Source organism: Misgurnus anguillicaudatus, chromosome 24 (genome assembly GCF_027580225.2).
Source record: "Misgurnus anguillicaudatus chromosome 24, ASM2758022v2, whole genome shotgun sequence".
Taxonomy (NCBI): Eukaryota; Metazoa; Chordata; class Actinopteri; order Cypriniformes; family Cobitidae; genus Misgurnus; species Misgurnus anguillicaudatus.
In genome coordinates, this window is record NC_073360.2 from 12,508,633 (window position 1) to 12,580,721 (window position 72,089).

Sequence of the window (72,089 nt, forward strand, 5' to 3'; positions counted from 1 at the left end):
CAATACTCCCTCTTTTCTAACGTTAAACTGACTTCAAGCCCGTGGGCTGAACATCTAGGTGTGTTCAGGTTATCATGTGGGACGGAAAGTAGCAGATTAGAGAAAAACACTGGGAAAGAAGTGCAAATGTGGGGCCCTGAGGCAAAAAGGGGACAAAGTTGTTCCAGGGTGGGGGTGTAAACAAGACAAACTTGCACAAAGAGACATAAAAGTTAAGCGAGAGAGAGAGGAAAGGGTATGTGGGACTAAAGATGATCTCATAGTGACTGTTTACAGCTCTCTTGTGTGCTGATTGGTCGAGAACGCCGTCAATCATGCCACTTCCTCCTGGCCTCTGGGAGGTTCTGACGGTAGGGAGGCGGAGGCAGGGGGAAGAGGGAGTGTCTCTGGTAGTTTTCTCACTGAGACACGGCAGACCCAGCTCAACACCACAAGAAACTGAAACACAGCCTGACTTGCAAAGCAAGCCTAACCAGGAGCTCTCTCTCTGTGTCTGTCTCCTGCGTTTTTCGTGTACTTGGAAGTCATCTTGAAAAGACGCAGGTTTGAAGCTGTAGACTTTTTCTTCTTTTATTTTGTCGGTTTCTTCAGAGAGTTTGCCCTAAAGTTTGGACTCTTTCTCTTGGAGTCGAATGAGAACAGGAAGCAGGAGGAGGAGGTGCAGGAGGTGGGGGCCGCTCTCGGTTTGAAAGCTAAACTTCAATCCGCTTTTTCACCTACACCTTGTCTGGAATAAAAACACAGCAGATGAGCTTTTCGTGAAAGGGAGGACAAGAAGAAAGAAGATCCACTTCCTGGAAAGGGATCTGTTTTAAGCTCCAAAGGACACTGGGCAAACAACACAGACAGGCAATATTGATGAGTGAGTGCATGCTGGTGTATAGGTGTGTCGTTCTTTCACACCACCCTGTTGACTGTCTTTGACTAGTTTATTCTTCAACATGGCCAACGTCAGTCCCTTCATGTCTCCGGGACCCATGTCCCAAGTCTTCTTTGCCCCGGGTGGACCGTCCCCTCCTGGGTCGGTGGTGATGCAATCGGGCATTCCGGTCTCTGTCCCCGCATCTCAAATCCCAGGGTTCCCTCCAGTGGACATGGGGGTGGCTCCAGCACCCGGCGTGGTGTCCGCTATGCCATCTGGCCCTCCAGCACCAGCCGGTGTCTCCTTCATCATACAGATCGGGCTGACCAGAGAATCTGTGCTTTTGCCCCAGACTGCAGACTTGGCCTACATCAAACAAATCGCATGCTCGATTGTGGATCAGAAAGTAAGTGCAACTCATGTATTTTAAAGGCGTTGTTTGCACTAGCAGTCTAAAACAGTTTGTATTGGGCAATTTGGTCCCACTTTATATTAGGTGTCCAACTATACTTGGATTGGGCAAAATGTAAACAATATAACTATTGTGCACTTACATTTAAGGTGTCTGCATGCAATTACACTCTTGACCCTTTCACTAACCCTAAACCCACCCCTATCCACAACCTATCCAAAAATATAATGTATCAAATGCTTTTTTCTATGTAGACTGTAAAAAAGATTTGTTGGTTCCACTTAAAAAAAATAAGTTACCCAGTTGTTTTAAAATTTTGTTAGTTTACTCAAAAAAAGTTGTAGAAATTGTTGTCTCAACTAATATTTTTAAGTTGAAATAACTAAATTGTTTGGAGTTGAACCAACTTTTTGTATTAAAGAATATTGGGAAAAATTGGATTTTAAGTCACTTAAAGAAGGATTAAGGATCCTTTATAACCCAAGTACAGCAACATCAATTTTTATTTAGTTGAATCATTTGAATAAAGTAAGAAAGACACACTGTAAAAAATACTTTGCTGCCTTAAATTTTTTTGTTGAATCAACTCGGTTTTACAAGTCATTTCAACTTACTATTATTTATCTTGACTAGAGATGAGTTGTTCTCAACTTAATTTTATAAGTCAACTTAATTGTATAAGTTATAGCAACTCACATGTAGTTATAACTTATAAAATTAAGTTGACTTTTCTCAACTATATTTTATAACTCATTTCTGTTGACATGACTCGTAAATCTGAGTTGATTTAACAAAAAATTTAAGGCAGAAAAGTATTTTTTACAGGGCACATTTTCAATACAATACAAGCCATGCCATGCATGAGAAAAATTATGCATTACACAACACACACTAAACACTAATACAGCATACGCCAACTCTTTCCCAGACTCAGCAGTTTGGCCTGTAGAAATCCCTTCAACACACTATTTTGTGAACATTGCCCTCGATAAAAAAGTGCTATTTGTGCTCTTGGAAAACTGTGGATTAAAGGAATGCTGGTTAGTTTTGGTAAAACATAGCGCTAGCAATGGCAAGGTCGAAAAAATGAAAACTTTTTCCAATAATGGAGAATAAAAATCACTTTATGCTCCACTCCAACACAAATTCACAACCCATTCTACTCTGATGAAAGTTAAAAAGTCAAAGTTGGATCTACTTAAACAAATTATTTCAAATGATAACACTTACAAAAATTAAGTTTTGTCAACTTAAATGTTTCACTTGAAGTAAAAAAAGTTGAATTGTTTTTTTATTAGGTGTTACCAATTGAAGGTAATCCAACAATGCATATATCAGCCAATTAGATTCCAAAATGATACAATTATCAGATTTCCAGTCTCTGGACATTGGCCAGGATCCGATTTAAATAGGTTATTGGGAAAAGTTGGGAAAGGAAAAGTCTTGTTTACAAAGTCCTTATAAGAGTAGATCCTTGCATTCAAGCTTTGTGAAAGAATTCACGTTCCAGAACTTTCCTTGGAACTTGCGGGTCCACTTCTGTTTATTTGTGCAGACTTTGTCTGTGTTTAACCCGAGCTCTGTTGTTTTTCTATTTTAATGGGTGATTTTGATCACAAGTGACTATGCTTTTCCTTTGACCCACAAATCGGTTGATTACAACAAGTCCTTTATTGTATCCACCGTCTCTCTTTCCCTCATCTCTGCTTGGCTTCAGACCGTGTGAGTCACAGTGTTCCCTCTCTGTTTATTCAAATCACTTCTGTTCCACAGACACTGTTTTCCATTCACTTAAAGGGTAATATGGCAGCATGTTTATCCTTCCCCCTAGGCTTGTTTTATGCTCATCTGGACACGTTTTCTTTCCCGTTACTCTTAAAGTGACTGCAGAATTGTTTTTACATCTCTACGATGCATCCTGGAGTGCCACCGTCCCGCATCCTGAGCTCCAACCGCAGTCTTGGGAGAAGAGTTAGAGCTAAATTGCGGATGGTGGCCCTTCGGGACCGGATTGTAATCTAGAGTACAAGGCAAAGGACGGTCTCTATTGATTGACTGTTGTTCTTCTGCCTGTTTTCCCTGCCGGCCCAGCACGTAAGCAACCTATTGTGAGCAGGATAAAGTGAAGGAAATGGAGCCCGTTTCCTCCCGAACTGGGAAGCGGCGGTGTGTACTCGGCCTCTGAACTGCTCCCTGGGACTTCCTTCAAAAGTTTGTGTTTTTAATGCAGGCCTGCAGACAATGCTGTATCTCTGCATGTGTCTGCATAACGCATCTACTCATTGTCTACCGCTCTCCTTGCTCTCTTTTACTTTCTGTTTTGTTAGAGCATCGCTTTTCGGCGCAAAGGTGGTGGGTTTGATTCCCAGTTCTTCCCAGGAAAAGTTGCTTTGGATGTGTCCGTTTCAGGAGTTTGAGCAGTAAAACTACTGGCAGTTATTGGAATGTAAAGCAGACTTGTTAAAGGTGCATTGTGTAACGATTTAAGAGGAATCTCTTGACAGAAATGCAATTTAATATATACACAACTATATTATCAGTGGTGCAGAAAGACCTTACATAATGAACTGTATTGTTTTATTACCTTACAATGAGCCATTTTTATCTACATATACACCGTAGGTCCGCTTACATGGAAGTCGCTGTCATGTATCCAAAGTAGTCCTAAACGGACAAACTGCTCTACAGAGCACGTTTCGGCCCCCACGTTGTTTCAAAGATAACGTGTTTGTCTACCGTAGCTTCACCCTGCATTTGGAAATTGAGGTTGGTTTCAATTTGCAATGATAAATGATGCTAAAAAGCCCATATTGCACCTTTAAAGCCTTTGAAAATTAAAAAATCGAGCTTTCAGGCCACCTCATGCACGCTTGATAATATTTGCTAAGCAAAAATATGCATTTAAAATCTCTCACCTCAGATGGTTCTTCTCTGAGACCCAACTAAAGCCTATTTTCTACTAAAAGTGCCGATGATCTCTTTTGTACTGTATATGTTCCTGTTCACTGTCAGAAAAAATGTCCAAAAAATGACCGCTAGCTGTCACTTGGGCGGTACCCTTTCAAAAAGTAGACCTTTGTACCTACAGAGAGGTACATATTGGTACCAAATGTATACATATACATAAATGGGACCTATTAGGACCAGCTTGGGACCATTTTTGGACGAATTTTTCTGACCATGTTGGTAGAGCATTGTGTTAGTCGTGTAAAGGTATAGGTTCGATCCGATGCTAGGGAACACACATACTGATTGTTAAATGCATTGTAAGTCACTCTGGTTAACAGTCCAAATACATAAACACAATGCAAAGTCCCACCCAAACTTCCCTTTTCTGAAGGAAATATGTCATCGCAAAACATCTAACTGTGCTTGATCAATTTAATGGTGCCTTTAGTACTCTAATCTCTGTATACTTCTACTATAGCAAGTGATATTTTGCAGATATTTAACAGGTGATGTCTGTCTGAATCATTAACTAATTTGTCACACGATCTCTGGTACATTAACACAGGGTGTGGGTCAAAGTGCATGTCGAGTCATGTTTAAAACAAGACTCATTACTACATTGCTTCATTTTTTTTTCTCGGTATGTCCTGAGAGATATCTGCATAAGGTCTTTAGAAAAGTTTTGAATGTGGTTAGCCACAAAACAGGTGTCTAAATGGTGACTAGGTGATATGAAACGGATGGTTATGGGTAATTGTAAGTCACATAGAATGTGTGTGCGTATGTCGAGTCTGAACCACAAAAGGACTAAAACTGTAATACTTTATTTTTAAAGGGCACCTATTATGGCCTTTTTACAAAATGTAATATAAGTCTAATATAAGTGTGTCCAAAATGTATCTGTGAAGTTTTAGCTCAAAATACACCACAGATCATTTATTATTGCATGTCCAAAATGACCCTATTTGGGTGGGAGCATAAATGCGCTGTTTCAATGTCTGTACCTTTAAATGCAAATGAGCTACAGCTTCTCACTTCCTTACAAACAGACAGTAAGTGCTTTAAATTAAATGGATCTGATTAATACAGTATGAGACAATAGTATCTAGTGGAAAGAGTACAACTCGCTCAGGGTGGAAACTATGGTAATGCAGGACTGGTAGTGGGCGGGACTTTAGCAGTGTGACCTCACATTGAAAAGAGAATTTCTAATGAAACTGCTTTGGTTTAATGACAATCCTAACTATTTATGTCCAAACACCTGTAAAAGGGGATTATAAAGCCGAAGGTTGGTATTGTGTTGATGTTAAAAAACTGTGACACTCCAATGAGGCTATAAACAAATATAATGTAATTTACAGATATCTAGATAAAGCAGAAGAATCTGTTTTCACTAAACATATACAAGGTAAAATACTTTGATACGCATGCATTTGATTATGAACAACAGCAAAATGAGGTCATGGTCATCTCAGTTCCAGCACAAACTATATCCGTTCCAAACCCTACAGGTTAAAAAGGTCCAATATCACAGGGTGTTTCCCCAGTCCTCAGGATAGAGGGATTTTAAGGACACCCGTGTGGAAATGTCACGAGTTGGCATAAAATAACTACTCATTTGAATTGTTAAAATTCTGCATGATATAACTCCCGTGGAGTACCACACTTACTTCACTTGTGAGCATTTGCATGGCTGCAGAGAGTTTTTGCATGGACAAACCGTATTTCCTACCTAATATACAGCTTGACGCTCATCACTATTTGACTATTCAAAACACACAGTCGCATGTACTGTTATCAACAGGAAATGACTGACAAGCGTCAGGTGACAACTGACAGGAGGGGTGATATGTGGCTTTTGGTTATTTTCTTATTAGGTGATCTGAGAGCAGGTTTGCATCTAATCTTAGTGTTGAAGATTTAGATAAGAGCAGATGGGTCATTCATATGAAACAATTACTTAATTTGACTTATAGTGAACTTTGTGTTTGATCCAAAAAGATTTTTCGTTTTTAATGCTATGATTTGTAAGTTAAAGTCAAAATTTTGATTGTGGATATATAGGGGTGGTTACCCAAACAGGGATTATCTTAAACCAAGACTAGACCTTATTAGGAAATATAACTAGTTTTAACAAACATACCTTACTAAAAACATTACTTGTGTGCATTTTGAGGCAAAATAAAGGGCATTGATGTATTTTAAGATATGTCAGTGCAAGTTGTTGTCAGTTTTGACAGCTCTTACATGTATTTTAGTCTAGGACTAGTCTAATCCCTGTCCGGGAAACCGCCCCATAGTGTTTATTGGGATAAATCATGTATCATTATTTTTGGACATGGTACTCATTCGGATTATGTAAATGTCACAATAAGTGAATATTTTTGAATACTTATGTGGTATGAAGTACCATTGTTTAATATGGAAGTTATACAATTTCTAAAGTTCCCTAAACATTTCAGTTTTTTTGTCTTGTGGGAAGTTACATTATGTGGTGGTCTGTCCATTATGAGGTGTGATCGGGAGCTTTTGTTTTACATGCATCGCTGTTGGTAAACCACCACAACAATGTGCATAAGAATCATCCTTAATAAACACAGCATCAAACACTTCTGTAAACCTTATCATACTATTGTATTCATTGTCCTACTTATTTAGATGTTTAAAGTGTTTTTTTTGCCACTGGAAAAGAGGCAAATCTCAACTTAACCCCAACTGTGACCTTACAGCCGAGATGTACGCCCCAACATTACATTACACATTAAATTAAAGAGCACCTTTTTTATTGCTAAAAAAAACGTTATTTTGTGTATTTGGTATAATACAATCTGTTCACGTGGTTTATGGTAAAAAAAAACACATTATTTACTACATAATAATCCATATTTCACTCTCTTCCTAAAATGAACAGATTTTGTACAAAATTCATCAACAGCGCTGCGTCCCTGATTGGCCAGCTGTACATTGTGATTGGCCTGAATACCTCTGACGTCAGACGGAAATGTGAAGCTCCTTGTTTGAAAGATTCATGCAAAAATGCAATGCTAACAGGAGTTAACTTACAGGCTGTGAGTCTGAAGCGGGAGGAATTATGATAATGTCGGTCTTGTCTACATCACCAATCCCAGGAAGTAAACTGTTGCCTACAATCCGTGTGTTTGTTGTAGTCCAAGAAAAGAGATTTACGTTGGAGACGATAACTCGCGTCATCGTTTACTTTGTTTGTACCTTTCGTCGCTTTTCGTTAACATGTACTAACACACTTTTACAGGAAATGTAAAATCGTGAATTGGACGATAGGTGCCCTTTAAGTACAATGTTAAAACAAAGTTGTGTCTGCTGAGTTAGCGCTATATGCTAGTTAATGCTATATGCTAGACTGAAGTTCTACGATTGACGTTACAGTTACGTTTTGCAGGTCGATACTCAACAAACACAAACGTACCACTAAGAAACGTCCATTTCCAAAATCCAAACAATTGGTTGTTCCTCAAAATCTGTATATTTGTCTGATACAGACTCAAACATAGAAGGCCTGTTTACTTAATATGATCTGACATGAGCCTCATGAGCCTTGCTGTGAAACAGCCAATCAGAGCAGAGCCCAGCATTGTTATTCATGACACTTCCAAATAAAGTACTGTAATAACAGCCCATTTTATTTTAAGGACAAAACCTAGGGTTGTAAATGGACATGTAAATGGTTCTGGATCATTTTTACACTTAATAAAGAAAAATTTAAAGGTGCAGTGTGTACATTTTTAGCAGTTGCGAATTGCAACCAATGGCTCAGTTCACTGCTCACCCCTCGCTTTTGAAACGCATAGAGAAGCTACGGTATCTGCCACCAGATAAACATGTCATCGTCGGAGACAACTTAGTAAAAAAAGTTTGTCCGTTAAGGGATCTGTAGAAACATGGCGGCAAAAATGCATGGCGACTTCCATGTAAGAGGACCCTTGTTGTATGTAGATAAAAACGTCTCATTCTAAGGTAATAAAAACATAACGGTTCACCATGAAAGGTCTTTATACACCCCTGACAATATAGTTTTGTATATTATTTTGCATTTCTGTCAATAAATTCTTCTAAAAATTACACACTACACCTTTAACATATTGTATTAATGCATTCTTTGCCACCTTTAAAAGTGTTTTTTGGCATCTTGCTGTGTAGTTATAGATATGTTTTCAGTTTTATTCATATTGTTATGCAGTATTCTTGTAACTTAACTGGTAGAGCATTGCGTTAACAGTGCACAAGGTTATGGGTTCGATCCCAAAGGAACACACATACTACAAATATATAGATTTTATTGCACTACCATTAAGCATAGTTGTGTTGCTAGATGTTTTGGATTTTTCTTGGTCTTTGGGGTTTTCAGGGTGATTGGAAATACATTTTATGTAACATAATATCCGACTTAGCTAGTTAGCACTTAGTACAGTTGCACACAGTCACCCAAAAAACTTTAATTCCAAAGTTGGCAGCCCTTTCGTTTTTTATGTGGTGTTTAGCACCATACTGTGAGTAAATCAGTATATAATTTGATTACGATTACATTTTTCAGTCCAGCTTTGTTTCTTTATAAAGCTGTCGTATGGTAATACCAATCGAAGCAGATTAGTTTTGCCGGGATAAAGGACAAATGGGTGAAACTGGGCTGTTTGCTTGTGCTTGAATTGACTATTTATGGTGTAAACGTAACGTGTGGGTGGTGTGCGCATACGAATTTGGAGAAGGTGGAGCAGTTTGTGTGTGTGTATTCGCCAAGCATACTAACAGAGGTTTTGTGTGTGTTCGGTCTCCAAGCCGGTTTGGTGCAGAAAGAAATATGGGTGGGTTACCACAGCGGCAAAACAAATGATCTCAGGCTGAAGACAGAAATCTGGTTCCAGTCACACTGACAAATGTGCAAGTGTCTCTCCTTACCCAAAAGTACTGTAGTATTATTGCTTTTGTGGACACTTACCATAATAAAGTTATTCTTTGAAATACATGAATGTGGTAATTATTCAGTACTTTGATATATTTCAAAGTGTCATGGTTGTACCATTCTGACCATCATTGCTACAAAATATGTCAAATCACCATAAAATGGTTTGCCTAGCTCAGTGGTTGGTTTTTACTGGGGTTTTGGGTTGAACTGATTCTTTTGAATGAATTCCTATTCAAAACTCTGACTCTTCATCTACTTTCTTCTTAAAAAAATAATAATCTCCTGGTTATGTTTGGAGGCCCTGGGGATTGCCATTGCATTCCCATTGGCCTACCTGTCCCATCACAGCGACGCCTGAGTCACAAAAGCTCATTTCAGCACGGTACAGCGCACACCCCATTAATTCTCCTGGCCGGGTGTCCTCCGCCTTCCCCTCGCTCACCAGCCATGCCTCTCGTGTTACCGTTCGCTTGAATAAAAAAGGGCTGCTTTGTTTCCAAAGCCTTTACCTCGGCCTCGGGCAGCTTGTGTGTGACAGACTTACTCAATGCACTTAATCCAAAGGCCCAATGAAATCACTACGTGTGTGTGCGACAACATGTTGAGTTCAGGAGGCAGGCGGTTCCAATCTCAATTTCAAACTTTGTTTTTGCTGTCGCTGAGCGTTTATGCCTTTTAACTTGCTTTGACCACGACATGTTGATATTTATGGCTCGAGTAAAACTACTTATTTTGTGTTATTTTCTACAGACTTTGCCTTCAAGACATACACTTGCATTAGTAAACGTCTTTATTTATAATCAAACCCATGGTATTGATATTGACATCATTCATTTATTTGATGCTTTTATCCAAAGTGACTTAGAAATGAGAGAGCATTTAGCATTTTGTCAATAACAGAGCTAACAGAGATTGTAGCTATAATGGTGTTAATCAGCTTCTGTAATTTTGATGGATGAAGGCTGCATCATGGTTAAGTTATTCATAGTTATCTCAACTATGTCCCGTCATGATATCTCTGTGAATATCTTGGGAAAGTTTTTAGGTTCACCGTGCTTACATGGTCATGAACTTAAACTATTATAAATATCTAAAAAAATGTTTGGTATACAATTCTATAACATAAAGAGATCTACACTGTAAAAAGTGAAAGTTGGATTACCGTATTTTCCGGACTATAAGCCGCACCGGAGTATAAGCCGCATCATTCAAAAATGCGTCATTAAGATAAAATAACATATATAAGTCGCAGTGGACTATACGTTGGGTTTATTTATAAAATTATTTCACAAAATCCAAGCCGAAAACAGACATTTAATCTGGAAAGGCAAGTTATTCAATAGCAGACAGAACAGCAGGCTGAATAGTTGTCTGTACGTTAAAGTAATATTATCAGTTATTTAAACGATAAACCATAGCATACAGAACTTATCTGGAAGGTTGAATAGGCTAAATTAACCGAACAAGCCAACTAGCGTGAAGTTTGCATACTCGTCATTCCACATTACTGAATCCACTGAATTACATAAATACAAAAGCAAGATATTGTGGACTCTAGCGGCTGTAGACGGTAATGTTGTCTCTTGCCTCATAAATGTCAACATTAATTCATACTGATTTAAAAGGCACACCTGACTATAAGACACAGCACCAGCTAAGATATGAAAAAAAACGCGGCTTATAGACCGAAAAATACGGTAACTTTAAAATTCTTTCAATTGGTAACATAGATTTTTTTCTACTTAAAATTTCTCACTTTATGTTAAAACTTTAAGTTAAAAAAGCATTAATGTTTTAAGTCAATAAAAAAATCACCTTCAATTTTTTCACCATACTTGTGAATCATTTTTTAGGTGTTACCAATTGAAATAATTTGTTTAAGTAGATTTAACTTTCACTTTTTATTATTGTAACAAAACAATAATGACACCCCACCCCTAACCCAAATGTCACAGGGGCATAGCAAATCGTACAAAAACGTACGAATATGGTAATCTAAATTTATAAGAATTAGTGACCTCGTAGAAAAACGTATGAATTTTCATGGGATTGTGTTAACTTGCAACATTTCCCAATCCCGTTCCTACATTCTCAGAGAAAACAATGGTATGAATCCGGTCACTGGGACAGTAACCTTTAAAAAGTCCTAATATGTACCATTTAGGTACTTATACATGTATGTATACATTTGCTACCAATATGTACCTTTGAGGTACTAATCTGCACTACAAACTACAAAAGCCATCCCAAGCTTTGGTGTTGACATGAGTAATGCAAGTAGGATCTGGTTTGCACAACCTAATCTAACCAGAATTTGCACGGATTTTACGAGTTGGCTAATTCATACGAATTTGTACGAGGTTAATCGTACAAATACATACGATTGCTATAACAAAGCAATAATAACACGCCGCCTCCAACCCTAACATCACAGGGGGAAAGCAAATTGTATAAAATCATATAAATGTGGTCATACAAATTAATAAAATATGTTAACAAAAGCTGTCACTGGGACGCTACCCTGGCTTAAAAAGGGTTTTAATAGGCATAATTTTGGCACAGATGTATACATTTGGTACCAATATGTACCTTTAAGGTATTAATCTGCACTACTTATTATGAAAAATTGACTTTTTGAAAGGGTACCGCCCCAGTGACAGCTTTCGTACCTTTTTCTGAGTGTATAATTTCCAGTCATCTTTCTATGAATATAGCAATAAAAGTAGCTAAAAAGTGAGAGGTGTTGCTAATACTTTTCTCTTCATGTTGTACATGGCAGAAATTAAAAAGAAAAAATGCACAGTTTGTTTATTCCGTTGTAGTTCTGAGCCAAAGTTATACGTGTAGCTCTTAGCACGTGGGTTTGTAATTGCAAAAGCAGAAGTGACGCATCTTTGTTATTTAAAGTATCACTGGTATTGTTGCAATCTTCCAGCCTGCTCTACGTAACAGTTCAAGCCATGTGTGGAATGTAAATTTGGCCTTTGCACCGTTTTCCATGACACAGGCCTTCATCTTTGTCTCGTATCTCTGCCATCTACTCGTAACTCAGGGGAAAGCCGCTTTAATACTGAAAATACAATATACCTGTGATTATATGACACTGACGCATCTTCAGACAAAGAAACAGACTTTCCTCCGCAAGCTTTCCCCTCGCCGTGGACGCAAACAGGAAATCAGGCTCTTAACCCGGATAATCTACAGAAGCATCACTGGAGTTTACAGAGTCTCGCAAGCTTCCTGACATTTTGGACCACAGCCGGAGGGTGGGGTGGTCGAAGTGATGCTATTGTTTTGCCTTGTCCGGTTAACGTTAGCTTGTGATAAGCTTGTTGAATATATATTGATATTCAACAGATAATATGGATCATGAACAAATTGTTTAGAAGCTTTATGTTGTACATTTTTTCAGACTTTTCTGTTTAGTCCATTGAGCCTAAAGTTGAAACTGGTCACTTTGATGTGGCCTTTTTCAAATAGGACAATAGCCTTGGGGACAAAGGATAAGTTGGTCACAGGTTTTGCATCACTTTGCGTGGTACTTAGGCTAGCAGTGTATAACACAAAGAAATGGCTTGGAAAATGTTATATTCCTTCTCTGACGTATTTTCTATCGAAACCTATTTTTTTTAAGCCAGCGTTTAGTTGAAGTCATACCCTTGGGAAAACATAATGCCTACATGCTGTTGCTATTTGGAGGTGTGTGCATTTTCATATTTATTCTAGAGAGCATTCATACATGCATAAATGATGATGAGTCAATATTTGTGGTTTATTTTCCAGATACGCAAAGATACCTAACCTGACCTTACAGGAACTTGTATATATTTTATGAGGCAACTAATTAATTTGTATCTCAATCGTACAAAACATGAAACCCCCTGCTCCTAAACCCAAAATCAAAGGGGGGGGGTGTGCATACAAAAACGTTCAAAATTGATAGTTTGATAGCAGACGAGTCTGTGCCGGAGCTGCTGACTTTGGCGGATCCGTCCCGTAATTGTTTGCTGTCTTGTAAAATACGTACAATTGCGATGAGATTATTCATTGACCATCTGCTGAATGTTTGTTTTTTGTTAGACTTCACTGTAATTTGTACAGTTACTTACCACAAAATGCCCAGTAAAATATCATCATTTTCTTTTCCAGTTCATTACTGTAATATGCATTGCATTATCGGTATTAATATGTAATTTAGAGTGATTTACTGTATGTTACTGTAATTTGTACAGTTACTTACCACAAAATGCCCAGTAAAATACCATCATTTTCTTTTCCAGTTCATTACTGTAATATGCATTGCATTATGGTTATTAACATGTAATTTACAGTGATTTACTGTATGTTACTGTAATTTGTACAGTTACTTACCACAAAATGCCCAGTAAAATATCATTTTCTTTTCCAGTTCATTACTGTAATATGCATTGCATTATGGTTATTAACATGTAATTTACAGTGATTTACTGTATGTTACTGTAATTTGTACAGTTACTTACCACAAAATGCCCAATAAAATATCATTTTCTTTTCCAGTTCATTACTGTAATATGCATTTCATTATCGGTATTAACATGTAATTTACAGTGATTTACTGTATGTTACTGTAATTTGTACAGTTACTTACCACAAAATGCCCAATAAAATATCATTTTCTTTTCCAGTTCATTACTGTAATATGCATTTCATTATCGGTATTAACATGTAATTTACAGTGATTTACTGTATGTTACTGTAATTTGTACAGTTACTTACCACAAAATGCCAAGTAAAATACCATCATTTTCTTTTCGAGTTAATTACTGTAATATGCATTGCATTATGGGTATTAGCATTTAATTTACAGTGATTTACTGTATGTTTTGAATTTGCGGTAGACTGCTGTAAAACAACAGCAGTAGTGATACTGTAGTTGAATAAAACAGTGTTATAAAAGCATAAAATGGAAAAATAAAGTATATCTATGAAATGAAATACATTTTATTTGTAGCAAATTTCAAAATGTGAATTGTTTTTCATCAGTGTAAATAAGTTATTGAGAATTGTAGATAGAAAAAATAAAGGGATTATGGATAAATGCTTGACCGTTAGATTTGAATTTGACCTCAAGACTTTAAAACACTAGTGGCGCCAAGATTTTGCTCTTCGGAGTGTCTGAAAGGTGACAGAGGAGGCTACTTCGGGAGTTTAGCGAGTAACTTTTATTAAGTGACTCTGTTACAGTACGGACCTACGACACGGGCGACCCGGGTTTGATTTCCCTTTAAGGCAATATATTTTTTAAAACTAGGTTACAGTAAGGGTATTATACTGTAAAATGGAACTGCGGTAAAGGCATCATACTGTAAATAACACTTTGCCAGTGAGTTACCGCATATATACAATAAAAAGTCTAACAGTGTTCGCTTCAAATTCAAAGTGTTAAATCCCTAAGTCCTTAAGCTAAAGTTTCTCTGTGCTATATACATTTGAATCTGTGACGTTTCAGAGCTCACCGGAGGGATTATCTTTAGTATAAGACGAACAGGGAGGAGGAATAAAAGAATGAAGTTAGCGTTAGTAAATAAAACCTGACACAATAGTTCCTTTTTGTCCTCTTGGCTATTGTGCCCCGTATGATGTCAGTGCTGTGTTTAATGTGAATCATCTACTGACATCACTACGCCACAGTGTAAACTATTGACGGGGAATTCTTCTTTCAGTCTTGTCACACAGGTTGTCACGTCACGCCTCAGGGCCAACAAACTGTTGGCATTTCTGTAATGTCTCCCAGCTCGGAGGTACTGTGACATCACACGCTCTAAAAATAGTCGACTAGTTAAAAGCATTTGTTCCATCACGTACAAACACAAAAGCCTGTGAAATTCCCACTCTGAGCCAAGCGGTTGTTGGGTGCTCATGAGTGTAACGCCTTGACGTCTTTATGGCACAATTGTCATGGCAGCGTTTCATTCAACGTCAATATCTGCCAAAACCCTGGGAATTTTTGGCTTTTAGCCATTGTATGTGCTCAGTGACAGTGGAAATCAGGGCTTTATTTTATTACTTGTGGAGCTATTTTATTATTTTTTTATAACACAAATTGTAATGCTGTTGATACTGTTTACAAACACTTGCATGCTTGACCTTTATTTAATATACACATTAAGCAACTTTCGTTCATATTTATACCCTTAGAGTGGAACGAATGTATTGAACGGGTATGATTGGAAACATAACTGGTATGTTGAGAACAGTCAAGCATTGTTCCTAACATTGATTCAGTTTGATCTCCTCCTTTATGAAATAATCTCCTCTTGCTTCATACCTACAGCTCAAAACTTCCACGAGTAGACTTTTCATTTACTACAATAGACAGTTTTCTAACACAATTCTTGTTTTGTATGCGAGGCAATATAATGAAGTTCATTTTAACTGGCATATATATAGATCACACACCCTAGATATTATACGTTTGATCAAAATGGCACTGAACAAAGCCTACATTCACCCACCAGAAGTCAAAGTAGCATGAGGTCTTGCAACATTGTTGCAACCATCACACTTTGGAGCTCTAAATTTTATATATATATATATATATATATATATATATATATATATATATATATTTAGTTATTATCTTGCAAAATATGTTCAATTAAAATCACAATTCACTAAAATGTGAATTATAATGTAATTTCAAACCTAAATATTATTAGAATTTGTGAATTTATCTCTCTGTACGGGACTATCTTTAAATGATTACTCCACTTTCATAAAAAAAAATTCAGATAATTTACTCACCCCCATGTCATGCAAGATGTTTATCAGTGGAGAATAAATTACGTTTTTTTAGGGAAAACATGACGCAAAGACATCAATTAGTATAATTTCACATACAACAATGTCAGAACGGTCCTCTTTCTCCACATTGGAGTGGTAGTTTCACATACGTCATGCATGATCTTTCAATGTGATTATGTTATACGTAAGGTCACGCTGGCGCATCACACGGCTAGTGCAAGACGAGAAGTTGTGGAATAAAAGTACTATTTTGCGGAAATGGCAACGGTTGTGCTAGATAAGACCCTTGTGCCTCATCTGGTTTAGAGCCCTTTGAAGCAGCATTGAAATAGCAAAATGTTCAGGGCCGGGTTTCCCAAAAGCATCGTATGGCTAAGTAGATCGTAAAAACGGTCGTACAAATCATCTTAGAATTACGGGCTGTTTCCCAAAAGCTTCGTAACTTAAGTTGCACTTAAAAATCATCGTAGATCTACGAGTGCTCTGGAGTAATCGTTCATACATAAGTGCATCGTAAGACAACAGAGTTACAAGGTCACCTGCAGGACAACCAGCAAATTGCACTCCTGCAATGACAATAATGTAATGTTTTAAATGTTTATTTATTTATTTATTGGGTTCTTCTTTGTTTATTTTATATTAAATATATAATATAATATATTTAAAATTCAAATGAGAAATCAAATTTAAATGACTAAACATAAATAAATAAAGAAGGAAAACTTATTTTGTACAAGTTGGTAAAAGTTTTTTGTATTTTGGTAAAAGTTGGTAGCAAATTGATAAATGGTTCATACCGATTGCTGCTATAATTCATCTAAACATTGTTTTGAAGTGAAATGGCATCTAATTATGAAACCAAATAAATATTTACGGTACAAAGCAATAATCCATAATAATAAATAAACATAGATAATAAACAACAAATAATAATAATAATCTAAACTATAATAGAAACGCAGAAGGCATTTCGCAGTGGGACGAGTCCTAACTAAATACGGAGAAGAATATTTAATAAATTATTAAACATTTAAAAAGTCATTGAACAATAATGAAAATATATTATTAAAAATATTAGTGCACATCGGCAGAAGATTATTAGCCTAAACAAGCTTCTGCTACAAATTCAAGTCATTCTATTGGTGACATTTCAGCACTTGACAAACAGATAGCGACTCGTAAGTGAGATTTGCTCACAATGCAATGCAATGATAACATGAGTTAACTTACAGGATGTGAGTCCTAAGCGGGAGGAATTATGATAATGTCGGTCTGTCTACATCACCAATCCCAGGAAGTAAACTGTTGCCTACAATCCGTGTGTTTGTTGTAGTCCAACAAAAGAGATTTAAATTGGAGACAATAAATCGCATCATCATTTACTTTGGGGTTTGTACCTTTTTCATATTGTTAACATGTACTACACACTTACACACCAGAGAAAATCGTGAATTGGACCATAAGTGCCCTATAAATAAAAGAATGATATTTTTCTTATTTTCAACCCAGCCTTGGGTCAAACAAAAAAATATAACTATATATATTGGTCGAACTTTATTTTTTATTTTTATAAAATATTGATAAAGCAGTGCGGCCAATTGACTCATATGAGGCTAATATAACACACATTGAATTACAGTAAATGAGAGAAACCAGTGAGAGAAACAAAGAGACAAAATAAGAGAAAAGTAAATATCTACAAGACATATATACTGTGAATGACAGATTTTGCTGCACACCAAAGTGTTGTTGTGTGTAACACAACGTAACTTCACATTAAAAAGTGAATAATGACTGGTGATTATTTAGCTTTAACATGTTTTCTTTACAAACCGCAAATTTAAGGAACAGAAACAATTTACTGGCCAATAAAAAATGTCAAATTTAAATATCGACTAATATAGTGGCCACTGCTATATATCGATCGATCACTAGTCAAAACGTTTGGTTAAATTAACCTAGAAAATGTTTATATTTGACCCAACAACAGGTTAAAACATCCCAGCATTTTGAGTTAAAACAACCCTCTTTTTAAAACCAATCCAACACTTTGATTAAAAATTACCCACATTTTTTAAACTGCACTGGGCTTTTTCACTGCACTCTATGTTCCTTGTGATACATGTACAAATCACATTGCAAAAACCTGTAGGTACACATCTAATGCATTTGCAGATGTGAAAGTGAACCAGATCGAAACTTAAATTGTTTCGGTGTGATTTGTACCGTTCAAACACTGATCCAAAAAGCAGATCAGTCGTACAAAAGATGGATGTGATGAGTCTCCTGTTTCCCTGCTTAGGCCAGACAGTGGTAACAAATCAGTTTTATAAATAAAGCGTAAATCAGCGTGAGCAAATATGGTTTCATTAACCTGGTTGTTTATTTGCTTTTATTGGTCCGTTGTAGTAATTACTGCTGTGCAAATAGTTACTACACAATGGGTATATTGCCATCTGAGTAAGCCATGTAAACAGTGTGATTTACTGATAGCTCCTGTTATGACTGCATAATCAATAATGTAGGTATAACAGAATATAAATACTGTATATGCACAGTGACCTGGAGATATGTATATGCCGTAGGATTATTATATATAAACATGATTAAATATAGAGTAGTTCTGAATAGTTATCTGTTTTCTTTAAATCACTTTATTGGCTCTAAAGCTGTCAAAAGTTCATTGCATAGGTGTCTGTTCATCATGTGACCTGTTATCTTGGGTAACTCTGTGACTTAACCATTGCATTTAGGGCCTTGTAAGGCAGCTAGTCTAATTAAATTTCAAGTAAAGCGGCAATGCTAGCAATTGAAAACCACATAGGCCATGCATGTATTGTAAACACTATATATACATATGAAAGGAAGTAGTGGTAATGATGTTCGTGTTTTTGCACTCCGCTGCTATTTTTGTTCTAGATTTTCATGCCCTCATGCAGTTTTCTCACTGTAAAATCCATAATTTTTACGTTTGTTTTACAGAACTGTATTGTTTGGTCCCATGTAGCTTAACAGGTAAAAGGTTGCATATCTAAAACCCAAATTAATGGGTTTGATTCTGATAAATAGGCACAAACTAATAAACTGTTGCTTTGTATTAAAGTCTCAAACGAATGCATACATATCTGCAAGTGCTAAGGTAAATCGTTTTCAGTGAATAAATCAAAAATAAAATAAAGTGCCTTATAACTTTGCACTTTTGAAAGGGATCTATCTGGTAGCCTCTTTCACACAGTAATTCTGGTAAATTACCATTAATTTACCAGAATGAATTTACCAGTAAATACAAAAAATGTGCTGTTCACACATGCAGTGACATTCCGTCTTTTTACCAGTAAGACATCATTCACACATCAGTATCAAAATACCGGTAAATTCGTTGAGAAAACGGAAGTACCTGTGGCGCGCGTTGAGCTCAGTGTTGTATTTGTAAACAATTCACGTCGTTCATATCCACGGTCCGTATTTTGTTGTTTTTACGTCTGTGGTAAACTCTGACAGTCGCGAAGTTGCTCATGACCAAACAACATTGCATGAAGCGACGTCAAACCGAAAATGCATTTTAAACAACAGTGCTGTTTGCACTTTAGGCTTCACAGAGAGCGCGGACGTCGGCAATTCGGCAAGTAGGTAAGCTGTTTTAAACAACTTTGGTGAAGAAAAGTGGACGTAAACTTCAGGTGTGCTCGACTTTCAAGCAGCGTGTATTAAAACATTATGATTGGTCTGAAGCTGTCAGCGCAATCTGACGTCATCCGTTCTAAATGCCGGTAATCCTATATTTTTCGTTCACACAAAGCGCTTACCGGTAAATTACTGGTAATCTTACAACCTGTCTTACTGGTAAATTGGGAGCACTGATTTACCGGAAAGGTTCTGTTCACACATGATCTGTTAACTGCAATTTACCAGTAAATTACCAGTAAAGACTGCATGTGTGAAAGAGACTATTGTCACTATAACGCAGTTATCTGGGTGAACTACAGTTGGCATTCAATGGGCATTTCCATTACAATTAGTCAATGTTTGGATAGCATGCAAAGAGCGATATAAGGAAAAAGTGACTTTCCATTATTAAAGTGTTTGTTTAGTAAGGATGAGGCCTTGATGTGTGTGGATAATAACTGAGACTAAAATAGGTCAATGTGTTGCAACCATAAATTGTAAAACTATGTGGGCAGAATGAGTTTTGACTCTTAACCAGTAATCATGTGACCATGACCATGATACAGTAGAAAACCACATTTGGGTTTATGGGGGTTTGTAGATTACTGTACTTTGGGTGGGTGCATACGACCGTATCAATACTTTTGAGACAGGTTTATTCACAGATGTGTGTTTGCAGTATCTCACTACCCAAAAAAGTATCACTTGGTATTCTGAAGTATTGTAGTACATGAGTATTCTGTATGATGTATACTCGTATTTATGAATACCCTTATTTGGTACTGTGCAAATGTCTTAAGGCACCATGTCACCATTAGATTTGTTGTTTTTGTGATGGTTTAATGGCCATATATATTTCTCAGTCTCTTTATTAGAATACAACCAGAAAATACAGCAAATTGATATGCAGTATTAAAAAACTGAATCATTTCTAAGCTAAAATGTCAAGTATTTAATGTGAGCTCCCATTACTCTTGAGTAATAACAGGAACCTGCAGGATCTCTTAAACCTAAATTAAATTAAATCAGTCAATGATTTCAAGACTTCAGTCTTCACAAAAAAGTTCAAGATGTGTTTAGTGCCAAGAGAAGTCACACTTAATACTGAATTTTCCCAGAAGACATTTTGTATTTTTACATTTTGTGTACATATTTCTTGTATTTTCAGTTTGTATCTTAATAAAGAGAGCGAAAAATAACTATTGGATGATCATTAAAGAGCACCAATGGTCCGATTCACGATTTTACATTTCCTTTGGTGTGTGAGTGTTTTTACGGAGCCCCTAAGGGGACATGGAGCAAAAATTAAATAAAGTTTAGTTTCGCGTGTGCACGTGAAACTATCGCATGATCACTTGAAACTATTGCGTGCGCACGTGAAACTACCATGTTTACAGTAGTTTCGTGTGCTCACGTGAAACTTTCGCATGCGCTTGCGCTTTCGCTTTCACGTGCGCACACAATAGTTTCACATGCCCGCGCGCGAAAGTTTCACGTGAGCACGCAAAACTAAACTTAAAAAAAAAATCTGCACATGAAGGTTTCGCATGAGCACATGAAAGTTTCACGTGAGCACAGGAAACTAAACTTTAGATTTTTTTACTCCAATGTCACCTTAGGGGCTCGGTATGTATTAGTGCATGTTAACGATATGCAAAAGGTACACACCTCAAAATAAATGATGACGCGAGTTTTCGTTTCCAAAGTAAATCTCTTTTCTTGGACTACAACAAACACAAGGATTGTTGGCAACAGTTTACTTCCTGGGATTGGTGGTGTAGACAAGACCGACATTATTCATAATTATATCATAGAATTATATCATAATTCCTCCCGCTTTGACTCACAGCCTGTAAGTTAACTCCTGTTAGCATTGCATTGTGAGCGAATCTTTCAAACATGGTAAGGAGCGTCACATTTCCTGCTGATGTCAGAGGTATTCAGGCAATCGCAAAGTACAAATTAGCTGGCCAATCAGGGACAGTTTTGTACAAAATCAGGAAGACAGGGAAATCTGTAGCTACAATAATGTACGGTATGTGGAAAATAATGCGTTTTATGAACCATAAACCACGTGAACACATTATACCAAATACACAAAATAATATTGTATTTTTACTGTAGCAATGAAATAGGTGCTCTTTAAAACTTTGCTAAAACAACAAAGATGGTGGTGGCCTAAGACTTTTGCACATATTGTATATAGTTTTTCAGTTGTTAGATTAATTATTCCTTATTGCTGTAATAAACTGGTTATACTGCACAATATTACATAGATATCATCTATTGTGGATCATTCTCTCGCAGTTGCAAATCTTCTTACAGTCTTAGCTATTGGAAAATGCTAGTCACATAAGCACATGTCAGATCACCTATGAGGTTTATTTTTATGAAAGCAAACCTCCAGGATCCCCATTTATTTACAGGTGATATAAGAAGGGACCAGACCTGAATGCGTAAATAAATGAATGTCACTTCAGTTTACTGCTTTCAGTCAGTCTGAGCGATCTTCAATATTACACATAAACACAGGGGAAATTGGCTATTCATAAAGCATGCATGCGTTTTGTGTCAACCTGCTGATGTCTGGTAAGACAAGACAGGGTCAGAGTCCTGACAGGTGTTGTGAAAGGTGTTATTATTACTGTATGTAGGTTGTCAGTGTGTTATTTTAAATCCCACAGTGCTAGCAACTTCATCCATGCTTAAGGGCAGTCACTATACTGGTTGACTGACCACCAGTAGACATTACTAGTACTGGTACATACAGCCTGATCTCAAAGGACTCTGTAGCTATTTTAGCAGGTGGCAAATTTGTTTGTATTCAATCAATCATTGAGTGTACCATACAAACTGTACCATACAGTAAGTTACTTCACACTTGGGTGTAGTTCAACATTTTTAATTCAACACCTCAACAATTACGTAAATAGGTTCTGGCTGTGTTGCATCAAATGATCTGGCCTTGAAAAGAGATGAGAAAAGAAAAAGGGGCATGGCTTTCATAATTCATCAGAGGCATAATGGACGCGGCCGCCTGAGACCATGTGGGAAACACAATCCTAGTCAACACAAAGCACCCTTAGAAACACTGGGCTGTCTCCAAGCAAAGCTCTTGGAATAGCAGATATAATTGCATCTGGGTCTATTGTCTGACCACCCCGCTAACATGCATATGAACAAATGAAGATGCATGTGTAACACGCCAGTCAAGCAGGACATTTCAGCCTACTGTATGTATCCCACAGCGATCTTTTGTCACTATTTTAGTTGATGGTTAAAATAAGCTTTGGGTTAGTACGTAGGAAGTGCGTAACTATAATAAAATTAACGTTTCTGTTTATTTTAGTTTAATCTAGCTTGCAGAGTGTGACTCATCTTAACAGGTTTAGGCACTTGGGTATAGATCAGGGGGTTTTAAACTCTAAGTCTGGACTTATTTGTGGATAAGGTAGGTTGTGAATGACATAAACAGTCTAGACTTATATTGACGCTAGTTTTGATATTTTACCTTAAGATAGTTTCGTATTGCATTCGAAGTAATATTTTATTCATACAATGACAAGAAAAATATAAACGACCAAAATATCTTTAGGGAAGCCGTGTCACTAGGCGGCTATCTTTGCAGTGCCTCAGGGCATTTATTTCAGTCATGCAAGACTAATTTATCTACTTGATTGGGGAAAGACAGATATCACGTTGTAAAATCACAAATAAACAAATCATTTCGGACCAACAATTACACCTGACATCTACTGTATCGTAACTTTTGTTTACGGTTAAGCTCAAATTGACCTTAAAACACCTGTATTTGAAGTTGTTTTAGCTACAGGTTGACAATCGCCTCACGTGACTCTGCACAGAGCTCCTCTCCTAGTTTATCAATTGGTGATTGGTTCTTTTAACTGAAAGGTGGGACTTCCCTCACCAGACTGGCTATATTGAGCATTGCATTTCTCCCCATTTGTAATAGCACTTATAAAGTTTATTTTATTTTATACCGCGGACCTACTGAATGCTGTATTCTGATTGGCTGAGAAATGTTCCATCGGTGTTGATTATTTTTCAATAACCACACGCCTAACCTTTAAAATGTCTTAAAAATAGGCACCAGAGCAATGATTGTGGTAACCGTGGTATAAGCAAAATAACTGACTCCTTTGAATAATTTGAAAATAATGCACACCCGCGGTGTAACGGCACTCCGCTACACGTTGTGCTGCATTACCACCTTGGGTGTGCATTATTTTCTTATAATTCAACGGCCCGTCATTAATTATTCCTTACATATTCAATATCTTTAAAACAACTCTTTGCAACTTTCAGCATACAGTAGATTCTGTTCTATTTCTCAGTTTATTTTTGCAAATAACCATATTTAAATGGGAAGTGAATGACCAGCAGACACAAAAAGTAACCAACCACACTGTTCTCTTTTTATGTGTGGTTTAAGTGCAGATATGAAATAATGGTAGCACATTAATAGACCAGTGAGTTCAATCATCGTTGACGAAATAGCATACAGTACTGTAAATGTATAGGGACATTGTAATCTGAATTTTTGTCCATCCAAACATTTCACACATATAACTTTTACAAAAAGGAAAATACAATTCTTTCCCATTTTATTTTGTTTCTTACCACAAACAGCATGCATTGGTACACATTTCGCAGACACTTTTATCAAAACCAACTTACAATGCTTTCAAGGCATCCTTTTACAGTCTTTGTTTTCCTTGGGAATCAAACCCAGAACCTTTTCGTTGCTATGTAATGTTCTGCCTAAGCTGGTTGGCTGGTTTTAGCTGGTCTCCCAGCTTAGTTTTAGCTGGGTAAGCTGGTGTAGCAGGCTGATTTTATAGAGGGGTTTTGACCACTTTTTTAGCTGATCAAGACCAGCTGACCAACTTAATCAGCTTTGCCAGGCTGAGAGGACCAACTTAAAGCAGCTATCTCCATCTTAAATCAGCTAAGACCAGCCAACCAGTTTTGCCAAGCTTCCAGCCAAGTCAAGATGGTTCAAGCGGGTCAGCTGTTCTTCCAGTCTGAACAGCTTAAAGTGCACCTATTCATTGCTAAAAACAAAGTTATTTTGCGTATTTGGTATAGTACAATGTGTTTGCGTAGTTTATGGTTCTCTGTCTTCCTGAAACGCATGGATTTTGTACAAAACTCGTGGATTTGAAAAGCGCTGTGTCTCTGATTGGCCAGCTAATCTGTACGTTGTGATTGGTCTGAATACCTCTGACGTCACCCGGAAATGTGACGCACCATGTTTGAAAGATTCGGTTGCTAACAGGAGTTAACTTGCAGGCTGTGAGTCAAAGTGGGAGGAATTATGATAATGTCGGTCTTTACAACATCAACAGACCCAAGAAGTAAACTGTTGCCTATAATCCATGTGTTTGTTGTAGTCCAAGAAAAGAGATATACCGTTAAGATGATAATTCGCGTTAGGGGTGTCAACAACAATCGATTCGGCGATGCATCGCAATGTGCGCATTCCCGATTCAGCATTGATGCAGCAAAGTGCCATAATCGATTATGTCACTGTTTATTTTCTGGCCTCGAGTGGACAATAAAAACGTACCCTTTTCCATGGAAAGCAGTCATGTGGGCACATTTTGGATTCTACGAAGTTAATGGGAAACTAGACAAGACGTACGCTGTGTGTAAAATTCTCATATCAGGGATAAAATTGTCATTGTCTTAAAGCTGCTAAGCTTTCGTTTTTGTTAAGAATAGTTGCACTTGACTTTACTACTTGACTGATGAAAAATTTGCCTTGTTGTGTACAGTAGATTTCTGATGCATCGCAATGCATCGTAGAATCGAATTGAATTGAATCGTTATCTGGTGAATCGTAATTAAATCGAACTGTGAGGGCAGTGCCAATGCACACCCCTAATTCGCGTCATCGTTTACTTTGGGGTTTGTACCTTTGTACATTTCCTTTGGTGTGTATTAGTACATGTTAACGATATGCAAATTGTGAATTGGACCATTGCCGCTCTTTTAAAAGTGTTCCAAACCACTCTAAAACTAGCGTGGGAGACCAGCTAAAACCAGCTATCCAGCTTAAGCTGGTTTTAGCTGGTCTCTTCAGTAGGGCTGTACATTTTTTGGTCGTATTAAAGATTTTTGTATACAGTAGATGGTCAGTGCTGATACAGCCAACCATTGGGTTTGAAGCCACCAATATACCAGGGTTAACCCGGTGTTAAGCCCAGAGTATAGTCAGGTTTACGTGTATGCGCACAGTTGAATGCACTGGCTTGCAAATTATCGTTTATTTGACTCGTACATGTACACAGACGTTCAAAGCATGGGCATTGCGACAAAATGCAATGCATCTAATACTAGATTCTCCTCATGCAACCTAAGCAAATAATATATGCCAGGTTTCAAAAATCTGGCAGACCATGGGGTACTCTTTAAAAAAATTGACTATACTTCATAACTTTACTATACAATAATAAAACTATATATCTGAAACTATTTAGTAGTACTTTTTCTATCCTGTTCCTGACGCTTTAATTGAAACCAATTTTTATGAGACTTTTTCCAGTTTAGCAAGAGTCTTAAACCCTTTAGGACTGTTTGTCTGTTTCCTTGTGGTCGGCTGCTGCTGTTGTATATGTTTGGATGTTGCTCAAAAGTTGCGGTAGCAGGCCGGGTGTGGACTATATTCATTGGCAGAGGCTCAAGCCTTTAGAAATACCATAGGCGAGATGAAGGGTTGTTGACTTTCTTGTGGACCCTTGAGGGAGAGGGAGGTAGTGTTTTGGGCGGGAAGCACAGGCCTGGGTTCCTCTACTCATCTAAGTGAGGTGAAGGTTATCCAGATGTGTTCTTAAAGGAACACACAGGAATCCTTAGGTGGTTCTGGAAGTGGAAAAACAGGAACCGGAATGCTGTTTTTGTTATGGAGTGTGTAATTCAGTGCAGTAAATGTGTTGTTTTTCCTGAGATGAAACAGAGATCAATTAAAAACTTTTGCCTAAACTTTTAAGATGTTTCTCCTGAGAAACACTAATAAGTGTGACTGTTTTATAACATACCTTAACAGCACCCTAAACCATGCAGATTTGGCAAAATATCAAGGTCTGTTTCTTTTCCTTCATCTGAGTTTTGCTTCTTCCTGTCTTCTGCAACTGCGGGGAGCTTTGAAGATCTCTGATGTCGAATCTGGGTTCAACTTACTCACACCCCTTGTACTTTTGCAGTGAATTGATTTTCCACGCTCATATCAAAACGTCAACATGATTCCCAATTTTGCGTACTACATTAGCGTGTCAATGATCGGAAAACCTCTGTTTATAACTAAAAAGCCTCCGTAACTTGAATCTTGAATACCATTCCGGTTGAACCTTAAACTTGATTTTACTTATTAACAGGATTATCTATGGATGAATGGCTTTAAGAATGTCTGAGTGTGTTTTTATGCGCTCTTTAGATCTGTAGTTGCCATGTTTTCAGTGGAAAATCCCACTAAATGTCTCCTGTGCCACAAACTATTTACTAGATCTCCTCTATTGATAAGCCTGTATGCATTTGAGTGACATCATCAAGCTTGTGTCCCACACCCTTTTCACCTGCTGTACGGGGTTGGGGGGTATATCTTTTTTATTTATACGTGTAACAGTGCACCTCCGTCATGCTATTGAGCAGCCTTGTCATTTCAAATATACTCTTGGCTGGCTCATGCAGGTGGGTGGTCTTTTCTTTACGCCTGTGCCAAGTGGGATTTTACTCTGTAAGCACATGGATTAAAGTTTTTAGTCGCTAGACGGATTTCCGTCAACTGCAAAATTATTAAATTCACTTTTTATGAAGACGACGTGTATTCACATTGGCTTTTAAGTGGAATGTGATCAAAGCCTGGAGTGGAGCGAAATCACGTTCCGCTATCCACTGTAAGCGTTCTGTAATCCAGTGGTTCTCAAACTGGGGGCCGGGGCCCCCAGGGGGGCCGCGAGATGGTGCCAGGGGGGCCCCAGTTTTATGACATTTTATAAAATAAATTAATTTATCATGAATTCTGTGTAATTAAACCTAAAAAAAATAATCAACAGCACTACTTCGTATCATTTAATATGTTTTGTTTAATTAAAAGTTGAGTTTTAAAACAGTATCTTGTGATACATTTTCTTTGGGGGGGCCGCGAAGGAATGCGCCATACACAAGGGGGGCCGCACGCTGAAAAAGTTTGAGAACCACTGTAATCACTACGCACCAGATCCACTCTGTGTTTTCGGGCTGTATCACGTTAAGCTGAGGTAAATCTTTATTTCAGCTAGCATGGACAAACTTATAATGCAGGAAGGCTCCGATGTTTTGATAAAGGTGTAAAAGACCAATGGAGATAGACTTGGCTTAGCGAAATGAGGAATATTGGCAAGCCTTTCAGTTCGTGGGCTAAAACAACCAAACAGCCAGGTAACTTGCGTGTCTTTGCACAATATCATTAAGGGTCCTGTATTTTGGGGGTAAATAATTTATCCCATACGTGATTACCCGCGTCCCGTTTTAATTGCTATGCTGATCTAACCGGTGGCTGACAACAGGTTTGTTAAACTCGTGGGTAAACATAATGTGGCGCCACAAGAACCAAGAGGCAGATGACATCCAAATCCCGTGAGAGCGATTGACGAGGAATCATAAGAGGAGACTGCTTCCGAAATGCTCTCGCGGCACTTTGATGTCATCCAACTGTCAGTTCTTGCAGTTGCATTTGCACGTGGTCACAAAAACGTAACATTTGTACTAGAGGTCGACCGATATGCTTTTTCTCTGGCCGATGCCGATGCCGATTTTTTAGAAATCAGGGCAGCCGATGGCCGATATGTTTGGCCGATTTTCTATATGTACATAATAATCAAAATGTTCTCATCATTATTAGCAGATATTTTAAATGCAAAAATGTCACTATTTAAGTCAAAGTATTTAAAAATATGACTGGTCTTTCTGAAGAGTTTTACAAGCTCCTCTGCACCATGCATTTATCAGACACAGATATTACCTGACACTCTGCTGTCATCATCTTTGATCAGTTTTTTACTATGGCTTTTATTGCTTTGTAGGATAAAATCCTTATTTGGTAGACCTGATAAAATATTTATTCATCATAAAGTTAACATAGTAAATGTCTATGGTTTTTAGTTGAGACTGTTATTTAGGGCAAATCTTTCTAAACACATTTACATTCTCATTTCTGAGGCGCTATAAGTGACTGATTGTGCTGACAGTGACGTCTTGTGAGTTTAGTGTTGGGACAGATCTGTTGTTTCAACCGTTCATTCAAACGAATCCGTTCAAAGGAGTCAGCTTGCGAATCGGACGCCCTGTGTTCTAATCCAGGCTGAGCAGCGCAAAACTGTAAACAAAGTGTTACTGTAACAACACAAAAACATTTCCTTTGTGGATATGATTTGGTCTTCCGACCTTTCGCCATCGAGTCAGTTTTGTTTTGAGTAATAAAAGCAGGGAGACAGAAAGCGTGCGCGCGCGGCTCTTCTCTCTCTGTCACGCAAACAAAACTCATCATCACTCATTAATCACATGAAAGGAGCCTAATCTTTGCACGGACAGTGCACCGCGAGACATAAGTCCGTCGCGCTGTTGTACTGGCTGCTTAATTCGCGCGATCCGCCATCATTTAGTAAAGCTGTTTGTGAAGGCATGGCTGCACACACACGAGACGGGAGCGATCTGCTTGCAGCAAGAGGCAGCGTCACGAGTTCTACAACAGCGCTTAGGTGCCCGCAGATGCGCCTGCCTATTAATCGGCCTAATTTTGCAGCAAAATCGGCCAAGGCCGATTTTTTAAAATATGCCAAAAATCGGCCAATTAATCGGCCGGCCGATAAATCGGTCGACCTCTAATTTGTACATATATTTAAGCACCACAGTTTAAAAACAAGTGATTTTAAGCCATTCAAACACAAACAACATTGCTAAATGCGTCCGCTGTTTCTGTGTCAGAGGATCACGCTAGCCGCACATTCTCATTGAGCTTGTGATTATTTTTGCCGCTTTAGTGGCCTTAAATATACATATGCTTCAAAAATCCCGTCTTTGCAAGTATCCTCATAAACACGACCATTAGGAAAAATTAGGAGAAAGTTTGACTCGAGTTACTCGTTCAGGGTTTATATTCATACATAACGTTACTGTATTAGAGCTGTGACTGTAAGCTATTGTGTGAACAGAACAGACCCTGCATTTTTCGTTTATGTGTACTGAATAATATAACATGAAAAAGTTGTATTTGTTCACATTAGTAAATGCATTATATAACATGAACAAACAATGAAAAATATAGAGAATAAGCATTAATTATTTCTTGTTTTGCTGTTTTGCCTTAATCTGAAATGCCATGCGAAGTACAGCTATATATGCCACAGGAGATTTTAATATGGAATTAATGGCAAAAAAATCTCCCCTTAAAATGCTATTGGTCTTGCCTACATAAAGTGTTAGTTAAAAGAATATAACTTGGCATGAAAAAAAATTTCAGTCAGAAGAATTTTTTTCACTTTAATCCATGTAAGCAGTTGATAGCAGTAATGCAGAAGTGCTCGATATCACGCCCGGCCGGGTCTGAGGTTTACAGTGTTTGTCAGCACGGTCACAGCTGTCGGGTTGACATGAAAGGCAATCAAGTGAATCCTCTGCATTAGATGTAAAGCTAATTACAGTAAATGGGTTCTGCGGAAGACCCCGCTGGAATCCCCCTGTAACTCACAAAACTGTTCATCCGGGTCATTTGCTGGTCTCCCCCATAATAAAGAAAAGTCACATATGAGATCTGATTAATATCTCAGTTATCACTGTATGATATTTAATGGAAATTAAAAGGAAACTTTTGGTTAAGTATACTGTGTCTCAGATATTTCTCACTAGAAAACAGTGCCGGCCTGAGCCTTTTAGGGGCCCTAAGCAGAATTTGTTTGGGGCCCCCCTCACCAATTTTTTTATTAAAAAAAATTTATAAAAAGAACAAAGTTGCACATTAAGTAAGGGCTAAAATTAGCATTAGCTACAGAAATCAAATCAAATGAATCATAATACTGTCTTTATTTTGAATTAAATATAATTATTATATTTTAGAGCTACTGAAGTGATTTTCTCTTTGTCTTGAATTGTTTGATTAACATTAATGACAAAGACTTAAGTAGGTTAATTGAGGTTACTGTCTCTTTAAGAGAAGCACAAGCCATAAACCTAAGACATAAACAAATGTTTTTATTGGATCATTTTGTTTGTATGTGCCCTGTCAAGAACAGAAAGATTGTATGCTCGCTTGCTTTCTGAAACGCGTCTCCATGTGTGCATTACTGAGTGCACTTAAACGCACGCGCGCACGCACGCACATACACACAGATGGAGGACGAATTACAAACGGCGCCGCATAAAAACGTTACGTTGTTTTTCCATGCTTTATTCCTCAAATGTATGTTAATGGACTACAGTACAGTAATGGACTACAGTTCTCTAAAGTTTGAACATCAAGTGTTCTGATCTCTGAAGGGCATAGTGAGGATCACGTCTGATTGGTGCTGGACCGGACACATTCAACTGCATGTGCGTTCAGAGAGCTGCTCACTTTAGTGCCTTTTTGCGGGTTACATTGTTTAAAATCACTTGAAATGTTTAACATTTGTAAGCCTTTGAAACACGTGAAATGATAAACTTTCCCTATTTAAATTTGCGTATTAATCCGCAAATCGCATGCGATCCGAAACTTGGGTCGATCACGGATCAACTGCGATCTGTCACACCTGCTGCAGAACTTACTGCAACATACTGTAAATAATCATGCAAACATACCTTTATCTTGCTCTCTTTTCTCCTCCTCTATCCTTTTATTCTTTCTCTTTTCGGCACCAGAGGGATACATACTTTTTTGTGACACGGCTTATCATTTATTACAGTTATGCGCACTTGCACATCGGAGCGAATTGTCAATGCACGCGAGATGTCTATATTGATGACTCAAACGCTAGAACTGCAGACACACATCAGTTGTCTGCAAATCAGATTTTTTTTGTCTTGAATTATTAATTTATTCATCTGTATTCATTCATTCATTTATATTATTTTTTAAATTATTTAATTGTAAAAAAAAACGATTGGGGGGCCCTCTGGTGGCCACGGGGCCCCAAGCAGCCGCTTAGTTCACTTATGCCTCGGGCGGCCCTGTTAGAAAAACACCCAGAAATCTTAAAAATGTCTCCATTAGAGTTTTAGAAAAGATCTCAACAATGCTGAGCTGCACATTTGCAGGTCTGCAATCAATGCAGTTTTAGATTCAAACAAATTTCTCATCAAATTTAGCCAAATCAAGATAAAATCAACATAAATTTTACAGTTTTGTAAATGCATTTAAAACAATTGTCTCATTTGTTTTTATTTTTATTTTTATTTCTCTTAAGCAATTAAAAAAATAGATGATAATTAAACACAACTAAGGACTGCATCAAATATCCTGAGCCGCAAAAAAATCCTCTGGGATAGTTTAAAATGGATAGACCGTAAAAAGTAAAAGTTGGAGCAAGCTTTCACTTTTAACAGTGTAGTTCTCCCAAAAACTGTAAATTCTATCATTTACTCTCCTTGTTAAAAAAAATAAATGCTAAAAACTCCTCCAGGGATAGTTTTAAAGGAATAGTTCATCCAAAAATTTCTGTCATCATTTACAGTACCCACTGACTTCCATAGTAGAGTAAACAATACCATTAAAGTCTGGGTATGCTTACCATCATTTATCAAAATATCTTCTTTTGTGCCCCCCCCAAAAAATGGGTTTAAAACAACAGGAGGGTGAGTAAATTATGACAAAAATGTTATTTTTGGGTGAACTATCTTTTTCACTACGCCATGTTTACATAATACATTGAACTCTTGTATTTCAAATGATCGAGAAAAATTCAGTTTATCGACCTCATAGCGCATACTTATACATCAAAATTCTTACGGCAGCTCTCGACACAGCAGAGTTTTGGCAATCGAAGCCGCTTCTCTGCAACAACAGGAAATCTTCAAAATGCAGCTGGTAGAAGCAAAGAACCAACATCCCCCCATCCAAAATGCAACACTTGCACAAATATGAGAGTAGATCCCTGGTGGCTACACCTGCAACAAACACGGCTCTCCATGCCACCATCACACTCTCTAGCAGATATGACTGTCCAATAACATGACCGCCGTCCGCAGTAGCTCATCTCTAAATTGGATTTTCCATGTTGTTCATCAGCCAAATATCTATGAATGATGTTGTGGTTGCAAATAAGCTGCTGTAATGTGGTAAAGGTGTTGAAAAGTATTTTAGATACATGATCAGGGAATGATGTGTGTTACAAATGAGTCTAATCTTGCTCTCTATCCGCTTTGTGCAGTTTCCCGAATGTGGCTTTTATGGGATATACGACAAGATCCTTCTTTTCAAGCATGACATCGGCAGCAATAACATCCTGCAGCTGGTGAAGGCGGTGTCCGACATTCAGGAAGGTGATCTGGTGGAGGTTGTTTTGTCCGGTGAGTTGTTTGGTAGTTGAGTTGCATCAGTTGTGACTATGATGAGTCATCTGTGCAGTAACTTAACACTAAAGGGGTGTTCACACAAACAGTGAATTGCAGCCTTGTTGTATTGCTTATGATGTGTGAACTTAAATTAAGCTGAATATGTTTGTGACATTGCAGTATTACAATTTATTTAAAGGAATAGTTCACCCAAAAATTTAATTACTCCATAATTTATTCACATTTAGGCTATCCTAGGTGTAGGACTTTCTTTATTCAGCCAAACACATTTGGAGTTCATTGAATATCTTGGCTCCTCATAGCCTTGTAATGCATTAAATTGTGCACTTTTTTACTATGTTGTATCTTTTACTATGAAATGAAACAATACATTTGTGTGAGAAAACAATTCATATTTGAAGTGTCTTTAGCAATTGATATATTGTGTTTAAATGTAAACCTATTTATTTGAGATTTAGTATACACACAAAATGGTGTCATGCTGGTTCCAAGTTAATAAATTGTGGGGTAATTTAACTTTAGGGTGAACTATTCTTTTAACAATACTGGATGCTAAATCAATCCTAAAGGAATTGTCATGGATGCCCCTACAATTTTTCTCACTTCTTGTGCCATTTGCAATTGAGCTATTAATATTATTTACTCTTATTTGCTATCTCTATCTCTCTCTGTGTTGCAGCTGCTGCCACATTTGAAGATTTTCAGATACGGCCGCATGCTTTAAACGTGCACTCCTACCGAGCACCGGCCTTCTGTGATCACTGCGGCGAGATGCTTTTCGGACTGGTGCGTCAGGGACTCAAATGTGACGGTGAGGACTGGAGTCTGTCCCTCTAATCCTTGTCTGTCTATTATCTGGGTTTTTACTCAAAATACTTGTTATACTATATGTCATATCATATTTTAATTGTTTCGTAGCCAAAGTCTATTTGTTTCCTATGACTGTTTTCTATAAACAGATTAATAATCTAAAGAAAAAAAAACACAACTGTGTTTTGTGCAGTGTTGCCAGATCTTGCAAAATCGATTTAGACAACTTTTTTAAATAAGTTAAGTTTTTTCATAAACACTTAATTCAAGAAAAAGTTTCTTATTCCATTGGTATTTTTTCTGTTGCTTGTTTTAAGCCCTAATTTACTTAGTTTATATTATTTGTTTAAAAACTAGACTTATTTTCCTAGGTCATTTTGCATGAAGAAAATACATTTTCATCAAGAAAATTCTTAATTTAAGATTTTTTTTTTTTTTACTGAAAACAACACAAAAAAACTAAGTAAGAAAGTCATTTTTTGCAATGTATGCACTGCAAAAAATGCATTTCAAAAAATTATTTTCAAGAAAAAAATTTCTTAGTATTTTTGTCTTGTTTTTATGAAAAATTTCTAAAAGTTCTTAAATTAAGATGCTTTTTTTAGATGAGCAAAATGACCCAAGAAAATAAGTCTAGTTTTTAGACCAAAATATCACATTTAAGTGATTTTGTGCATAAAACAAGCAAAAAAAAATCTGCCAATGGAATAAGATTTAAAAAAAGTTTACTTTTTTCATAAACACTTAATTCAATTGGTAATTTTTGCTTGTTTTAAGCCTTAATTTACTTTAAATTTGTTTAAAAACTAGACTTATCTTCTTAGGTCATTCTGCATGAAGAAAATACATTTTCATCAAGAAAATACATCTTAATTTAAGTGTATGCACTGCAAAAAACAGTTAAAATATCTAAAAATATATTTTTAGTTAAAATATCTAAAAATTCTTAAATTAAGATGCTTTTTTAGATGAGCAAAACAACCCAAAATATCAAATTGAAGTGATTTTGTGCAAAAAAATTAATAATTCTGCCAATGGGGTAAGCAATTTTTTTTGCATTTTTATTGAATTTAGTGTTTAAGAAAAATGTTTAATGTTTGATTTTTTACTTACCCCATTGGCAGATTTTTTGCTTGTTTTATGCACAAAATCACTTTAATTTGATATTTTTGGTCTAACAACTAGACTTATTTTCTTGGGTCATTTTGCTCATCACGAAAAAGCATCTTAATTTAAGAATTTTTAGATATTTTTGAATGAAAACAAGACAAAAATACCAAGAACATTTTTTCTTAAAAAATATTTTTTTTACTGTGTGGGACGTGTATGGATTTTATTCCCCTGTTATGATAAATTGTTGCATAACCCATGACCAAATTATATAATAATACAAGAAATAAAGTATTTTCAGTTGTATGCATAAATTATCATCTAAATCAATATATAGCTCTCTCTAACTTGGGATTAATGTGGGTAGCAAAGAAAACAAGGCAGAAATACTGAAGACACATGTACACTGTTGCATAAACAGAAGGTGTGGACATTTTAACAACTGCTGCTATATTTATATTGTAACCCCCCCAAAAAAAATCTTGTAACAGCCCATATTTTACCAACATGAAAAACCTGAAGGAAGTGGACCTGGCAACATTGATGATGAAAAGCTTGGGTATAAAGATACATTTCTTCCCTTTCTTTCACTGTCTCCCCCTGCAGGCTGTGGGCTGAATTACCACAAACGCTGTGCCTATAGTATTCCCAACAACTGCAGTGGCGTAAGGAAACGTCGCCTGTCCACCACATCCCTCACCAGCAGTCAATCTCTACGCCTGTCCACCACAGAGTCCCTCAGTAGCCTCAACAGCAGTGTGACCTCAGAGGAAGTCAGCCTCGTCCGATCACACACACACATGGTACACGGCATGCTTATTTACTCTGAAGTATTTATCTATGACATTTAACTCCAAAACTGAATACAGCATGCATTTATAAAAACAACAAGTTGGATTGACCTAACATCTTTCATAATACTTGACTTACAGACTTTTTTCTTTAAGTTGGAAATTTGGGCAGAGCACTTTTTGGCATTTGGTTTGGTTCATCACCCTTTGAAAATGCCAGCTGAGCAATTAACGATGATTTGCCACTTGTGAGGGGAAAGAAGCATTTTCATTCAAGATAACATTTCATTGAAGAAAGATTTGTGTAGTGCATGATGAGGCAATAAAATTTTAACCTTCTGGTCTGTTTAATATTTAAGGGTGCAACAGCAGATAGGTTAAATCAGTGGTTCCCAAACTGGGGGGTGCAAGATGGTGTCAGGGGACCCCCGGTTATGTCATTTTATAAATATACTTTATCATATATTCTGTGTAATTAAACTTCAGAAAAATATAGTTACCAATAGCACTACATTGTATCATTAAATATGTTTTTTTAACAAAGGGGGCGCCCTCTGAAAAGTTAAGGCTTAAACGAATTGGCATGGCTTATAAGGCACAGTGCTTTAAATTTGATATCATGCAGAGCCGTTCACAACCTATTTAACTTAACCTAATATATTTCTGAGTAAAACAAATTATAGAAAATTGACTTAAATGTATCTTACTTTGTCTTCAGCCCCGCACTCCCAGCGATGCCAGGCGCTGTTACACTGGACGTCCCGTCCATCTGGACAAGATCCTGATGACTAAAGTGAAGGTCCCGCACACATTCGCCATTCACTCGTATACACGGCCCACCGTCTGCCAGTACTGCAAGAGACTGTTGAGGGGTCTGTTTCGCCAGGGGCTACAGTGCAAAGGTCTGTTTATTTTGAGCGCCCAAATCATCTTGAGTTGACCTTTGAATTTGGTTGTACACTCTTAAAATGTAAGGGTACTTAAAAGGTTCTTCACAGCCATGCCATAGAAGAAACATTCTTGGTTTCTGAATGAACCATTCAGTTAAAGGTTCTTTAAATATCATTTCTGTCTTATCTTTTATAATCTGAAGAGGTTCTTCAGATGTTAAAGGATCTTTATGGAACCATTTAGCAAAAAATGGTTCTTACATGGCATCATGAAGCACCATTATTATTAAGAGTGTATTAAGAGTTGGTTAGATTGTAATTTATGGGTTAATGTAAATGTATCATTTAGATGCAAAATAATTATAAAAAGCACATCAAGTCCCTTTCTCATAACTAAATTTTGCAACTACTTGGGCAACTACTGTTGTCTTCATTGTAAACACTATGGGGGGGGGGGGGGGTTCCCAGTTTATCCAGGCTAAAATGCATGTTTGAGCTACCTAATTTAAAAACATCTTGCACTGACATATCTTGAAATATATCAGTGCCATTGTTTCGTCTCCAGATGCGCACCATTTGTTTATTTTTTGAAAGGTATGTTTGTATAAACTACTTAAATGTCTTAATATAACCAAGGCCTAATCCTGGATTAATCTAAACCCTGTCCGGGAAATTGCCCCATATGTATTGTTTTATATTTTAACACATTTATTTATATAAAAAAAAAGAATAAAGCACCACCCCTAAACCCCAGATTGAAGCAGATCATACAAATATAAAAATGAAGTTGTACACCGCAAATAAATATTTTTAAGAAAAAAAATTCTTAGTATGTTTGTCTTGTTTTCAGTAAAAATATCTAAAATTTCTTAAATTAAGATGCTTTTTCTTGATGAGCAAAACGACCCAAGAAAATAAGTCTAGTTTTTAGACAAAAAATATCAAATTTAAGTGATTTTGTGCTTTGTGATTTTGTGCTGGGGTAAGCAAATTTTTCTAGAATTTTTCTTGAATTTAGTATTTAAGAAAAAAAAATGTATTACCCCATTGGCAGATTTTTTTGCTTGTTTTATGCACAAAATCATTTAAATTTCATATTTTTGGTCTAAAAACTATTTTCTTTATTTCTTGGGTCGTTTTGCTCATCAAGAAAAAGCATCTTAATTTGGGAATTTTTGGATATTTTTGCTGAAAACGAGACAAAAATACTAGGAACTTTTTTTTCGAAAATCATTTTTTGCAGTGTACAACTCATATACAAATTAGGGACCTCCTAAAGGTGTTAGTACAGGGCTATAACCCCAATAGACACTGAGGGGGACAAGCCCCCCCCAAGAAACGGCTTTATTTGATGTTGTTACTATACATGCATAGTCCTGAATGTTTTGTCCTCTCAAAAATTTCAAGGTGTGGTTACAGCCTTGTTATGTTTTTGGTGTATTAAATACTACTGGAAAAACCATGGTTTTACTACAGTAACTATTGTTTAACCAGATTTTTGTAGCAATGTCATGGCTATTTTGTGGTAGCCATAGTTTAAAGGTGCAGTCTTTAAATTTTAGTGGCATCTAGTGGTGAGGTTGCGAATTGCAACAATTGGCTCAGTCAACTGCTCACCCATCACTTTAAAAAGCAAAGAGAAGCTATGGTAGCCACCACCAGACAAACATGTCATCTTCGGAGGTAGCTTCATAAAAAAGTTTGTCCATTAAGGGCTTCTGTAGAAACATGGCACCACAAAATGGCGACTTCCATGTAAGGGGACCCTCTGTGTATGTAGATAAAAATGTTTCATTCTAAGGTAATAAAAACATAACGGTTCACCATTAAAGGTCTTTATACACCCCTGATAATATAGTTTTGTATTTTATTTTGCATTTCTGTCAAAAGATCCTTCAAAAAACACTACACCTTTAACTATAGTAAAAAAAAAAAATATATATATATATATATATATATATATATATATATATATATATATATATATATATATATATATATATATATATATATATATATATTCTTTTTATCCAAAGTGTCCAAATATCACTGTCTCTAAAACACTAACACACACACACACACACACACACACACACACACACACACACACACACACATTGAACTTGTTTGTGTTGGACTTTCATGTTTAATAGTAAGTAAATTTTTTTCCCAATATTTTTCAGACTGTAAGTTCAACTGTCACAAGCGATGTGCGTACAAGGTCCCAAACGACTGTTTAGGCGAGACTCTTGAAGGTAATTTGAGTGTGATAGCAGCAGTGTTGACTGACTTAACACATTTGAAATATTTGTACAGACCCATCTCTGCATCTCAACATGTCATTATTGCTGCATTTCTTCATCTGTTTTCTTCTATATCTTGAAGACATGTTGAGTCCGAGCACAGATGCTGAGGTGCCGATGGACTACAGTAATGACGATAAATCTTCTATGATGGATGATTCAGATGAAGCTTGCAGTATCCCTGGCTCCTTCTCCCCAGACAGCAGCCAGGATGGAGCCGGTGGAGACCAAAGGTTTGTTAAGCACATTTTTAAAGTTTTACCATTTAACCACAACAAAATTGTCAACTCATTCACACTCTTAAAAAGGTGCTACTAAAGGTTATTCACAGTGATGTTAGAAGTACCTGTTTTGGTTCCCCAAAGGACCATTCAGTTAAAGGTTCCTAAACGAAATGATGTTATTTCTTACCATTTTATAGTCTAAACAACCTTTTTTCACTACAAAGAATATTATGTGAAACAGAAATGTGTCTTGAATGTTTAAGGGGTGGTTCAATGGTATTTCATGCATTCTGACTTATTAACACAGTTATAGAGTTGTTTCCTCATGCTAAACGTAGGCAAAGTGTCAAAAAAATCAGTTGGGCGTGTTACAGAGTATTTCTGTGCCAAATGCACTTCGCCAGGGTTCGTACAGGTTTCGGAAAGTTTTTTTCGATTACGGGTCCAGCTGACGTTTCAGGGGTTTTCTATACGTATCCAGGGCCGCATTAACCATAGGGCTAGGCGGGGCTAAAGCCCCGGGGCCCGAACAAGTAGGGGGCCCGTGATTGGCTGTGAAGCAGATTGACTGCTACTAGACATCTGATTGCCAAAGCCTTACCACGCCCCCTACAAATTAGGTTTTTGCCGCCAGCCGCAGCACGCGCTTTTGAAGAAGCGCTGAGAGCGGAGAAGCGCCCGACGTCATTCGCGTCGGGCGCATTGTCCAATCGAATGAGGGGAGAGGCAAGCCTTACGTTGTGGGAAGGGAAGTTTACAAGGGCTTTGAAGAACCGGACTCCACTCGCTCAATTTCTCCTGCGTCTTTGTGCACCTCTCACCCTCAAACAAGGTCAGAGCAAGCGTCCTATTTTTAAAGTTTCTGCTAATATGACAGTTAACAGTAAAAGAGCGCTCACGCGTCAATATTTGATTGACAAGACAGCTTACTCGGTGGTTGCTTAGCAAGCGCCGCACTGTATAGGCTGTATAGTCGCAAAACGTAGAACAACATTTGGTCAGACATCACTTTAAAATGGCATAAAATGGTGGAATGCTTTACCATCAGAAATTAAAACACTGAAAGGACTCAAGGTTTTTAATACACATTTAAAGCAATGGCTAAAACTGAAACAACTTTGTGAACGCTGATTATACAGGCTACAACTTAATGTATAAATTTGTTTAGATTCTGTGTTATAGTGACTACTACATCTATTTAAGCCCACATCTTATTTGATGTATTTGATGTATTTATTGTATATATTTTAATAGCTATAAATTTGTGCTTCAATACTCTGTAATCTCTGTTTTAACCTTACAAGCCTAACCAGGGACAGGGGTTGCAAATTAGTCTTGGCTTTAAACCTGTATGCATGGAATCTACTTTGTATTTTTTATAAAGCAATGTTTTATCCATTTGTCCCTGTCAAATAAACATTAAATAAATATAAATAAATCAAACATCAGAAATAAAGTAATTTACTGCCATTGACTGAATCACTTTTGTAAAATAAATAAGAATGAATGTTGAATTTATAGTGAAAGATAGGTACTGTATATTTGATTACTTTACACAATATAATATTATTCAGTGCTTTAAGTTTTTCAAGTAGGTCGATTTCTTGTGTGCCTTTGTTCTATTGTTATTAATTGTAACTCTTGTCATCAGTAAGCTTGAGATTATTTTCTTAAGTGACTATTATTTTTTTGTGATATGGAAATTGGTCAAAAGAATTCTGAAATGTTAGTGGCATTAAATTTCCATATGATAAAATTCTTATTAAAAGTAATATAACTTGACTGTGAAGTATATCATTATTGTTAGATAAAATGACTCGTATAATGATAAAACATTTAGCTCATCGCCCACCCCTATATTCGCTATTAGCAAGTCATGTTTACAGGTTAGTGTTAATCTAAAAGCTTATAACGTGCAACTGATATTCTGAATTATTCTAGAGTATATTTATGAAAAACAACTTAAGCATTGTTTTAGAAAAATGTGTTCTCTCTGTATTTGGTGACCTAAAGTGGTGTTGGGGGGGGGGCTGCAGTAATTCAGAGCCCCGGGGCCCAGTGAGCTCTTAATGCGGCCCTGTACGTATCACTTCTTTATATGGGCACTTCCCCCGGAAAACCCCGCCCACCTGTCAATCAGCGGGAGACGCTAGAACTTGCAAACATCTTATCACGCGACAAACTTTGTTTAATTTCAAAACTCAACAATCTCATGAAAGAATAAGTGTTTTTTTGGATGTAAGGAGAAGAAAGTCAGCATTATGGAAACAATGGATATAGTTTATTATCCCGGGTAGCAGCGGAGTTTTGCGTGTGTTTGATTAACGCTGGATTTCATTGAAAAGTCCCAACCGGGTCATGAGTTGCATGCGTTAAGTAAGACTTCTGTCTTATGTTGGAAATATGCGCGTGCATATTATATAAATGACACAAACATGTAGTGAATTATAAGTTAAACAGTGTTGTATAGTGTTGTATGACTCGTACTCGCTCCTCCCGCGGTAGTAACTCCTTCTTCTTCATTTTTTTGTACGTTATCGAAAAAACTTTATCGTACGTAAGCTAATCTTTCTTTTATAAATCTGATTAAACTAAAGACTCTTTGGAGATATAAAGGATGTAATACTACTCTATAGGTACTCCAGATTAACATCAGAAATGCAAAAAACAGCGTGTGTTATGTGAGCTTTAAAGGTTCATTATGAAACACAAAAATGGTTCTTGTTTGGCATTGTATTGCACCTTTAGTGGATTCTTTTGTAAACAATTATAAGTAAGAATGGTTTTATACACTTTTTAACAATAAAGGTGCCAAAACGTTTCACATTGATTAAGGAACATTTAATGACAAGAACCAATTGGAATTTAAAGAATCAATTTTGGCTCTCTAATAAACCTCAGTCAAAGTTTCTTCAAAAAATAATTTCGTTCTCACCTTTTCATAGTTTGTTCAATCTTTTTTGACTACAACAAATAAATAACCTTTGGTTTAACAGAAAGGTTATGTGGATGCTAAAGGTTTTTTATGGTAACATTTAATGTTTTTTATTTTTAAAGGGGTCATTTGATGCGATTTTATGTTTTCCTTTGTCTTTGGTCTATTAACTCATTCCCCGCCAGCCTTTTTTCAAAAAGTTGCCCACCAGCATTTTTTGTTATTTTCACAAAAGTTTCACAAAATGCCTTCCAGGAAAATGTTCTTCTAAAAATATATAAACATAAAAATATATCAAACGTAACAACAGATCCTCTGCTTTCAAGCAAACAATAAACAAACAAACAAAACAGGAAAAAAACTTTCACCCTATTTATATTTTTTCTCTGCTTATATCTCTTAGCAAAAAGCTGAAATAATTAATTTTTTGTGAAGGATTTTTTTGGAGGATTCTTTATTAGAGATCAGATTCAGGATGAAGATCAAAACATACACGATTTTAAAATTAATACATTATTTTTGCTTCAGTATTTTTTTCAGTATTACAGATAACCATAAGAAACACATTTTTTTCATGCAAATATTTTTTCTTAATTAGTGAGATAACTCAGCAATGGCGTGTAAAGAGTTAAAAGCTGTATGTGCATATAGAAGATCTGTCAAGTCTCAAACCCAAAGAGATATTCATTCTAAAAGCGAAGGCTCATCCACGCCTTTATAAAATGGCTCATTCAAACACGCCCCCACATATCTACATCATTGTGTGGAAAGATTTGCTCAACAATTCCCAAATGTATAAGGAATAAAAGAAGGCGTAACTTTTATTCTCGCTGTATCGATTTTATCGTTGCCTGTGCTTTGGGAGCTGATCTTCCAAATATGTTAAGGGGCGAAACATCTTCATCACAAGCTTGAGGTAGTCGGCCAATCACAACGCACTGAATAGCCGGCCAATCGGAGCACACCAAGCTTTTTCCTAAAACGTGCTTTGTAAAAATGTATGAAATTCAGAAAGGCGGGGCATAAAGTAGCAACAATAATGTATGTTATTTGGAAAATAATGTGTTTATTTTGCGTAGACACATAGTATTACACAAAATGCACAAAATAATGTTCTTTTTAGCAATATAACCCCTTTAAGAGTGTACCTAACGTATACTGAAATTCACTTAATGTTTCATGAATAAGGTGCAGTTTTCAGTATTTATGTTTTTATCCCTAAAGATCTTTGCACACTAAAATCCAATTTTATTTTCATATCTGAATCCTTTTTTTTGTATTTGTCAACCTATAAATGTCTGATGCACGCTGAGTCTGATGCGCATTAATTAATCCGTTGTGAAAAAAAATTACAAAGCAATACAAGTGTAGTCTTTATAATGTTAGCACTTTTCACTACAAATGGATGAATGAGCAACAAGCTTGGTTAACTTTAGCACAATACTGTATAATCTTTCATTCACCCTTGTCTTGAAATGAGTACCTGCCATTCTGTTTTCCAAGCTGTTCCGCAATCATCTGTCTTTATATTCCGTCTCTTTGTATTCCGCCCTTTGTTCTGCGAGACAAAGTGAACCAACTATAGTCAGACGCTATCCTGGATTTTAGCGTTTGCTTGTACGATGGCTCTGAATTGTCAAAACACCTCTCAAAATAATTGCTATGTAAAAAAAAAGAAATTGAATTCAATCCAAAAAATGTTATTAAGGATGAAAGTTTTGATGGCAGTTTGAAACGTGATTGGCACAACGCGAGGTCGTATTTATTTTTTAATGTGTGAAAATATCAGAATTTCAGACTCCTTTTTAAAACTGCTTGTATGTAAGTTAACCCTTTGTGTCTATTACACATCTGAATCCAGATATTCATATACAGACTGTATGCTGTCATATTTTCCCAGTGCTAATATTCCTCTGATGAGAGTTGTGCAGTCAATCAGACAGACCACACGTCGCTCGAGCACGGCCATCAAAGAGGGCTGGATGGTGCACTACAGCAACAAGGACACATTGGTAAATACTTTGAACCTTTTATATAGTACACAGTGTTTTTAAGTCCCTGGCATACTCGCAGCATGGCTCTTATTTGTTTTAAAAAGAGTGCCAAGCAAATTCATTTGAAAGTTTAAAGGAAAACACCACCATTTTTTCAATTTTTACTATGTTACCTCAACTTAGATAAATGGATACCTACCTATCTTTTTTTAATGTGTGCACTTTTAATCTTTGTGAGACGCTTTGTGAATGTGATGGCATGTAGCCTAGCCCCATTCATTCCTATGGATTTTAGTTTGTGCCACCATACTTACTCGTGTAAATACTCATGTAATAGCCCTTAAATAAGGAAAACATGGAAGTGTTTGGTGACCTATAAATTCATCCCCGTTTGGATCCTTAGGAATGAATGGGGCTAGGCTAAACGCTAACACATTTATGAGGCGCTGTACAAAGTGCACGGATTGAATAAAGATAAGTATGTATTAATTCATCTAAGTTGAGGTATAAAATAATTGTGGTGTTTTCCTTTAAATATGTGATGATATGAGAAGATAAAATGTTTGTGTAAAAGTGGGTGGAGCTACAGACCACACCCAGCTCTTACATCATCAGTTAGACAGTGTTTAACAAAGTGTGCCTTTCCTGTAAGTTGCTGGTAAACTTTTTAAAACCGCTGAAACATACTGTCCTGAAATGACGTCACGTCCATTCATTTGTCGCTTTCAGTACAAGTATATCGGGGTTTTTACTCTGTACAACGTCCTGTTTAGCTTGAAACATCACTATTGATATATCTTTCTTTGCTTTGTATCAGTCTGCCCTATAATATTACCAAATCTTCAGCTTTTAAATCACAGTCTATTCTGCTGTGCCTGTCCCCTACCGGGCGACTATTAGACTGGACATTGATTCGTGTGAATCAATGGCACTAAATGTCGCGGTGCTTCTAGATGTATTTTGACAAAGAATAGAAAAATAGTCCGAGGCATTTTCTCAGCATTGATCTATTGACCTGCTTTTCACCTCCTGTTACGCTTCGGAATTTCTACGTAACGTCTGAGTCTGTAGTCTTCTTTCTTCTAACTTTCCTCTTGGTTTTTCTCTTGTCTCGTCTCATCTTTTCTCCTCTACAGCTTTGTTTAATCTTTAATTTTCTTCCTGTCTGCTGGGGTGACGCATCAACCCCTTGTTGACCTACTGTTTGATCTCTGACCTCTCACCTCACCCTCCAACAGAGGAAGAGACACTACTGGCGACTGGACTGCAAATGCATTATCCTATTTCAGAACGATACCACCAACAAATACTACAAGGTATAAATACTCTAAATCACATACAATACATATTATTGCATGTCCTTGCACCCTTATGTAGAGAAATGAGTTCACCAAAAATGTACCTCCCTTAAACCTAATGCATTGCCTGAATTTGCTCCATTTCCTCCTTCACAGGAGATCCCTCTGTCAGAAATTCTGGAGGTACGCCCGGCGGGTGATTTCTCGCTCATGCCTGTTAGCACGAGTCCCCACTGCTTTGAGATTATGACGAGCAACATGATCTACTTCGTCGGGGAGGACCCCAACCTTCCGCACTTTGCCGCGCCCAGCTCCATTGCGCCCAATAGCGGAGTGGGCCGGGAATTCGCCAAATGCTGGGAGACTGCTATTCGTCAAGCGCTTATGCCGGTCATCTTTCAAGACAACCCGCCGGCAGAAGGACACATCCCTCATCGTAAGTCGGACCAAAGCTTTGTTTGGAAGAGCTTATAATTATACTTCATTATAAATTAGGCATAATGTGACCCTGTCTGTCAAATCCAGCATATTGTCTCATAATCAAGTTATTAGGTTCTTAGAGATTAGTCAGTATTAAAGGAAAACATCACCGTTTTTAATATTTTACTATGTTCTTACCTCAACTTAGATGAATTAATACAGTACTTATCTTTTTTCAATGCGTGCACTTAATCTTTGTACAGCGCATCGTGAATGTGTTAGCATTTAGCTTAGCACCATTCATTCCTTAGGATCCAAACAGGGATGAATTTAGAAGCCACCAAACACTTCCATGTTTTCCCTATTTAAAGACTATTACATGAGTAGTTACATGAGTAAGTATGGTGGCACAAAACAAAATGTGGCGATTTTTTAAGTGAATAAAAAATGAGAACTATATTGTATGGCGGAAGAGCAGTAACATCATCACTCCCCTTCACTGAGTTTGAGCGAGATGGGGGAGTTCACATAAGTGTTGATGTTACTGCGCCCAAGGTCGAAGTGCTGCAAACTAAAGCCCGATTTATAGTCGTGCGTAAGCTCTACGCCGTAGGTTATCCGTAGCCTGTGCGTAGCCTGACGTGCACCTCGCTAAATTTCTAACAGCGCGTCAGTTCTACGCGGACCGCAAGCACTGTGATTGGTCCTCCAGAACCCCTCCCGTCAGGTAAAAAAACTGCATCATAGGTATTTCCGTTTGGGACGGTGAAAACATAGATGAGCTAAGTTGAGGAGTGATTTAACTCAAACAAGCTTCTTCTTCTTTGACGGTCGCGCTGCTACTGTGGTTACACGCGTGGTTACTGCCTACCAGCGGTCTGCGTGTGTTTTTGCACATCGACACGGACGACGATGCAAAAGTATAAATGAAAACCGACGCGGAACCTACGCCGTCACGGCTACGCCTTATGACCTACGCACAACTATAACGAGCCCTTAAGTGCTCTTCCGCCATACAATATAGTTCTCATTTTTTATCTTCTAAATTCATCCCTGTTTGGATCCTAAGGAATGAATGGGTCTAGGCTAAATGCTAACACATTCCCAACATGCTATACAAAGATTAAGTGCACACATTGAAAACACATTGAAAACTGATGAAACCGGTGTGTAATTTGTCTAATTTAAGGTAAGAACATAGTAAAATATAAAAAAAACTTGGTGTTTCCCTTTAAAGATATCCAGGTTATATTTTCACCATAGAGCTGCCAAATGATTAATCATGATTAATCGTATAGAAAATAAAAGTTTATGTTAATATATTATATATTTTAATATTACACACATAAACATAAATACATTTGAGAAAATATTTTTTATATATAAATATAATATAATATATATATATATATATATATATATATATATATATATATATATATATATATATATATATACATGTAAATGTTTCCAAAATATATACATGAATGTTTGTGTATTTATATATACATAATAATTACACACAGTACACGCCTATACTGTGTATTATGCAAACACAAACTTTTATTTTGTATGCGATTAATCGGTTAACACCCCAAATTTTTACAGATTGTTCAGATTTTATGTAGAAAACAGTAAATCACAAAAAAAGACTTTAGTTGGGTTTTCACATAGGTTATCAGAAATTATGCAAATACTTTGCATATCCTCAATAAACATATAATTGTGGATGGTGAATTTTTCCCAACATGTAAACTCTGGGACGATACTCATTGAAAAGGTCCTAATCTGTGCCATTAACCTTTGAGGTACTAATATGCAATGTTCAGGTACAAAGGTGTACTTTTTGAAAGGATACTGCTCCAGTGACATATTGTGTGTAATGGCAAACATGGATGACTTAAGTCTTAGTATACAAAGTATACAGCTACATCCCACAATGCAGTGTGATTGAACATTCAAAACCTCCACATATCAATAATGCACATGACAAGAATAAATGCAGACATTTTAAACACAAATTGTGAAATAATATTTTTGAAAATAGCGTTTGTGCGTACAAAACCTACACAAATGCTTTAGATTGTCTGTGTAATGTGAGCATAACATGGAGATGATTAAATGAGGCTAATGTGGTTTATATCGATCTGTTCGATTCTCAGGCCAAGCGTCAGTCAACATCTCTGTGTCTAACAGCCAGATTCAGGAGAATGTGGTAAGTGGCCCAATTTGACCTTTAAAACTGAATGGCATCAATCAGTGTGATGATAATGATTATGATGGTGATGATGTGCACAACAGGATATTGGAATGGTCTACCAGATCTTTGCTGATGAGGTTCTGGGTTCTGGACAGTTTGGTGTGGTGTATGGAGGTTTGTTTATTTCAAAATAATTGAAGACTAATTTTGACATTTTGTAAAGACACGTGTGTGCTTTGCTATTACGGCAAAATAAAATATTGACAACTATACAACGATGTAAATATGCTGCAACAAACACAGATTACTATAATATCCTAACCTCACCTCAGGGAAACACAGGAAAAGTGGGCGGGACGTCGCTGTGAAGGTGATTGACAAGCTGCGATTCCCGACCAAGCAGGAGAGCCAGCTGAGGAATGAAGTGGCCATACTGCAGGTAACCAGCAGGGGGCGATGAAGAATCAATGTTGAATTGAACCTGTGTCCAGCTGTTGATGTTGTTGGACAGAATTATAATGAACTCATTCATCACAATTGAACATGTTGTGTGTGGACACCTAATATAAGCTCATGAATGCAAACAGGTGACAATGTGGTGACTCATTAGGCTCCATCACCGCTTTTCTTTTTTTCTCCCCTATGCCATCAGAGCCTGAGACACTTGGGTATAGTAAATCTAGAGTGCATGTTTGAGACGCCCGAGAAGGTGTTTGTGGTAATGGAGAAACTTCATGGCGACATGCTGGAGATGATCCTGTCTAGCGAGAAAGGTCGACTTCCTGAGAGACTCACAAAATTCCTTATCACACAGGTTTGTGCTAAAAATGTATTCTTGTAGTTCGTGTAACAGAGCATTGCATTAACAGCACAAAGGCCATGGGTTCGATCCCAGGGATCAAACATATTAATAATAAAATGTATAGCTTGAATGCATAATGAAAGTTTCTGTCAAATGCATAAATGTAAATATGAGGATGGGTGTAGCGAGGTCCAACATTCTCAGACACACTTGTGACTGTGTCTGTTTTGGATATTTTTTAAAGATATTTTTTATTACAATATAAAATATTGATAATTTAAATAGGAAAATACATCTATTTTGCATTTTAAGTAGATTTTACTATTGCTTTGACAGTACATCATACAGAATGTGCTTCAATGGAACTAAGGAAATCGACTATTTGGACAATGAAATTGTCATCATAATTTCCATAAATTTGCTTGATTTTGCATTTGATTTATGAATTAGAAATAATGAAGGTGCACTTGGTCATTTTCTACTATGGACTTTCGAACCCCACTATATACTTCTACACTATAGTCATCACGGGCCCACTTAGATCCGATAACCCGAGGTCCGACCCAAGCGGGTTCGGGTCTAAAAGTTTCACGTGTGCCTCGGACACGACTCGGGTATAATACTAGCGGCCTTGGGTAATTTAAAATCAATATGTTTTTGCCGAACGGACCCGAGAAGACCCAAACTATTTCGCATGTGTGCATCGAGTCCTTTTCCAACCCCTCCTCTGTTTGCCAAGAGCGCCAGCGACATCCGGTGGCAGGTTAATTTTCGTTGAGTCAGACCTGTCAATCAATTTTGAAAGCACATTTTAGCAGTTACCTTCAGATAGCAAAGGAAAATAAATAAAGCAGTGGACGAAATTTGATGCGTGGCCACCGGGGTTTCTTTATGTTTGACTGGTGCGTGAGGGGCTGCAGACTGGTCGGGTTAAAAAAATTTGCCTCTGGGTTGGGTCGGACTCGGGTTTAAAGCCGCCTTTCCATTGTACACGACATTCGGACACGACTGTCAGAGTTCGCCCCCTAGTGGCAGTCGTAATGAAGTTTTGTAAATTCGTGCCAACATGGGACAGAATCTCATTCCAGCACAAGAGCCTTCATTCTAATATTCACCATAGTGGAATAAATAAATGAATGAAACAATAAACAGCTATGCATGTATGACAAAGAGTGCCTATATATTTTTTGGAGATTACATATGGAGACAAGATTAAAATAATAAAGTGTATATATAATAAATAATAACAAACACATTTATTTTGTATGCGATTAATCGCAATTAATCTTTTGACAGCCCTAATATATAGATTAATTGCGATTAATCGCATACAAAATAAATTTGTTTTGCATAATTTATGTGTGTGCACGGTCGGTAATTATTTTAAATATATAAATACACACACAGATTAATGTTTGTATTTAAGAAACATTTACATATATATTTATATATATTTTGATATGTTTTATATTATAAATATAAATAAAAATTATACCTAGTAAAATATTTTCTATTCATATATGTATGTGTGTATTTATATATACATAATATATATACATATATTACACACACATATATGTTGTATATTTTTTATATATTTTGATATATATATATATATATAAATATATATATGTATATATATATTAATGTATATATATATATAAATGTATTACTTATATATTACTTATATTACTCGTATATCAGTAATTAATTTTTTTAAGGATTTAAGGGTTTCTGATAAAGTTAAACAAAAAAAGGATGAATAATTTTCACATTGCACAATGTTTGATTGAAATACACTGAAATACATCATTCCAGTTGGCATATGGCATGCAGTGTAGTTGGACAAGTGACATTTTTTTACGGATCCAATGCTCAAAACAGATCTGAAAAAGACGCATCCGCAGATGGTCGACACCTCACGCAGCCCCTTTGCCACTCTCCATAAGGAATGAATGATTTCCGGTTTATCGACCATCGTTTGTCGTGTAAAGTGGAAAGGCAGCTTAATTTTCTTGGGTTTTTCTTGGGTCAGGTTTATCTTTAAAAAAAAAATTATTTATGCTTGTCGGGTTCGGGTAAAAGTGATTCAGGTCATTTCGGATCGGGTACATTTCTTTGGTACTGAGAGTAGTTCTTATTTTAGGAGTCTCAGTACTAGTGTGAAATATTTTGAAAGCACATTTCTTAGAACATAACCACATTCTGCTGCAAATATCCTGCAACTGCATCTTGCTTTTTCTCTCTCACTCCAGATCTTAGCAGCTTTGAGACACCTTCACTTCAAAAACATTGTGCATTGTGACCTCAAACCAGAGAATGTGTTATTGGCATCAGCAGATCCTTTCCCACAGGTGACGACCTGTTTATATAAGCATGTCAACACCCATGTAGTATGAATGACGTTTATTCACTGTATAAAACAATAAGAAACACTGCATAGTTATTTTTTTTTACACTTCAATTTTCACTCTTGTCTTAACACCTCTTCCCCACATACCACATATTCACGCTTTACTCTTATTCGCGTGCATGCAGGTCAAACTCTGTGACTTTGGCTTCGCACGCATCATTGGTGAGAAGTCTTTCCGTCGCTCTGTTGTGGGTACGCCAGCGTACTTGGCACCTGAGGTCCTCTTGAACCAGGGCTATAATCGTTCGCTGGACATGTGGTCGGTTGGTGTGATCATGTACGTGAGTCTGAGTGGAACCTTTCCCTTCAATGAGGACGAGGACATCAACGATCAGATCCACAACGCCGCCTTCATGTACCCGCCCAACCCGTGGAAACAGATCTCTCCTGAAGGTAACCCAAAAAATATGTCAACAATATTAACAAAGATAATAGACGATAAATAATAGTAACAGAAGTCCCACCTTCTAGTAAAATAGCCAATTATCAACCGATAAAGGATTGTTAAGAATGTCATAACATTTCTTATTTTTTATGAAATATTTCAGTGTTAATTATAAACAATTTATCCATGTGGGTCACCATATATTTGTTTTTTTAATTCATGTGCACTCATCAATCAAAATCTGGAAATGTGTTTCCGCCAACCTGATCTCACAAATTTCCGTGGCATAGTCACGGAATTTTGTGCTCATTTTTCCGTGGCATTCTCACGGATCTCCGCATTTTTCCGTGGCCCTGCTACGGACTGTCTTTTTCGTGGCATTCTCACGGATTGGTTACTCGACTGTTTTGTCCTATTTTCTTACCATTTTCGCTTCGGTTTAGGGTTAGATTTACATGAAATGACATCCCTACCCAAACCCAACTCTAACCCCAACGCCAGGCAACAATTGTTTAAAGTTTAGAAAATATAAAAGAATAAAGCAGAAAAAATAGTATAAACCAATAGTTAAAGTGACATATAAACGCAAACACCAAATCTAACCCTAAACCGAAGCGAAAATGGTTTGAAAATAGGAAAAAGCAGTTGAGTAACCAATCCGTGAGAATGCCACGAAAAAGACAGTCCGTAGCAGGGCCACGGAAAAATGCGGAGATCTGTGAGAATGCCACGGAAAAATGAGCACAAAATTCCGTGACTATTCCACGGAACTTTGTGAGATCATGTTGGTTTCTGCCCTCTTGTTTGGCAATCCTTTTCTGATGATGTCAGCTAGACGTCTTGGGCGAAGCATTTGTTAACCACACCCCTTCCACTGTTAGTCTACCTCGAGTTTTATTCTGAATAAAACGCCTAATTTTTTTATATTCAATCAATTCTCAATTCCCAGCCAAGTCTTGCAAAATTTCGTTATATAGTAACGTAACTTTTTGATTCTTTTTTCATGATATTATCACGAATTTCCGCATTTTTCGTGATCGTATAACGAATTCCGGTTTTCGTGTGATTATCACGTATTGGTTACTTAACTGCTTTTTCCTATTTTTAAACCATTGTCGCTTCGGTTTAGGGTTAGATTTACATAAAATGACATCCCTAACCAAACCCAACTCTAACCCTAACGCCAGGCGACATATAAAAAATAAATCAGAAAAAATAGTATAAACCAATACATAAAGTGACATTCTAATGCAAGCACCAAATCTAACCCTAAACCGAAGCGACAATGGTTTAAAAATAGGAAAAAGCAGTTAAGTAACCAATACGTGATAATCACACGAAAACAGGAATTCGTTATACGATCACGAAAAATGGGGCGATGCAAATGACACAATATAGGCGGAGAGTTTGCCGCAAAAACACACGCTATTCGCCTCAAACGCGTCTTCGCCCAAGTTGAAAATATTCAACTCGAGCGAAAAATTTGCATGACACAAAGTTAAATCCCGCGAGTAATCTAAAGCGTGCAACGCGATGCCCTGCGTTTGGTGTGTACATAGCATAGTACTTTTGCACAGTACTGTACATCCCAATACAGAACTTGACCGCAACTTCCTGTTTACAGTGACTTTAAAGAGACTTTAATATCTATGTAGATGAAACATCTAGCAAAAACCCAAAAGTGTATTTTACTTGAATAAATCAATGTTCCTCTTGAGGTGTACAGTATAATGTCAGCTTGAGAATAAATGTATTAGTCAAAGTCAATTGAGGTGAATCGTGAACATTATGCGTGGTTGTTTTAGGCCATTACTTGGAGGAAATATGATGCATTAAAAGCAGGCCTGTTGTAAAGTAACTCCATCTTTTTTTGATTTTCTGTCTCCGACCATAAATCTTTTAGTTCGGATCAATGCAAATTCAGTCGGTGTGATTTTTTTTTCCGTTTCTCCGTAGCTATCGACCTCATCAATAACCTGCTGCAGGTGAAGATGAGAAAACGCTACAGCGTGGATAAGAGTCTCAGCCACTCCTATCTGCAGGTAACGCCAAACATTAACACACTTGAATCTCATGTTTGTTGTTTAGTGAAAGTAGGCACTCAGCGGGGTTTAAAGCGTCAAGTAGTTTGGACTGGCCTTAAAATTATGTCATGTGGTTTTCGTGTTTTACGTGGGCAGACTGAGAATAAATGACATTTAAACCCCCATCATTTCCTGTCTACAGTCCCTTCTTAAATAAAAAGCCCACCTGCCCGCAAAGAAACAAGAAGTTATATTTTTAAAGAATGATGCAAATATGAGACACAATCTGTGAATACCCAGCTAAAGTTTATTTTATATAATGTAAATTGCTACAAATCTCATTGTTAGATTGAAACTTTAGCCCAGATTACACAGACGAGGTCACATGTAACTATGACCATATTTTTTTAATAATTTGTTAGTATACACACACACACACACACACATAGGTATACAATGTTATTATCAATAAGCTATTACACTATATACACTCAAAAAATGCTGGGTTATTTGCATGGTTGGGTCAAAAAGGGACAACATGATTTATATAACCCAACATTTGGGTTTGTCTCTTTTTAACCTATCCATGGATTGAAGTATCAGCATTTTTTTTGTGATGAGTGCAGAATACAAATACGCCTCAAATCTGTTTTTCTATAACAGATTCAATATGACAACACTGCTAAAAATGACTCCTTTATAATTAAACAAGAAGCGAGGACAGTCATAATAAAGGCTATAGAAAATACGTCCATAATTACATTAAAAGCCACACATTATAACAGAAGACAGAAAAACAACCCCCGAGAGGCTGAAGTGTAAGTATGGATTTGCTGTAAAAGAGAGTTCTGTGTGTCGAGGTGCAAATTACATTAAGGACAAATAAGCACTCTAAGTGATGCTTTTCAAGACCCCACAAGCGAAATGGGTCGTCATTAGCTTTGGCGCCCTCGCGTCTGCTTAATCTCTCTCTCCGCTTTCTCTCAGGATTACCAGGCTTGGTTGGACCTCCGAGAGCTGGAGTCAAAGCTCGGCGAGCGTTACATAACCCACGAGAGCGATGACAGCCGCTGGCAGCAGTACGCTCGTGACCACACGCTGCCGTACCCTGCTCATCTGGTGCCAGCGCCCCCTGCGTCAGATGATGATGAGGACGGCACCGAGGATGCCGATATGCAGGGCCTGACGGAGCGCGTTAGCATCCTTTGAAGAAACGGTTAAGGGGATGACGAGAGGGTTGATGAGTGCCTGACCTAAGGATGTTTTTTGATGGTCCGAGGCTCTCTGACCTCTCAACTTACTTCCCAGAAGACGTGTTTCTGTGAGATTACTGTGACAGGACAGTTTTGGACCCCAGCACAGTCGCACGCACATTTGTTTGTACACAACTAAACAATGAGAATTTCCCAGTCTGACGCTTTTGCGTTGGAAGCGATTGTATCAGCTGTGATACAAAATAGTTATCTGTGTAGTGACTGGAATTCCCTGTTTTTTATTTTCCTTTTATATGTCTTAACGAAACCACTTTTCGTTTCAGTTCCTATTTTTTCACTGAGAATCTTGTTTATATTACCTGGAAAACAGTACTGGTGTTTTCCGTCGTCATTTCATACGTTTGCCCTGCCGGCGTACTATATGATACGCTCATTGAAGGACCATGACTTGATAAAGACTGAGATCAGGTTTATCATGCTGTCTCGAAGGACGAACTGAGTGCACAAGGACTAGCTGCACTGTTCTCAGATCAGCTGCTAATGGCGATGGGGTGAAAGGGCTATTTAAAGCGATCTTGTTTATGCTGGTGGAGCTGTATTGGGTTTGTGTTTATATTCCTAACTGACTCTAGACCTGAGCATTAGGCTGCATGTCACTGAGAATTAGGTTTGCTTGAGACTTATTGCTATGAAGGACTTTTGTACACATGTAACCTTAGAAATGAGTTTGTAGTTTTGTGGAAGGGAATGTTAGACGTTCCAGCAGGTTTAATAAATGCAGAAATTCATCTGTAACTGAGCTATCTTGATTTATTTTTTAATACCGGGGTCCTGTGAGCATGCCCACGGTAATATTAACAGGGTGTGATTATGGTGTTGTGAATTCAAATTTTTGTTAAAGGTGCCAAAGAATGCATTGAAATATTTTAAATTGTTTAACATAGAAGATATTTACATAGAAGATATGTAACTTAATTAAGTGCAAAAAATATCCAGAAATGTTTTTACATGTCCATTTACAACCATGAATAATAATATTGAGCTCTGCTCTGATTGCTCTGCTCTGAGGCTCATGCCAGTAGCTCACATTAGTAAACACACTTTAAATATTTGAGCCTGTATCAGACAAAAATATAGATTTTGAGGAACACTTAATTGTTTGGAGATTGTTAATGGACGTTTTTGAGTGGTAAGTTTGTATTTTTTTAGTATGGACCTGCCCAAAGTCAATACTACTTCAGCCTATATGCTAGCATAAAGCATTAACTAATGTAATTAATTTAAAGAGCCAGTAAGATGCCAAATGTAAGCATCCTGTCACTGTTTATAAGTCCCGGACAACAGGCTTAAATGCATATAAGGTCAAAAAACACTTTAATTTTCTCAAAGTATAAATTTATAATTACCCAATTTCTTAGAGATCCCCAAACAATTCACGTAAAGCCGTTCAACGACTCAGTCTGCCTAAACCCCACATTTCAGTAGCCTACTCTGCTCTGATTGGTCAACTGACTGAGTCTCCGCACAGACTTCAAATCAGTGGCACGACCAACAATAGTGTAACATGTATTGACCTAGTGCAACATGATTTACTGAGAAGACATTATCGACATCAATACACATCATTCATCATTTTTCCAAGCAATAAAAACGACAATAGAAACTAACATTTACACTCATTTAAGCAAGTATGTAAGCTAACCGGGTCATAGCAAAACCGTAAGTGCAGCATGCGTTAGCCGCTTGCTAACGTGACTCTCTGACAGTATATTAAGAGTTTAAACAAAGACATCATTCATCATTAATACAAGCAATAAAAATGACGACAGGAACTCACATTTTACACTCATTTAAGCAAGTATGTAAAAATGTGAACACTTAAGTTAGTGCACATGCATTAGCCGCTTGCTAACGTGACTCTCTGACAGTATATTAATTATTAATTATTAATACACATCATTCATCATTAGTTCAGGTTATAAAATCGACGACAGACATTAACATTTTTACACTCATTTAAGCAAGTATGTAGCTATAATCATACTTACAGGTTGTGGTTAGGAGACGCATGTTGTTCCAAATAAAGTGGGTATTGAACCATCTTTCATTGCCAAACGTCTAGTAAATCCCTCCTTGGAAAAGTAATTTTAACCACTGATTCTTCACAGCCAAACATTTAGTATATCCCTCCTTGAAAAAGTAATTTTAACCACAGATTCTTCATATATCTTCATCCTTTGGTAGTGTTTACACACTAACTAGCTGTGGGCAGTTCGTAGTTTTAATTTCTCCCGCGGGCACGTTGTAGGCGGAGATTATTATGCAAAATATTTGTATTACGTGGATAAAGTCAGGCAGGAGATTCAATCCATATGATGACTCGTTTTAGCGATTCAGAGTCGACTCTCTACTTTAGAAGCCAATAACTTTATTAATCGTGCACTTTTTGGTTCGACTACTTTGCACATTGTTTACATTGATGAACAGCTACATGACACACTGCAATACAGGTCATTTTCGATTTTGGATCTGTGTGGCTCTTTAATGTGTCATTTAATGTCAGGGGCGTACATCTCGACTGTGATGTCACAGTTGATGTTACAGTATGTCTAGATTGGCCTGTCTTTTGTGTGCATGAGGTTTACATAAAATGAGGAAACAAATGCGATTAAGGCTCACGATATTTCATTATCATGTGCAGAGCTCTCATTATTCATCTATGCCTAGATAAATACAGTTTTTAATTCTATGGCACCTTTAACACTTTATTTTGATAGCTCACTTTAGGTATTTTACTAAGTATATTCAACTTTGCATCTTCTTTTCAACTCCTTTTAGACTACTAGTAGACTGCCTGGTAGGTATCTTCATGTCAAGTCAGATCTCGTCCACACATTTAGCTGTATACATATAAATTTTTTACTGTATCGGCATTTCATCCAGACTGATCCGGATCTCTTTTTTTTAAAACGAGAAAAAAGCTCTAGTTTCATATGGATGTGGCCTTATTCTACTAACCCTAACACCTTCCTTAACCCTACCCCAACAGTTCACTAATACTCTGATGAGAGTTAGTTGACATATAGTTGCAAAGTTACGGTTTCTCAGACAGGGATTAGACTAGTTATAGACTAAAATAAATGTAAGAGGTGTCCAAACTGAAAACAACTTGCACTGACATATCTTAAAATACATCAGTGGCCTTTGTTTTGCCTCAAAATGCACACAAGTAATGTTTTTAGTAAGTCACGTTTGTTAAAACTAGTTCTATTTCCTAATTGAACTAAGGCCTAGTCCTGGTTTAAACTAATCCCGGGTCTGGGAAACCAGTGTAATAATTTAATTGCTACACTCTTACAAATTAAGGTACTTAAAAGGTTCTCCACATTTTTGGTTCCCCAACGAACCATTCAGTGACGTTCTTAAAATAAGTATTTCTTACCTTTTATAAACTAAAGAACCTTTTTTTGAAACAGAAAGGTTCTTCAGATGTTAAAGATTCTTTATAATACAACCATTTCGCAAAAATGGTTCTTCTTTGGCGTCATAAAAGCACCTTTACTTCTGACAGGAGTGGAAAATGTTTGAATGGTAAACACAAACACTTTAAAAAGTGAAAGTTGATTTGAAGTATTTTAAAGATTTGTACAATATGTAAAATAAGTCTTAGGTGTGTCTAGAATGTGTCTGTGAAGTCTGCGCTCAAAATACCCCACAGATCATTTATAATGGCATGTCCAAAATGCCCCTATTTTGGTGAAAGCAAAAACGTACTGTATTGTATGCATACCTTTAAATGCAAATGAGCAGATACTCCTCGCTTCCTCCACAAAAGAGATTGGAATGCTTTGGTTAAAATAGATCAGATTTAGCAGTGAATCACAGAAAAAATAGCAGACAGCGTCCAACTCACTAAGGGCAAAACTATGTTAAAACATAACTGTCATTCAGCTCCCTAGGCGGAGCTTTATCAGTGTGAAATCACATTTCTAAGAGAATTAAAACAACATGTCTAATGAGAATGCTTTGATTTAATGGGGATTAAAAAGACTGGTGAAAATATTTATTTCAGTGTAGGGTGATTGTGTTCAAACACTGCCAACACACATTTATGTCCAAACACCTTGTAAAAATTTATTTTATATAATAGGTGCCCTTAAAATAAAATTGTAACTTACATTTTCTCACTCTAAGTAAAACATTTAAGTGGAAAAAAACCTTTTTTTTTGTATTTTAAGTGTAACCAATTGATGTAATATTTTTTTTAAGTAGGTCGCACTTTCACTTTTTACAATGTAGCTGAGCTGCTTTATTGAACATTTGCAATGCATTATGGGTATTATGTAGTTGTTGAGTACATGGGTAGGTTCTAGATAAAACAATGTGCAATGTGCTTAAGAGTCAATCTTACCATCAAACAACGTTTGGGGGTTAACATAAGGTATAATTTAAAGCCACGCCTTGAAGGTTAACCAAACATTCATTATAATGTATTGTTGAAATGGATTGGTGTGTTTGACAACATATTTGTGACCCTGTCTAATTTACACTAATTAATAATCTAATTAATTACACACAGTGATTTCAATCTTCAATCAAAATTAGTATTAAAGATATCAAAGTTATATTTTTACTAAATGTTTTTTTTACACTATACAGGACGATTTTATGTAAAAAAAACTTTTGGGGTTTTCCACACTGGGTCACAATTAATATTTAAACCTATTTATACAATTTGAGTGAACTCACCTGGGATTTTTTTACGTTAAGTGTAATCTAAAAAGTTTCCTGACAAAGTTTTCATTTGATTTTACAGTTTTATGGAAAACACAATCAAAGTGATTCTTCGGTGTAGGTTATGAAGAAGGAACTGAAACTATTTTTGTTTTTTATGCTTTACCCACTCACATGGGTAAACCACAGTACAGTATGTTTACCTAAAAATTTTCATAGAATTGCCACCACAATAAACAAAAGAATTTAAATAATATAAATCTTTAATCTTTAGAAATGAATAATCAAGAATCTTATAACGCTACACAAGTTTGCATACCTCATTTAAAATTAAAATCTTATTCGTTGCCAGATTTGAAATACATTTGAAGCTTTGTTATAGCCAATAATGTGTGAAATTCACTGAAAGGTCAGTAGTTTTTCCTGCTGGAATGTAACCTTTAAATTGGCCTGTTAAGAAAATATAAGGTCTTCCATATACGTTTAACCTCGTTTCTCAGAAAAGCACGACTTACTCTGAATGCATGAGGCAGAAAAGCAGTAGGAGGTTTGGCTCTAGAGAACATTTTGTTCACCAAGTTTCATTCCATTAACCAACCACTTGTGCTACATACAACATCAAACACCGTTGAGTGAACTGTTGCAAGTTGCTTATACTTCAAATCAGACATGTATAAATCGCTCGAGCACTTGAATGCAAATTACAGTTATATTCCATCATGTGGCGCGCATCTTCAAGTGCGCGTTTGACAATAGCTTCATATTTGCCAAACAGGAAGTTGTGGCGTTTTGGTAACCGTCTCAGACATATTTCACCAGTCACCGTATTTACAATCTTGTCTGGAAATAGCTTTTACTCATTGTGGTACTCAATCGCAAAAAAATGCTGTCTTGTCTGTTTCAGCCTAACATCTTCCTGTAGACACAACACGTGAGACACATTGTATCTCTCCTCCTCTTACTCTCCTCATTCATCTCCTCCCAGCCACTCAGAGTGGAGTGCTGTGGTCGAACTTGCTCTCAGAGGGTCACTTTTGATCATCTCTGGGCAGGAAGCATTACTGAGTGTGAGACACTCTTCTCATTTTCTGGAAGGTCACGTGAGACCCAAAGCCAGACTGAAGCGGTACAGAGGCTGAGGTGCTGGGTTTAGGGCTGCTGGGATTGGGTGGACACCCTGCTGATGTTGGAGACGGTGGAGAACATCGTATCTGTGATCAGAGTGATATGCAGGTGAGATTTGCTCATTGTTTGAAATGCTTTTATTATAATAACTTGGGTGAAAGACAGTGTAGTGATGCTTAACATTATCTTATTTTTAGGAATAAAATATATGCATAAATAGAAGTAGGTGCTTTATATATTGATCACTGTTTTTATTAGGATGGTCATCACATTTTACCCATACTAATTTATACTCATTTTAAGTGTCACATAAAACTAAATCAAATATTTTGTGTAGTACAACATGTGTTAATAGGCACCCAAGAAACCTAATATGCAAAATGTTGTTTTAAAAGTTAGCATTTTTAACAAATTCAAAATATTCACACTTTTTTGACGTCCGGACGTCAACTTTCTAAAAGTATATTTATGTCACGGATGTGTGAGAACATATTTGACACCGTGTGTTTTCCAGAGGTTGTGTTCGTTTCGTGTGCTGCGTGTACAACAGCGACGCAAATGCAAATGTCTGACACTTGAGCCAAATGTTTACAATCCCGAGACGCGGATGTAATTCTATGTTCCTTCCACAGGAATTTGATTTCAACAAGCGCCGTAAAACAGTTCGCACAAAAGTGCTTAATTGTTAAAAAAAATTGCTTTTTGAAAAGTCACTTCCTTTTATGCATTCTTTCAGCAGAACTAAAACGATAAAATTCACTCGAAAATGACATGGGAGGTTTTGAATCAGTTTTGTCTTTGCCCTTACACCACTTTCCTGTAAACACAGAGTGATTGCCTCAGGATGGGAGTTGGTTAGGCAATCATTATGCCATTCTGGGGGGCTAACAGGAGGTGCGGTCCACCACGTTTCTTCCTCACCAACAGTCCGTCTGGTTTCTTAACGGATCTCGGGGGGCACATTATACCGTAATCTCAATTGCAAAATAGCAGGCACTGTAACCACATAGCATAATTTAGGGAAATGCAACTGAAGGGTACTCTTGACTACAGTTGATGATGTGTTTATCAGTAGCGTTACTGCTTACAGAAGAGTTCCCGACTTGTCATGATATATATTCTTATTAGATAATGAAGATGTATATTGGTTGTGAAACAAAAACTTAAGGTTTAGGCTCTAAGAAAAATATCCATATATGCTTTTCATTGCCATAAAAAACTATTTTGTGACAGTCTATGGCCGGTCCTTTGCTTGAGAACTTTATCCTGACAGATCACCAAAAATGCAAAAAAAGCGTAATGGGGTTTTATCTAAACGTATCATTAATAATGCAGTTATTTTCTTTGTGATTGCAAAAATATATTTTTATTTTAACAAAACTACAATTTAAAAAATGCTGAGTTTTTTTTCAACGCATGGTTGGGTAAAACAGGGACAAACCCAACCGCTGAGTTATTTATGAATGTATGTTGCGTTAGCTCAAAATGTTTCAACCCACGGTTAGGTTATATGATAATATTTTCTAGGGTAACCAGCGGTTGAGTTGGTTTCTATATGAACCAACCCAAAATAATCTTAAAGGGGTAGTTCATCCAAAAATTGAAAGTCTCTTATCATTTACTCGCACTCATGTTGTTACAAACCTGTATAAAAAATATTTTGAGGGATGTTTGTAATCAAACCGTTCCTGAGCCCCATTCACGTCCATAATATTGTTGTTTCCTACTATGGAAGTAAATGGGGCTCATGATCGGTACTTTATGTAAACAGGTTTTATGATTTTTTACTTTAACTGTCCATAGACTAGTGAGTAGAAATAAAGTCGTATCTCATGATATATTACTCACTTTAACTATTTAGGGATTTTTATATCAAATATTCTCAACATGAAGATTTTACATCAGAGTATCTGCTATTTTTCTTATGGCCCCTTTGTGGTTTGAGTCACATGTTTGTGGTATTTACATCTCGGTAAAGGTAGTCTCATGTGAAAGCAGGCAACATTGTCACGTTTGACATTTAAAAGCATCAGAGATATAATAGGTGCCACACGTGCTGCATATGGGGATGGGAGAGCTTAAAATAAAATAAAAAATGTAAATATAAATGTATTAAAAAATGTATAAAATAAATAAATAAATAAATAAATAAATAAATAAATAAATAAATAAATAAATAAATAAATAAATAAATAAATAAATAAATAAGTTTGTGTGTGTGTGTGTGTGTGTGTGTGTGTTTGTAAAATAAATAATGTAATCTATCTATCTATCTATCTATCTATCTATCTATCTATCTATCTATCTATCTATCTATCTATCTATCTATCTATCTATCTATAAATAGATAGAAATAAATAAATCAAATAAATACTGTAATATATATATATAAAATATATATATATATATATATATATATATATATATTTTTTTTTATAATAATTTACATTTTTAAGTATTACACAAAACGGTTAATAATGTTGCGCATTTACTGTTTACCTTAAATGGACATTAAGTAGGATTTTCTCCCATCTAGTGGTGAAATTGTATTTTGCATTCAAACGAATAGTGCTCTCTAGCGCCTCGCTTTTCCAAATGCGTATTGCAACTACCGTAGCCGTTATGTAATCACTGATTTTCTTGTCTGTTTCAGCTGGTTTACGTGTTCTGAACAAATCGCGTTCTGGAAATGCGTTGCGGTAGGCTAGTGCTTTTTGTCCCTATCTGCTACTATAGTTTTTTAATATGGTGAAACGACATGGAAGCCTTTTTGGACCTACCTGTTCAATGTAAATAAAGAGAAGAAATTCTAAGCTTATAAAGAAAAGTCAGATCATTGTCAGATGTCATTTGACACCAATGAGAACATATTTATGAAGAAAGACTTTGATTTTGACTAATAAAATACCTAAAAAATGACACAAGTACGTGAAAGATTACGTAAACTGATTTGTCTTTGATAAGACGTCTAAACCACAACCTGATCAAATCTTGGTAGCTGACGTAAATTAGACAAAAATAAATCATATTTGTGAGAAGATCCCAACCCGTTGTGAAATGACAGTGTAATTTACATATGATCTCACCACAGATGAATCACAGTCCAATCTTCATCAGGGCCAATCCAAAATAACCAGTCTGTCATCTTTGACTATTCTCATTTACAGCAGAGCTGAAGTGGATGCGTGTAAAACACTTTCGATCTTTAGTCATCATCCGAGACACTATTATGCAATCCTTTATCAAAAATTGCTTTATGCAGAGATTAGCAGAGTATTGATTTTTCTATTGTTTTGTATAGGTAGGGTGAATTCTCTATTGTTTGTCCAAAATATGTTGGCTGGAATTGAATTTGTGTGCTGTACTGCTTGTAGGATGTTGGCTTTATCACACTATGCTATTATTAGCAAACCCCTTTTTGATATAGAAAATAGATTGTGGACATCATTAGGATTCAAGATAAAATTGCTTATCAGATAGTGAAGGTCATTAAAGAGTATAAAGAATTGTTGATGGGTGTCACATTTTGAGCTTTCTGTTTTGGATATCTTTGTCCACAAGAATTTCACTTTTGTTTGTATATATGACGTTTTACGGTGTTTGACCAATGCTTAGTACATTTGTCTTTTTTAATACAGCTGGTGAAATCTAAAATATGAATATGTAATCACTAAAAATATACAGGTACACTCTAAAAAAGGCTTAATTTAACCCATGGTTGGGTAAAATATGGACAAACATGTACATATAGACATTTGATGCAAAATGCAATGCATATCCTGGGGGCAACATAATACATTAATGTATTATGTAGCCCAGGATATGCATTGCATTTTGCTTTGCATTTTGCAAAATTGTTCGTGCAGGCACGTGTGTGACTTACGCATACAATGTATGCAGGATTTTAAAAATCACTATACGTGGCCCCTTGCGTACGTGTAAAAATAAACCATACTTCGGCCTTAAAGATGTTGCACAGAGATGCACAGAATCGTACATAAACCACAGCTATTGACCAGAATCAAAGACTGGAACTAACCATTTTATAACATGCATTGACCTAGAAATGGTTTGACGCCGTCTTGGGTTATAAGGGTTTTTAGCATTATGAAATTAGAGATCATTTAAAACTAAAGTGGCGTGCAGTACATTACTACCAAATTAGCAAGGCCGTATATGCCAAGAAGGCACTTTTAAAATTCAACAACTTCCTCTAATTTGAATCATTCAAGTAGAGGTTAGCGATTTCTGAAGAGTATGTGAATGACGTGCAAAACCCAATGGTGCAATGTTGTAGGTGGATGTCTATGTGTGTGTGTGTGTGTTTGAGGGAAGTATGAAAATGGCTTTTTAAGAGCGAGTCTTTAGTGTTCATTTGAAAGTTACTGCAGGTCTACGATGTTCACAGAGGTGTTGGAAGTTAAGTTTTAACTCTGAGGAGTTTGAATTGAAAGGTTATACAATCTGAAGTACCTTTCATGTGGAGACAATGGCCACTTGCAGCTGTGTAGCATAGAAACAGTGTCTTAAATTGAATTCAAGCACAGGCACAGGTGAAAAGCTTTGAATGAGAAATGAGCGAATATCCAAAGGTTTAAACAAGCCAAACAACAACACTTAAGAGATTATGGGGAAGAGGCCAGTGATAAAGAAGGGTAGTACACGTCAAACATTATTGTCAACATTTTAAACACAATGTACAGGATCCTTCAGAGAGAATTCAAAATATACTGTCGGCGACTGACATATTGCAATATGATGCCATATATTAACTTTATGAACAGGTGTTAAAGCTGGAACAAAAAACTGAAGATGGCAAAGATCTAATAAATTCTGGACACTTGAAAACCTTTCAACAAACCACAAACCAAAACATAAATCCTCCCAGTACAGGTATATTTGGCTATACTTTTCTTTTACCTTCTGTTTGGAAAACTACATTTGCTGAAGCATGAAATTAGGTTTATGAGCAAGTGTGACACGCTCTTTCAAATACAAACTTTATCACAAAATGTATGGCGAAGGAAAGGCTCCTTTGTAATAGGATTAAAGGATTTCCATTCTGCCTCCCAGATTCTCTGCTGATATATATATTGTGCAATATTTTGTTGAGTATTTCAGTCCCTTTCCAAATACAATGAAGATCCTTTATATAGTTTTCCATTTTTTGGGTTCTTAATGTAAAGAATTAGTATGTTTACTCGATTATAGTGGTGCACACTATATGTAACATCTCACTGATACTTGCGTGTTTCATGACAAAGCATATGACAACTGATGCAAAACCCTCTAAGTGCATCTGATGTTTTCTTGTAAATAAGCATTTTTTTATGTTTTGTTTCAGTTATTTCACTTTAAATGAGCATTTTACCAGTAGAAACATTAATCTTTATTGAAAGTGCGTCATATTTGTAGTCGAAATGTAACATACATTTCGAATTTGGTGCCTATTTGACCGAGAAAAAGGGTGTTTGTAGTCTCACATCCTCTACAAAGATATTGGACTTCCTGCTTTCAGTGATGCAAAATGATGATTTTTACATCATTGAAAGAAGGAAGTGCAACACTGAAATCTGTATTTCTCCCGTCTCAGCGGAAACTGAGGAAATTATGCATGACCATTCAAAAACATGACTGGTGTTCAAACTATACAAAACTTAATGCTAATGGGTGAAGTGTCCCTTTATTGGCAACGAAAAGGGTATTATTAATGCTTATGCTTTCACAAATGTCACCTTAGTCTTGTCTTAAAAAATCTGAAAAATCTTTTACTGCAAAACCCTCTAAGTGCAAGCAAGGTTTTTGTCAAAAACATCCACTTCTAAAAAAAATACATATAGCAAACAGTTGCAAAATCACATCAAAATGATGAAAGTCAGAGTTTAAAATGTAAAAACTAAAGTAACTAAAACACACATTAGGGGGCGCTGTGATGCATGTGGCTGCCACATTCAGGTTCAAGTACTTACAAGGGACCCATGGTCGTTAAGTAGGGTTGTAACGGCATGAGATTTCCACGGTATGATAATCGTCTCAGAAACTATCGTGGTTTCACGGTTTGGCGGTATTAAACACTTATTATTATAATCATTAGCTACAATGACCTTTAAATTAATAAAAAACCGATAGGGGGTTTGTGTTGAACATATGGTTTATTGTGTCAAACTTTTTTGGAAAAAAAACAACACTTTTGAAAAAAATAAACTTTGATTCTTAATTTATTACTATTTTTAAATTTTTTTTAACAAAATAATGAAATACTTATTAAATTATCTCAGAGATGCTCTGGATATATTCATTTGTTCACATCGTCATATAGTGAGTGAAATAGTGAGTGAGTATAGTTTTTATTATATATTAACTATAATCAAGTATAATCAACTTAAATTGATCTGTAATATAAATAACTTAAATGGGCTTTAGTGTCGCCTTTTGCAGCCACTCTTTGTCCACATTTCTTGCAAACTGGATATCCATCTTAAAGAACAACCCTGCATTTGTTAGAATTTGTAGTCTCTGGCTCTGACATTTTCTTTGCTGTACATAAAACGAGTGGAGGAGTCTAGCAGTCAAGCCGAATTAAGTTGCGTGTGTGCAGAAGTGGAGGTGAGATCTGCTTTATTATTTTTTCCCCAAAACCGTGTACAAGCAAATGTTTACGGTATGATAATCGTGAAAGTTAATATCATGGTATACCGCCATACCGGTATACCGTTACAACCCTATCGTTAAGTGTTTACTTCTGAACAGTGGCAGCTCGTGACTGCTCTTCCGTGGGGCATGAATTCAAAATAAGTGTTCGGAGTGTCATGTGTGTTGCTCGTGTTTTCAAAATATGTGTTTGTTTGAACCATGTGCATCACGTGTTTTGTCAAAATAAGTGCCTGCTGCACATGCGTCAAAACCGTTTCACAAAATACACACACGACACTCCCTTAACAGTAAACTCTGATTACGCATGAGATTATGCGAGTATCTGGCAAATGCGAGCGTCTCTTTTATCATAAACCCTTTAGATGCGTCTGCAGCAGGCACTTATTTTGACAAGACACGTGATGCACAGGATCACTCGACGCGCAGAACACATATTTTGAAATTACGAACCACGCACATGACGGGCTTTATACATGTTGTGACGAACTTCGCATCAAGCGAAAAAAGAAGTCACCGGCCGCCACTGCACTGTAGTCATTTGGATTGGTTTAACCCCAATTGCTCTCTGTGTGCGTGTGTTCACTACTCACTCTGATGGGTTAAATGCAGAAGTCACATTTGGAGTATGTGTTGCGTACTTGACACACATTTCACACTTTTACTTTTTTCACTTACCAAGATAGTCCACTCTTGTTGTGAGTTTATATTCAAGCATGAGGCAGATACAGGCGAAGAGCAGCAGAATCATGTACAAAAATAAGCTGTTAATTGTAAAATCATAGTTATGTCTATTAAAGATGCAATTTGTATAATACCACAAAATCTCGCAAGACTTCAGAATAAGCATGGCGGACGATATGCAGGAATACATTTCAATGATAGAGTTTGATTATGTAACAATAATTGGTGAAACAGTCATCCTTTTAAGATATTTTCTAGGTTAATGATCACCTAACCCAACAAACTTAATCATCACATGAAAAGGTGCAAAACACGTGAGATCACGTGATGATCACAGTTACATCACGTCATTATCACTGTGTGAGTAATATGCAAGCTTATTGTGAATACAAAATGTTGAGTTCATGTAAGTGTTCCTTATAAACCATATAAAATGTCAAGACATAAAGGTTCTAGAAAGCTTTGAGATGTCCAAGCATCATGGTCTAGTAGTTAGAGAGTCAGACTTTGTAACCCAGAGGATGTTGGTTCGATGCAGTTAGTTACCCAGTATTTGTATCTGTGCGTGTTCATGACTTGCAGTGGATGGGTACAATCCAGAGGCAGTCATGGCTCTTTAACTTTTTCTTTTATTGGTCACTTGGTGTTTAATCATAATAATCTGAGAAAAATCCATAATGTAACAATATTTGGCTGCAGAACTTTTAAAGAAAAAAATCTGTAAATTATTGTTTTAGACGTTATTGGGATTAAGAAATGTTACTTTAATTTTACCTTTTTTTGTATGGCAGCCACTGCTGCCAGTCATTCAACCGTTTTTTTTTAAAGATTTTTTTTACAGTATATTCTTTTAATGCAGATGGTTCATTGCAATACGTACATTATTTACCATAAGTGTGACTGTGACCTTTTGTGAATCTTGATTTTTGTAAATACAGTCACTTATGGTGCAAGGTTAATTTCATTTTCAGTACAGTGGGTGTTATGTGGTGTGCAGGTGCAGTTGACCTAAATACTTTCAATGACTCATGCCTGCTGCCTCTCAGTCGTCACCTCTTCTTAATAAGAAGTGAATAGAGGAATAGCGAGCATATCCTTCTGTCATCAATGATTACAAAATGAAGTGACAAATTCACAGCCAGTCAGAGCAAGAAATGTGCAGATGAGTAGATTTTTTGGACTACATTGGGCTATAAAATAATTAACTTTTATGAAAATTAAAAAACACAAATATATATAACCTGAGTTCTAACCAAAGTTAAATACAGTTATTAAATACAATACTTAATGGCTTTTGATTTTTTTATATTTTGCTCGATTTCAGAAAAGCAGATCAAGATCCAATTAAACATAACTTTTTGCTAACAATGTTGATATTCTTATATCCGTGTAATTCAATTAAAGGTATAGCGGAAGATTTTACTGAATATTTTTAAATAACTTTTTTTTTAAATGCAAATGCGCAACACTCTACCTACTCACGAGAGGGAACGCCTATTAAACGTGTGCACGGGAGAGAGAGCATGCATGAGCGTAGTTCTTCTCTTCGCTCTGTTTACAAGTTGCTGTCGGCATGTTTACCGTGTCTGCGCGGTTCGTGACTTGTGCCAGGGCTAGCATCGCTAATCATAGCTTACATCAACTTTTACTAGCAGTGATTTTAAATGGATTTTAAATTTTCTCCAAATAGCATGACAAACTTTACCTGTCAGGTAGAAACTTCGCGTGGGAAGCCCAACCTGTGCTTTTAGTGCACGCCAGCGTCTCCCAAAAACACTCTGGGCCGGGTTTCCCGATAACGATTGAACTTAGCACTTAAGAGCGCTTTCTACGAGCTACTTAACGAACACTTGTTGTGCATTTACGTGCGTTTCCCAAAGAAGCACGTTAAACGATCGCTCGCAGCTGGGATTTAAGTGCTACTTACGAGTCGCTATCACTTTGTCAAGTGCTGAAATGTCACCTTTAGAATGTCTCGAATTTGTAGCAGAAGCTTGTTTAGGCTAATGATCTTCAGTTGATGTGCACTAACGTTTTTTATAATATTACAAAATTTAGTCATTAAAAATGATTTGTTTAAAATTATTAAAATGTTTTAATAATTTGTGCATAATGAAATATTATTTTCCGTATTTAGTTAGGACTCATCCCACGGTTTTTATTATTTGTTTTTTAATTATCTATGTTTATTTATTATTAGGGATTATTGCATTGTACCGTACATATTTATTTGCTTTCCTTAATCAGATGCCATTTCACTTCAAAACAATTATTTTTACTGTAGATTAATTATAGAAGCAATTGGTAGGAACCATTTATCAATTTGCTAGTACCAACTTTTACCAAAATTTACCAAATATGTTTATGTTTAGTCATTTAAATTTTATTTCTCATTTGAATTTAAATATATTATATTAAAGTATTTAAACAAATAAACAAAGAAGAACCCAATAAATCAATATAGATTTAAAACATTACATTATCGTCATTGCTGGAGTGCAATTTGCTGGTTGTCCTGCAGGTGACCTTGTAACTCTGTTTTACGATGCACTTATGAATGAACGATTACTCCAGAGCACTCGTAGATCTACGATGATTTTCAAGTGCTACTTAAGTTACGAAGCTTTTGGGAAACGGCCCGTAATTTTAAGATGATTTGTACGATCGTTTTTACGATCAACTTAGCCTTACGATGCTTTTGGGAAACCCGGCCCTGGTCTTGTTTATTTCTTCAGAGGCCTTTCCCTTCTTGTCATACAATTTGTAGACACTTTTTCTCTTGCGACCCTCAGACATTTTGAAAAAACACTGTGAGAATGCGAGCTTCAATGAATGGTTAAAACTGTAGCCCACCACACATATACACCTGAAAGTGCGCATGTGCAGAATTCAAACCTAGGGACGAGCACGTACGACGGCCTTACGTAAACATTTCGTCAGAATGATTGACAACTGGGATGACCAATAGTCTTGATGATCCATCCGGAAAAAGAAAATCTTCCGCTATACCTTTAACATTAAACACTAATGAAATAAAATGATACAATGCACTTACAGTCACTACTTTTATGTAAGCATCGTTGGTATGTAGTTTTAACCCATTGTTGGGTAACATTGTTGGGTAACAACAACCCAGGATAGGTTTATTTCTAACCCAACAGTTCAGTTTGTCCATATTTGGCCCAACCTTGTGTTAAGTGCTTTGACTTTTCATTGATCCGTCCATGTCCATTTCATCCTCACTTTTGACAGTCGCGTCTGACTTGGACGAAGACACAATTATTGACTTAATTTTTACATCAGCATGCTTTTAAACATCACAAATAATACATCATACTCCTTTTTAAGCATCTGTCTTTATGCACAATCATGCTTCTAACGTCATATGCAAATTTTCTCATTTATATGAGGGTGGAGTAGTTAATCAGTATGTTATCTGATTCATTTATTCACATCTGTCATCCCGTTTCTATTTAACATGAAAAAGCCTTGGGGATTACAGACAGAACGAATAAAGCTAATATGGCAACATCTGCACCAAAGACAATAAACAGCATCAACTGCATGGTTTAACCGCACTGAAGCAAAATGACAGCTCAAGTTTAAATGTATAAAGGTCAGTGGTTTACCGCTGTTTTACAGATATGTTACTGATCATGCAACCCGAAATGCAAGCTGGTGTAGAGCTTTAGAATAAGTTTAAAAAGTTTACCTTTTTTGTACTATAGTAGCATTAAATCTAGCTGGTATCGTAGTTACAATGGTTTAGTCAGTTTAGGTTTAGGAACTATAGTCGCACAACTGTTTTTTATGGGTGACTGATTCTCTTTCTTTCTGTGCACACAGATGGCTATGAACGTGACTTTCAACATGACAAACAATTCATCGTGTGTGGTTATGACCCAGTCGGCGAGTCATCTGCTCAT

At 36.6% G+C, this 72,089-nt stretch overlaps 2 protein-coding genes across 2 annotated transcripts in view; both read left to right on the plus strand.

Annotated features, from left to right (window-relative positions):
* The first annotated feature begins 384 nt into the window (after positions 1–384).
* prkd2 (protein kinase D2) lies at positions 385–55,768 on the plus strand. Its single transcript, XM_055196013.2, has 18 exons — positions 385–1,268; positions 33,012–33,150; positions 33,836–33,967; positions 35,683–35,879; positions 36,586–36,769; positions 38,941–39,012; positions 39,143–39,293; positions 44,120–44,231; positions 45,452–45,529; positions 45,668–45,947; positions 48,094–48,146; positions 48,233–48,305; positions 48,464–48,570; positions 48,784–48,945; positions 51,189–51,287; positions 51,472–51,739; positions 53,688–53,773; positions 54,743–55,768. The coding sequence occupies exons 1-18, from the start codon at positions 942–944 to the stop codon at positions 54,962–54,964; spliced, it is 2,742 nt and encodes a 913-aa protein (XP_055051988.2). The 5' UTR covers positions 385–941; the 3' UTR covers positions 54,965–55,768.
* Positions 55,769–60,031: 4,263 nt separating this feature from the next.
* The window catches only part of gpr184 (G protein-coupled receptor 184), a 14,199-nt gene continuing 2,141 nt past the window's right edge, over positions 60,032–72,089 (plus strand). Inside the window, exons 1-2 of the mRNA XM_055196014.2 lie at positions 60,032–60,936; positions 72,010–72,089. The exon at positions 72,010–72,089 is cut by the window's right edge and continues 2,141 nt beyond it. Of these exons, the coding sequence (XP_055051989.2) occupies positions 60,931–60,936; positions 72,010–72,089 (86 nt within the window). The 5' untranslated portion in view covers positions 60,032–60,930. The remainder of the gene's footprint in view (positions 60,937–72,009) is intronic.

Excerpts from the sequence above, each read along its gene's own strand:
- prkd2 (XM_055196013.2), top strand. The coding sequence starts at position 942 with ATGGCCAACGTCAGTCCCTTCATGTCTCCGGGACCCATGTCCCAAGTC. Across the intron at positions 36,770-38,940 it reads CCAGGGGCTACAGTGCAAAG|ACTGTAAGTTCAACTGTCAC; the intron begins GTCTGTTTATTT and ends AATATTTTTCAG. Across the intron at positions 45,948-48,093 it reads AGAAGGACACATCCCTCATC|GCCAAGCGTCAGTCAACATC; the intron begins GTAAGTCGGACC and ends TTCGATTCTCAG.